This window comes from Erpetoichthys calabaricus, chromosome 5 (assembly GCF_900747795.2).
Source record: "Erpetoichthys calabaricus chromosome 5, fErpCal1.3, whole genome shotgun sequence".
Lineage (NCBI taxonomy): Eukaryota > Metazoa > Chordata > Cladistia > Polypteriformes > Polypteridae > Erpetoichthys > Erpetoichthys calabaricus.
The window spans coordinates 131,554,526-131,626,614 of NC_041398.2; positions in this window are offsets into that span (position 1 = coordinate 131,554,526).

Genomic DNA, 72,089 nt, shown 5'->3' on the forward strand with positions numbered 1-72,089 from the left:
TATATGCTCAGGGGTATTCACCAACCTCTTAAACGTAGGTCTTAGTGCCACACTTTGCAATTGGATTTTGGAGGTAGACACTAGCAGTGTGTTTATCATCAGCATCAATTCCTCCACTTTATTTCGTAGATACATAGATCCCTGAAAAGAAATTAATTTTCACAGAGCAAAAAGTAGTGCAAACCATTACAAAAACTGGAAAACTATTACATTACTACTTGAAGTAGCACATATCAGCAGGGATGTACTGCATATTAAGCTATGATTTGGTATGGTGGCCTACTGACCCTATTCCTTTTTCCATCTTTGTGGGTTTTTAGTGTTCCCTCTTTTTTTGTGTGGGTATTCCTTGGGAACAATGGTTTTGTGCTTACATTCTAAAGATGCATTTGGCTTGAAAATTGATTGAAATATATATATAAACCTATTATTTGGAAGTGTTCAAGTAATAAATAAGCAGTCATAGATTATTCCAACTATCACAATTTAAAATACTTCTATTTTTATAAATGTAGCGTAAATTAAATAAAGTAGTTTTTTTTTTTAAATTTCATTCACTTTTAATTCTTTTCAGAGAATTAACAGTATCATCTCTTGACTGTTTGTAAATTGTCCTTAGCCTCTATTTACCATTTTAAACTTTGGATGTCTTTCAAATGATAATACCATTAATTGTTTCTAATATATTTTTTCATATTTGTTTTATTTAGTAATTTTCTGGGACCCCCCCCTGCTCTTATTTTTTTTGCTAACACACCCTTTATTTTGAATATAAACCTTTCAGTTGGACACTTTGTTCCAGGTTAGGGTGCCATGCCACAATTAATGTGTTACTGCCCAATACATAGATTTCTAGTGTAAACAAAGTAGCGTGCACATGTGAATTATACTACGTAAACAGCAAGTTATGCATTTTAATACATTCTTGTTTAGCATGGTGACAGGAATTTCACATGCCAAATTCCGTGAATAGCACATGACAAATGTGCTTCTATTACTATTAAAGCTATTACTAACGTGCAGACAATATTATAATGATGTAATAAAGAAAAGAAATATTGTTTCAATAATATGTTTAACTGGCTAGGCCGAAGACAGACATGATGGAAGGAGGCATGAGGTCATGACCGCTGCGGTCAAAAAAAAAAAAAAACACAATCCAGTGGCACATCTTAGTGCAACATCCTGGAATGAGTCACTTGTTAAAGGTTGGCCTCTAGTGCTGTCTTTTGCTTTTTTTCACTGTCACTGTTGAGTCTAGGGTCAATCCTTAGACATTCCGGTGTTACTGGACTTATGGAGCCTCCCTATTAGGACCCGAGTTTTATCTTACAGAATAGCCTGCACTGGCCCTTTTTGCATATTATGGCCAGATGCCATACCACATGCAGTTCAGAACAGGTCATCCAAGTGAAGCTAAGCATGTTCAGGTCTGGTTAGTACTTGGATGGGAGACCATCTAGGAAAAGCTTGGGTTCCTGTTGGTAAGGTCAGCATGGGGTGCTTAACCTGTGGTCTGAACCTGAATCGCAATGCTGTAAAAATGACGCCATCCTTCTGACTCTGTTTGGTCATAAAAGAACCCTGGGCATCCTTCATATAAAGAGTTGAGTGTATCCCAATGTTCAGGCTAAATTGACTACCACAGCCTAGTCATTCTTGCCCCCTAATAATCCTCTGTCTATAATAGTTTCTCTCTCTCACCACTTCACCATCTAATAGCTACAGTGTAGTAAACGTACTGGATCAAAAATGGCTGCCTTCACATCATCCAGGCAGATGCTGTACATTAGTGGTGGTTGAAGTGGCTCCTCACTTACTGAAGCGCTTTGAGTAGTGAGGAAAGTACTATTTAAAGAACTTATTATTATTTATTATCCATTCAATCCAGTATACTGTTCAAGGAGAATCCGAAGCATTTATAAGCCTACACCTCCTTCATCTTCTCTCTCCTTATGGTGAGTTATTTCAGGGGCTTCTTGGTATTCTGGAAATCTATCACCAACTCCTTTGTCTTGGTTATGTTAAATTCCAAGTGGTCCTCCATCACATTTTTATACAATTTAATATGTACTTGGCAATTAGTTGACTGTCTGTAGCCTGTCTACTATTATAAGTTGTGCTAGCTTCTGTCAACACCTTTCATCAATGTTCTTATTCTGGCCACAGAACTATCATTTTGCTGGATATTTTTGGGAGTTGGCTTTTTCTCAGTAGTCCAGCAAGAATACTATGTGTGACGACCCCAGAAGGGTTGTTCATCCTGATACTTACGTGTGCACATCTGGAGTCTGCTACCATATCTTTACTTTGCCCCTTGTCACTCCTAATTGCTCACATATGTTCCACTGCTATCAGCCTAACTCCTTACATTCCAGAGGATTGTCTGCATACTGTACAAGACTGAGCAGTCAATTACATGGCACAGTGTACTTGATGAAGTGGCCATTCAGTATATGAACTGTGGATTTGAAAGTCATCTGCCAATTTTTTATATAGTATACTTTATGTGATTCACGACTAAGAAGAATATAGTTTAGTTTAGATGATCCCAAAAAAGATTAGGGTAATACAAATACTAATAAAAATGTCCCCCTCACCCCAAATCACAAAAGACAAAAATTAAGTGGAAGCAATTATCAGACATTCACGGTTTTGCATAAATCTAAACTACTGCTTCATTTTGTACACGGCCCTAAAGGACCAGAGGAAGAATTTGAAGTGTGAAAGTGAAGGTCGGCAATAAAGTTTGAACATTGTGATTTATTGCCTAAGTCATGGTAGCTTAAGTGAAATTCACAAAAAGATTGTGATATATTGTGTACATGTTACATATTTCCCTTCTGTCTTACTACAAATGATTTAAGTGGAAAAGTTGTCATTATGATAAAAACCCATCTGAAAACAAAGACAAAGACATCAATGGGCAGATCTGTGGAGAGATAGCAGGAAAGGGAGAATGAAATACATACTATACTTCTACGGGTAAAATTGCTGCAAGTAGCTTTGCTCCGTATCTTGTCTCAGATATTCTCTTCATATTTAATTATTCTAATTACTACCAAAATGAACAATGTTGTACGAAGGAGTCAAATTAATGTATTTGGAGTAGTTCCAGAGACAGTTAAAATGATTATATCATGATAAAGGAATGCCAAATAGACTTGTGCACCAATGCCTGTTTTATGTAATTATGTTCTAATGCCTTGTTATTGCCAGTAACAGTTTCTGGCCAATGCACAATAAAACACATACACCTATAGCCCATAATTACCAGACATTCAACAATGTCATTTTAATTTAAGAAAAGATACTTTAAAATAAAAATCAAGAAGGTAACGTTCTTAATAACCCTCACCAAGTGGTTCCCCTTAATACAGATAAATTGCCTTGTTACTGTGAAGTCCTGCTTCCCAGCATACAGGAAATTTACTCAGTGGTATCAAACCCTTTAAATAATCAAATGTGTTTTCTATCCACTTAACTAAGAAGAAATGGATATGTATGGCAGTCAATTGGAAGAGCTCTGCCAGCTATGAAAAGAAAAAATACTCGGTTACCACATGATACAAAATAGATGCAGATGCAGTGAAAGATGTTTGCCAAAAGAGGAAATAAAACATTGGTAAAAAACGATGAGTCCGTGAACACATTTAAAATAATGACAGAAAATTAAAAATTAGATTAACTGGGCATGGGAGAAAATGCATAGCTAAAAGGAAAAAATGTAATATAAAAATTTAAGCTAAAATAAAAACGAGTAGCATCATAATGAACTGTTCATTACATTTAAGATCACAGATTTATATCAATATTAACCATGTACAGTATATTATGAAAAGATTACTACAACCTATTTTAACAATCTGGCATACAATATCAGGGTTGTTTTCTAGCTAGTATGAATGGCAACCTTCCGGTCAGTCACACATGTTTGGCCTTCTGTCGGGTGGGGAGTCTGTTCTAACTTCATTTCAGATCATCAGATTGACCTTCTTTTAAAGGTGTACTCGTGGAAAGATACAGGATGACCTTACCTTCTACGCAGTTGCTGGGAAGAGAGCATAGGCCTACTATATCATTCCTGGTCGAGGTCCCATCCCCATTCTATATTAAAATGAATGTCTTCCCCCGGTGGAACATTTTGATCACACTCAAGACAATATATAGGTAAATAGGGTCATTATTGTCATGTGTACAGGTGTACAGTGAAATTCTTACTTGCAGGTATTAACCAACACCCTTTGACACCATAATTAGTAAGTATAACAGCCTTACCATAAAAATGTTGTCATCCTTGCCTACAATTACTTTTCCCAATGAATCAGAAGAAAAGTCTTTTCTAGAAGCATATGAACTGGATTTATTTAAACTAAAACAGTAACATAACATACCACTCTCAAACATATTTAATGCAAATCACAGCTCCTGGGGGCTGGAGCTCATCCTGGTGGATATAAATATATGAAGAAACAGTCTTAGTTTCTTGTCTGTTTTAGACCCCACAGCACACTTTTAACAAAGTTATGCACATGATCAGCACATAATTTGTGCAATTCTTATTTTAATCCAGATACAACAAATCCTTGGCATCTACCTCTCACTAGTTTAGTACAAATCTTTTAAAGCTAGAACAATTAGGGTTTTATCATGTCTGCTCTGTACATCACACCTGTATTTTTTTTAGCAATATGATAAAATGTCCATATAATAATAATAGGTGTTTCCTTTGAAATTTGGTAGATTATCTGTAATTTAGTACATTACCTGACTGCTTAAAATATGTGTATATACTGTATAGTAGACTTAGTGTGAGACCAACTATGTTATATGGATTGGAGATGGTGGCACTGACCAGAAAGCAGGAGATGGAGCTGGAGGTAGAAGAGTTAAAGATGCTAAGATTTGCATTGGGTGTGACGAGGATGGACACGATTAGAAATGAGTACATTAGAGGGTTAGCTCAAGTTGGATGGATGGGAGACAGAGTCAGATAGGCGATATTGCGTTGGTTTGGACATGTGCAGAGGAGAGATGCTGAGTATATTGGGAGAAGGACGTTAAAGACAGAGCTGCCAGGAAAGAGGAAAAGAGGAAGGCCTAAGAGAAGTTTTATGGATGTGGTAAGAGAGGACATGCAGGTGATGGGGGTAACAGAACAAGATACAGAGGACAGAAAGATATGGAAGAAGATGATCTGCTGTGGTGACCCCTAACGGGAGCAGCCAAAACAAGAAGAAGAAGATAGTAGATTTAGTAGATTACCTGACTGCTTAAAATATATATAACTTATGGTCTGAAACTGTACAGTTTAACTGCATGTTCAGAAAACAAGCCAATCATTGTGACAGAACTTTAAATGAATTTCAATTTATTGTCATCATTATACCTTACAGTAAAATTAATGTTCTTAAGCTCATAGGTGTAGAAGCATGCGGAGACAATGAAGTGCCTAGTACAATGACACAACAGACACAATTTACTAAGCAAGGAAATGGCAGTAAGCAATTTCAATAAATATATAACAGTATCATATTATTACAGATAGATAGATAGATAGATAGATAGATAGATAGATAGATAGATAGATAGATAGATAGATAGATAGATAGATAGATAGATAGATAGATAGATAGATAGATACTTCATTAATCCCCAAGGGGAAATTCACATACTCCAGCAGCAGCATATTGATAAAAACAATATTAAAGAGTGATAAAAACACAGTGCAAGTTAAAAAGTGCAAGGTGGAGAGTGCGAGGCAGGTATAACAGTCAATAACATTGTATAATGTTACCATTTACCCCTCCCGGTGGAACTGTAGAGTCGTATAGTGTGGGGCAGGAACGGTCTCAGTCTGTCAGTGGACAGGACAGTGACAGCAGTCAGTCACTGAAGTTGCTCCTCTGTCTGGAGATGGTACTGTTCAGTGGATGCAGTGGGTTCTAGATGATTGACAGGAGCCTGCTCAGCGCCCGTAGCTCCGCCACAGATGTCAAACTGTCCAGCTCTGTGTCTACAATAGAGCCTGCCTTCCTCACCAATCTGTCCAGGCGTGAGGTGTCCCTCTTCTTTAAGCTGCCTCACCAGCACACCACCGCGTAGAAGAGGGCGCTCGCCACAACCGTTTGATAGAACATCTACAGCATCTTATTGCAAATGTTGAAAGATGCAAGCCTTCTAAGGAAGTATAGTCGGCTCTGTCCTCTCTTGCACAGAGCATCAGTATTGGCAGTCCAGTCCAGTTTATCATCCAGCTGCACTCCCAGGTATTTATAGGTCTGTACCATCTGCACACAGTCACCTCTGATAATCACAGGGTCCGTGAGGGGCCTGGGCCTCCTAAAATCCACCATTAGCCCTTTGGTTTTGCTGGTGTTCAGTTGTAGGTGGTTTGAGTCGCACCATTTAACAAAGTCCTTGCTTAGGTTCCTATACTCCTCCTCCTGCCTACTCCTGATGCAGCCCACAATAGCAGTGTTGTCAGAGAACTTTTGCACGTGGCAGGACTCCGAGTTGTATTATTCGCAGAAATAAAATGTCTTGGATGGAAGGGGCCACTTTGTTGTCATTGTTTGTCTGTTGGAACACTGTGGAGCACAATTTATTTGGAGCCCAGCAACATGTGCCATGCAGAAGAAGTAACAATCAGAAAACACAAAAAACTGGGCTGAAGAATGGTCAGTATTATTGAACTTTGGTGCTAATTGATTGATAGTATGGGGGCTTACATTGTCAAGCAGAGCAGTTTAAAGGCCAACAGATAAAACTGCATGCTTGCTGGTATGGCACTGAGTGCTACAATATTGCTTGCTAGATTGCGGGGTGAGGAGCACAGCGTAACAATTTGTTATTAGGGAGTGTGGTGTCAGAAATGATGAAAATGGCTTTGATCAGACATCCCCCATCATAAATGACCTGTATGGATGGGATCATGACCCTAATGATGAACTGGGCCATTTTAATAACCCGCTGCTGTGTCTTGTGATTATCTACAGTGTGCCTGACATGGCCTCTCTGATGCTGCTAATTAGTATGCTCTCCAGAGGACAATACAATATTTACAGTGGATTCAGAACATATTTAGACCCCTTCATTTTCTGCACAATTTATTTCTGCACAATTTATTATTTAATTTTAAATGGAAAAAAAAATTGTCAAAATTGCTTATCAACCTTCACTCAGTAACCCATAATAACAAAGTGAAATAATGTATTCAGAAAGGTTTGCAGGTTTATCAAATATCAAAAAACAAAATGTCTCATTCACAGAAGTTCTTAGACCATTTGTGGTGTAACTCCCTATTGTAGTCAGAAGCATCCTGTTTGCTTTGAGATGTGTCTAGAACTTGACTGTGGCAAATTGAATTAATTAGACAAAGATTAGAAAGGTGCAGATCTGTATATATATAAGGTCCCATGTGACGATGCGGGTTCGGCTCCATGCTCCCATCGGCTGTTAGGGAGCCCTTGAACCCAACACCGTCGGTAATGTCACCGATGAGCTAGACAGTGAGGCAATAAACAATTGACCAAGGGGATGATGTATCAAAGTGCAAAGTGCTTTTATTAAAATACAACAAAACAGTGCTCATAATAAAGTTCTGTACAATTCAATGTCTTCTTTAAATAAATAAATAATCCACAAGAAGCAAGTGAAAAACCAAACGAACAAACGTGGAGGTTAAAATCCATTAGGAAAAACTCTTCTAAAAACCACGAGGTAAAATAGTACAGGAAGCAACAATGTTAAAACCAAAAAGCCCGGTGTCTTCTGTTTAGCCTGGCGTCTCCCCTGCTACACCCATCTGGGCTGTTCTACAGGAGAGTCGCCCTACATGCAGCTGACCTTCTCTCTGCCTGCTTCAGCTGTGGGTGTTGGGCCGACACCCGGGGAGTAGCAGTTGTGGTCACTCCCGCAGAATTGATTCCGAAGGGTGGGAGTGACCGGAAGGTGGATGACTCTTTGCATAAGGCCGCGGAAGGCAGCAGGAGTTGGTGACTCGGGGTGTGTATTCCCCAGCGTGGGCGCCCTGGTCGCTGTGGAACCCAAGTCGCTGCCTGGAGGAGCCTACCAGAGCCAGGGGTCGGTGAGGCGATCCAAACAGCTGAAGCAGGCAGAGAGAAGGTCAGCTGCATGTAGGGTGACTCTCCTGTAGAACAGCCCATATGGGTGTAGCAGGGGAGCCGCCAGGCTAAACAGAAGACACCGGGCTTTTTGGTTGTAACATTGTTGCTTCCTGTACTATTTTACCACGTGGTTTTTAGAAGAGTTTTTCCTAATGGATTTTAACCTCCACGTTTGGTCGTTTGGTTTTTCATTTGCTTTTTTGTGGATTATTTATTTATTTAAAGAAGACATTGAACTGCACAGCACTTTATTATGAACACTGTTTTGTTCTATTTTAATAAAAGCACTGTTTGCACATTTGTTACATCATCCCCTTGCTCATTGTTATTGCCTCACTGTCTAGCTCATCGGTGACATTACCGACAGTGTTGGGTTCAAGGGCTCCCAAACAGAAGATGGGAGCATGGAGCCGAACCTGCATCGTCACATCCCACTATTCACACTGCATGTCAGGACAAAAACCAAACCATGGAATCCAAGAAACTCTCTATAAGAGTGGTGAGGTATACACCAGGGCAAGGGGATAAAACAATTTCTAAACCTTTGAGTGTTATCAGGAACACTGTGTTCTCAAAATTAAAAGAAGTCTGGAACCACCAGGACTCTTCCTAGAGTTGGCTGTCTGGCAAAACTGATCAACAAGGTAAGAATTGCCTTAGTCAGGTGTTTGACAAATTAAGTAAACTGCCACTCTAAAAGAGACTTTAGAAGTTCTTTGTTGGGAAAGGGGAACCTGTTGGAATGATAACTATCACAGCAGCACTCAGTCTATCAGGCATTTATGGTACATTGGCTGGATGGAAGCCTGTCTTACCAAACAGCATTTAAAGGACTCAGATAATGAGGGAAAAGATTCACTGGTCTGATGGGACAAAACTTGAAATCTAACCACTACATCTGGCAAAAGTCCAGTCAATGCTCATCACCTGCCTAATACTATCCCTACGGTAAAGCATGGTGGTGGTAGCATCATGCTATGGGGGTTGCTTCTCCACAACAGGGAGAGGTAGAGTGTTCTGGAGTTTTTTTTTTGTTTTTTCTGTCCACCCTGGCCTTCGGACCTTACTCCTTTCTATGTTAACTAATGTTGTCTTATTTTAATTTCTTATTTTGTCTTTTATTTTTCTTCTCTTCATTATGTAAAGCACTTTGAGCTACTTTTTGTATGAAAATGTGCTATATAAATAAATGTTGTTGTTGTTGTTGTTCAGAATTGAGAGAAAGATGAATACAGCCACATACAGCCTGTACCAGAGTGCATGCAGCCTCAGATGGGGGCAAACAGTTCATATTTCAGCCTGACAATGACCCAAAGAATACAGCCAAGATAATGCTGGAGTGACTGCAGGACAAGCCTCCAACTGTCCTTGAATGGCTGGGCCAAATTCAATACTTACACTCCATAGAACATGTGTGGAGAGACCTGAAGATGGTAGTTTACTGATGCTTCTCATCCAATCTAACAGAGCTTGAGAGGATCTCCCAGGAAGAACAGGGTAAATTGCCCAAATTTAGGAGTGAAAAGCTTGTAGAGATATTCCAAGAAGACTCAAAGCTATAATTGCTGCTAAAGGTGCTTCTAAAAAGTACTAAATTAAGGGTCTGAATACTTACATGAATTGAGATTTGACTTTTTGAGTTTTCACTTTGTCAGTATGGGTTATTGAGTGTAGATTGATGGACAAAAATAGCAAAAGTACCAATTTAAAATATTCTAAAGTAAAGTGTGCAGAGGGTGAAGGGGTCTAAATACTTTGTGAATCAATTGAAGGCATTAATGAGGTAAACAAATTAACTTTCCTTAGCATCCTTAAAAATGTGGGATTTTTTTCACCCTTCTTAATCTGAAGAGTAATGTTAATGGGCCATGAGAAATCTTAAATGATGTAGACCCTTTCAAGGGAAAACTAATATTTCAAAAAAGAAATTCTGCTGCACCAGGTGCCATATTGTTCTGCACTCTTTAAATCATTAACTGGTTTGCAATTTCTTTTGTTTTGTGCTTTCTTAGAATGCAGTTGTGAACTGCATAATAAAAATAAATGCAGAACACAGCTTTATAAACAAAAACATATAACAGATCTCTGGTTCTTTCTTTCTTTCTTTCTTTCTTTCTTTCTTTCTTTCTTTCTTTCTTTCTTTCTTTCTTTCTTTCTTTCTTTCTTTCTTTCTTTCACTCCTTCAGAATTCTTAGTGTGAACCGAAAAACAAAAATTGAATTAAGCAACAAATTCTGTAAGACACAAACTTAAGCCTCTGATCTAGGGGCACATTGCAAAGAGAGCCAGAGCCCATTAAGATCTTCCATGGCTATGGTAAATAGCCTGAATTTAGAGCTACAGTGAGTCTCACAGAATACGCCTATTTATCAAGTTTGTAAAAGAGACATAGCAGCTACTGCAAATACACACACATAAGCCTGCTAGAAGACCTGTTGCGCTCCAGTTGCAAAACTGAAATAAAGCATAGTGACATGTCCATTTGTCAAACATAAAGCTTGCTTTCATGCACCCAAGTGATAGGTGGAATGTTCATTCCTCTCTTTTAGCTGAACTACAGTCTGTCTGGCTAAGTCAAATTCGGCATGTTTGTCCATTGCAGTCTATTAGATTAATTACTAATTTGTTGGCACTAAAATCATTTGGCAGCTTCATGTTTTGCTGCCCAATGTTTTCTTTTCGTCTCCAAACCATGAGCCTTTAAGAAGAAAAAAAAAACAAAAAAAACACTTCCCATGCTGACCCAAAAGTGACAGAAAATGATAGAAGCAACCATTTTTAATGTTCAATAGCCACTTTGACAGTAGCTAAGTACAGGAGGTGATCTTAGCAATTGGCAGAGGCTCATCACCTCCCACCAAAACCTGCTCTTGGAGCCAGAAACTTGTTTAAAGAGTAATATATTCCAAGACACAGGCACCAAGTGTATGTGGGGGGGCAGTAATCCTTTCTACACCTAGTCAAAGCCAATAGCCTTACCCCATCTGCTGTCATAACTTCCTGTAAAACCCTGAATGTGAAATATGGATGTATATGTGTAAAAATAATATTTGAAATAAAAGGCTGCAACCTCACATCTTTACTTGTCATGCCTAGCAGTAAAATATTGGCTGTGAAATATGGTCATGTGCATGTTTTATATATATATATATATATATATATATATATATATATATATATATATATATATATATATATATATATATATATATATATATATAATTTTTACTCTAGTTAACGATGATATAGAAAATAAACATTTACTGGAAGATGTTATTATGATCTCATAATAATGAGACGTTTGGCACTATTTAAAGTGAAAGCTTCCATTTATCCCATGAAACCTGAAAGAGTATTTTCTCCTTTTAAAAGTGAACTTGGTTATATTTTGTAGTTTGCAATAAGTACAGGTCTGATCAAAATCATATAGGACTCTTATGTTCGGAGTTTCTTTCTACTGTTGGTATGCACTCTTTAAATGTGAAATGTGTTCAACTCAGCCCAGTTAAAGGCACTTCTGTAGTCAAGTCTACTTTTACAGAGTCTAAAACAAAACCTGTTCAGATCACGTGAAGAACGAGTCTGTGAGAAGTCAAAACAAAATCATGTCCAAATGATAGCAAGACTGAGTCAAGATCAAGACACAAAAATAAGTCATTTTCAAGACTATGCCTTAACTAGAATTCAACTGGTTTCAGCCCAAATTTATTAATTCTCTGATGAAGTTATTTGAAACTAAACTGTACTGAATCCCTGCAGGTTAGACAATGGATTTAATTATGTAAAATGATATCACCGATGCACTAAAATGTGGTGGTGAACATGTACGTCCAATCCCAAATGAACAATGTGATCATACTCCAAATAATAGAACCTAATAAATACAAAAGTCTTTACCAGTTATAGATTTGAGCATTTTTACAGAATGACTTATGAACTAAATGTGCTTCTTTAGACCATTATGTTGCATGTGTATTGTAGTAACTAAAAGGGGTGTAAAGTTAAACAACAGTAAATGATCAAAGTAGGGCATATTATTTATTTAAAACACAACTTTTCACGTAAAATTAAATTCATCTCTTTCTAAAAGACAATGTGTCACATTGTTTTAAATAAAAGCTGAACTGAAACTTCATATTTTCATAGAATACTCAACATCACTTCCACATTATCTTTCAATGCTGTTCCAGTAACTTTCTCAGTACTGTTAAATTACTTACATTAAGGGAATCCTGACATAAGCATGAGGGGCAAAAAGCAACAAAAGAAAAAAAAATACCCATAAACAGAAGTTTCAAGAAGGCAGCTGCTCCTGATTAGAGCCCATTTTTCATATTTGGAGAGAACAATGGCTAAGACCAAGACAAGTTCAAGTATAAATATTGACAAGTCTGAGACACTAAAAGTAAGTTTGTTGAGTCCTACAGCCATAGTGTAAGACATAATGAGGGTTATCTGTTTGAATACTTTGATTATAAATCAGGCCTGATTTTGGTTACCCCTTCCCAAATCTGACAGCCATGCAACCCTTATGAGGTTTTGCTCTATGGAGAAAGAGGACCAATTTTTGCTTAATTTATTTATTTCTGTTTTGGTTGCACCGTCATTATTTTTTACCATAATTTTGGTCATGTCATACTATATTGTCATTTTTAATGGATTCGGTGGCTGCTGTTTTTTTTTTTTTTTTTTCATTTGTTGTGAGAAAGTAGCTTCAAAGCATACCAAATCCCAAAAGGTTGCATTTCCAATAATATTCGTTATAGGGGTAAAAATGTCAAAACCCGGCTAGTAATATGGTAAATACAGGATCTTTATAAAATAAAAGATTTGTTCTTCACCAATGTATTCCAAAAACAAAGAAGCTCCATGGAGCACAAAGGCAAAATGGAAATGCCTAAGACAGAATACAATTTAAAGCAAAACAAGTCCCAATGCAGTATATCAAAGAATTGTCAAAAAGAGAGCAAAATGTCAAAATTCCAATAAATCACAAAAAGCACAAAGTGTAGCAAAACACTGAAACTCACCAAAAAACTCTCTAGCACACTCGAAATGAACCGCCAGGAACTATGGGAGTCCCTCCACATTTAAAGGTTGGAGGACAGCTCCTGGTGGTGACCACACCTATTTATGAACCACACACAAAAGACACAAAAAATAACCCCGGCAACTTACATACATAGACACAGTCAAAACAAAAGAATAATGGGGGAAAAAAAACAATAAAAGTAACATTAGCACAAATAAAAGAATCAAAAATGAACAAAACAGAGCTTAAACATGAATTTGAACCCTAGGCAGGCAGGGAACCCTGGGTAAAACCCAACATTGTTGGAGAAAACAAGCTCATGGCATACAATGGTGGCATTATCACATTGCTGGCATTTAAGATAGAAGCGCTCTGCTGTCCTTACTTGGAGGTAAACAAATAAATTGATTAACGTGTTAGCATGGTGAGGATAAATTACTTCAAAATTCAGAATTATGGCATTTGTTTTGTGACTTGTGATTTTTTGATAGCATTTTGGGCTTTGGCAATTTTTTTTACATGATTATTTTAGTAACGAAGCACTGCATGTTTTTGACTTTGATTTGATCTCCTGGTCAGATATTTTGCCTTTAGTCTTGCCATTTTCATCTTAGGCAATACATAGAAAAAGGTTGTTTGCATATTGGTTTCAGAGACATCATACCAAAATTAACAGAAAAACCTAAAAAAATTATGAAGAAAGTTGTTGATATCTTTCACTCTGAAAAGATGTATTCCGTCATTTCTAACACTTCTACCATCCACCCAACCTCAGTCAGACTGATATTATCAAGCTGGATAAAGTAACAGAGAGGAATTCTTGTAAAAAAAAAAAAATTGGCAGAGTCAAAAAAGAACCCACTGCTCATTTATTAATAAAATGAGTGCATCTGTCCAATTTGTTACAGAGTCATTCAGAAGTTAAGGAATAATAGACTAAGGAACTAAGGCAGATGAGTCAAAAGTGCAGCTTTGCAGCTGGCATGAGCTTTGCTATGTTGCTAATGAAGCCAATCTTGCATTCCACATTGCATAGCAGCAGTCAAGCATAGTCATGGCAGTATCACGGTTTAGTGATGCTTTGCTTCATCAGAAATGGAACAAGTTAGCTTAAATTGGGAATCCACAAGTTCTTCTCCATATTTAAGGATTCATCCTAATACTGGCAAGCCTCTTCAATTCAATTCAATCTTTAGGTTGAGCTTGAATAACCAATCTATCTATCTATCTATCTATCTATCTATCTATCTATCTATCTATCTATCTATCTATCTATCTATCTATCTATCTATCTATCTATCTATCTATCTATCTATCTATCTATCTATCTATCTATCTATCTATCTATCTATCTATCTATCTAATAAAAAATTAAGGTCTGTGGGTCCAGTTCCTTAAAACTCACTCAAATCAAATGTATTTTTTATTATATAATAGTAATAATAATAGTAGAAAATTACCCAGGCTCCACCCCACAACCTCTTTATTATGAGGCAGCAGTTCTTACCTCTGCACCAGCCAAACTGATATGCTCAGTTTTTGTCTATTCATATTTGGGCTTCAGTTTTTACACATTGACAGCAACATGTAAATTGAATATTTTCTTTTTCTGCTGTTATATTCTTGAATAAAAGCGCACCTGTTTTAATATACCTTTTGTGAAAGTGTTTATTTGATATTTGTACTTCAGTCTTCACACATTACACACTTCATGTCAGCATTATTTTCATTATTACTATACCATGAAAATTTTTTCTGTTTTAGTTATGTGTTCAACATTTTTTGCCTCACATTTCCTGTCATCCTACGTTTACCCAGGTCGCTGTAGGCAGGGAACACACATGAAATGTATGTATTCCAAAAAACGATACATTATTTACCATATACAATTCCAGAAACATAACTACCAGATAAAGAGACTTCAGCTCTGAGAATTTTGTGTCTCACTTGACATCAGCTGACTCGGTGTGGGATGGGATAGCAGGCTGCTTGCTGCTTATGCTGATTGACACATTCGTAAAACATAGACGCTGATGAAGAGGTGCAAAGGAATTTAAGGTGGCCCGGGATTATGAGTTTTTTTGTAGGCTTCAGGGATTATAGTGTTAAAGCAATCTGATTGGTCAGTTTGGCTTTGGTGATGTGACAAAAGATGAAGTGTAAGAAGCAAGAGAAGGAGTAGAGGTGTACAGTGAGAAAGTCACCTTTAAAGATGGGAAGTATAAGTATGAACAGGAGACAAGAAATGCAGCTTGAAAATAATGACCAAGTCTGAGAAGTAGACTTTATAGGAATGTACACGAGTGCCAGTGAAGAGCGAGGTTCAGACACAAGCGAATACAGAGGAAAGGCACTGAAAGTACACGTAGGGCAAGAGGTAGTAAATATTTTTAAATATTCTATTACCTGTCTTTGACATGTACCATGGCTAGTTAAATAATAAAATGCTAAGGAGTGTGTGTGCATGTCTGGACCCTCAGAGCAATCTGATTGGTCAGTTTAGTTTGGTGAAACAATGGAATGAGGAAGTGTGAGTGTGAAAAACATGAGAAGGAATAAAAATGTAGTAGTCACACTGAGAGTCACCTTCAAAGATACAAGTATAAAAGCAGACAGGAGTTGAGCAAAGCACCTCAAAATTTCAGTCTGAGAAGCAGGCTTTATGGGAATGTGCGCAAGAGAGTGACCGCCACTTAAGAGAGGTTCAGACACTTGAAGATACAGAGGTTCGTGTAGGGCAAGAGATAAACATTTTTTTAAAATTTATTCTTTAATCTGCCTGTCTTTGACAGGTAACATGGTTATTCTTTAATCTGTAAGCAAGTCTATACAATATGAGAAAGTTTAGGAAGAAAAGTAATGCAGAGTTTTTTAAAAGACAGGTCAAAGTACTTATCTAAATTCATAATTGTTCCTGTGGAAGAACAAAAAACAAGCAGTTCATGCACCAAAATGAAGAATTTTACAGAGTGGGAGCTGTCTGTCAAGGAAGAGTAAGCTTTCACTTGCTTCACAGTCCTGTGAGACACTGATCAACAACTATAGAAAATGCCTGGTTACAGTTAATTATTAAAAACAGTCTTCCAACTGTGACCAGCTTTTAGCATTAAGTGAAGTAAGTGATACATTTTTCCATTCAGGGTCTGTTTTATTTAATTTTATGTGTTATGTTTTAGTTGATGATGTGATTCTAATAGAATTTGCAGAATTTGAGATAAGGCAAATAATTTTTCATAGTATTTCACAGTATTGACAATTAAGAAACTAATTGCACAACACACCAAATATCTTTTGAAAATATTTGTAGAATTTGAATCAGATGTCACTTTATTTAACACTGCTTGATAATAGTGTCAGTGGTTTAGGAAGTGGCATGGCCTGGGACATAACATGCATAATGTATTCCCACTTGTTATTCATAGAAGAAATTTTCTTTTTATAGATTTTCCTCATTAATGTCACACTTCTAGGATCAATAGTCTTGAATATATTTGATCATAGAGCATCCAAAGATTAATTTAATGTACATGGTGCCCAAGGATCAAAATATAATAAAAATTTTAAGATTATATTTATTCTATTCATGAGTTTGATAATTTATTGCAATCTTTTCCTTTGTAAAACCCGATTAAGCTCCTTTCTGTTATTTATACCAATATGACAACTGTTTTAATCATCTGCTACACAAATGTTCTTTTTTCATTACTGGATTGAAGCCAGCCTGAGCCTGTCTTGAGACTATCAGCCATAAGACATTATCATTAGTCCATCACAATGTACGCTAATGAAAACACTCACACACAAACAATGCTAATGTGAGCAACCAACCAGATTAATATGTGCATCTTTGTAAACTTAGTAAAAATCCACAAGGTCTCCGGGAGATGGAGCAAATTCTCCAAAGACAGTTGTTGGGTCAAGAGTGGAACCTTAGTCACTGGAGCTGTGGAAAATAAGACCAATTGAAAGACTAACCTGTTATTTCCTCTAATTCCTCTGCATTTAAAATTGAAGCCCCAGGCGTGGACCATGGAAAACCTACATCTTACACTAATATAACAGCCAAATTGAAATTCTGATGAGGCAAAACTGCTGGAATCTTCTGTGTAGAATAGACATACCAGGTATCCATTTCCTTTATTTTGTGCTTTCTTGGCATGCAGCTGTGTAAACATAGGAAAAGCACCATCATGTAAATAAAAATGTATTAACAGTACTTTAATTTATTCTGTTTTTATTTTCTTTAATGGAACTCATGAAACCTGGAAAGTGTAATTAGTGTGCTTTTTTCCTGCGTCACTGAAATGTGATGCTTCAGTTTTAAGTGCATGATCCACAATAAAAATGAAAAAATTAAGATCAAACTTTTATAAGTTGAACATCTACAGAACACAAATACTTGTCAATTACACATCACTTCTGATATACTGTTTTTCTGATGAAGTTACAGTACAACAGTTTGACACTCTCTTTCCTTTTTCTTTCATTGATTGTATTAAAACCAAGTAACATTTTCTTTTTTCTTATTCATTCATTTCAGAAAATTCTAAAGCTGCCTCTTTTAAACTCCATCTAATTCTCCACTACTGCCATAATAATTGTTCTCGTTTAAAGACATTTTGAAAAATAACAAACCAAACATAATAGTTTCAACAAGGTAAAATCAGAATAATACAATAAACAAATTCTGATCAAGTTAGACTTCTTCAACTACTTAGAATGGAAAGGACAATGTTCTTCACAAAGTTTTACATTTCTATTTTACTCACAGTTTTAATGCATGTTTTGTTCCAGCTGCTTCTGTGTCAATGAGTTTTGCCTTTTTAGCTATTTTAAATGTTTAAATGTTCAAAAGTCTATGCTTTGAAAACTTTTATGCATGTTGAACTGTCAAAATCATTAGAATAGAACAAAAGAAAATATCACAATCCATACATGTGGGGGCACTGTTGAAAGGCTGAATATCATTAATAAGAGTGAGAGTTTCTTCTTCTTTTTATTCTATACATTATTATATAAACTACATTTGAATAATGCTACACATTTTTTTCTAACTGTACAATGCCCCTTGGTTTCATTTTCAAACTAGGACAGACCATCTGATCTTTCTCTAGGGCTAGGCTATATTAAAGTAAGTCTTTGTTGAAGACATTCTGAAAGTTATTATTTGTACTTTTGTAGGTATGCACTGATATTTTTCGAAAAAAAAAAAAAAAATCAAATTGGTCCATCCATTTTCTAACCAGCATATCAAGTTCAAAATTGTGAGGCACATATCCCAGCAGCGTTGGGTGCAAGGTGGAAAGCAATATTAGATGCAGCAAACACAATTGTAATTTTAAAAACAGTATTTTGTATTTTCACCTGCACTATTAACTTTTCTAAAATAAATATATATTGTTACAATGTGCCATCTGCTGTTTAACAGCCTTATTTTCATTCCACTTTCAATAAGGGACCATTTTTTATACATGGAATGGTCATTCATTCTAAATATAAAGTATGTACTGTATGTAAAATGATCTTACAAATAAGGCTTTAAATAACATGGCAGAAATCTAAAGGCACATTATACATACTTTAAAAGGATAAAGTACTCACAGTAACCCTCTGCACCCAGAAAAATACTGCAGAGGGGAAAAAAGAAAAACGCTATATTTATTAGACAATATAAACTGAACAAAAACACAAACTTCTAACAAACTTCTAACAAATAAAGAGAAACCCACAAAACTGCTCCCCTGAGCCTGACCAAATAGACCTTGAACACCTGCTCCTCAAAGTACTACCACAAAGCATTCCCTTCATAATCTAACGTCTATCTCCTGCTCTCCAGACACTAGTCTCAATTGCTACAAGATGACATGGAGGTGTCATTCTGTTTGCTTCAAAAACACAAGACTAGAATTACCTCTAGCAGATTGTGTTGTCTCTTCTTCTATTCGCCTTAAAATACTACGTCTACAGGGCAGCATGTGAAGGACAGCCTAATCCCATATGTTTAGAACCATGTGCCCTAGAATAGGTCTTGTCATCTCCAGTGTTCCCTCCCAGGCCTCACTTTGTACAAGGAGCTTAGGTTGATGCTTTCACTCATTAATTTTCTGAATGTTGAAGTATAGTACTTGAAGTGTTATGCCCAATGGAAAGGGCAGGCCAAAAATGCAAAATACAGGAAAAGGACCATGAATTGAAGCCCAAAAATGTGTAAACAGAAATACGTCGAAGTCAAAAGCTGGAGAAATCAAGAGTATCAAAATAACCAAAATCCAATATGTGAACTAGAAACTCAAAGTCAAAAAAGAGGCAAAATTCCTCACTCCCTAAACTGATTTTTTATTAAATAAATGTGTCTAGATTTGGGATTAAATCATAAACTTGGCCAGCATTGGTAACATGGAAAGTGAGATTACATCTCACACATTGCAATATCAAGGGGATATTTCCCGTACATTGCTTAAATCATACAAGATCAGAAGCCACATCTTGGATCAGCTAATGCCGATTAAATTCATCCAGTTATGTTGGTTCTCCAAACACACATGAGGATTAGATTAGTGTAGCCGGATTTAATCATCTAAAAAGATTTTGTGGCTCCCATGTTGCTTGAAAAGCACATATATATTGAGACTAGAAAACATGATTGGCAAGTCGCTTATAGGTGGATAGAGATGTCAAAAGAAAGAGCGCAAATTTTTCCCAGGCCGAGCTGGAAGTTTTACTGGAGGGGTATGATGAGTTCAAGGAATTAATATGTACAAAAGGAAACACCGCACTGCAGTGGGCTGGCGCCCTGCCTGGATTTTGTTTCCTGCCTTGCGCCCTGTGTTGGCTGGGATTGGCTCCAGCAGACCCCCGTGACCCTGTAGTTAGGATATAGCAGGTTGGATAATGAATGGATGGAAACACCACAAAAGTGCCGAAAACTCGAAAACAGGGCTGGCAAAAAAGTGGCAGACAAATTGAACACCTAAGTATTTCTTTTATTATTTGTATACAATGTTAAATTTCCACAGTGTTACATCATTAATTATTATTTAGTCATTATAATACAGATCAAATATAAGCACAGTCAGGTTAACCCTGAGAACAGGTTAAAGTGAAGTACAAAAATCTACTTCAGGCTGGTAAATATTACATATCATTGCATAAACAGTTTCAAGAAAATGTGTTTTATTGATATATTGTTACAATTACAGTATATTATTCCTTTAAAAGCTAATAACAAGGCAGAACAAAAAATGCAGCGGTGGTCAATTCATTGCGGGAAAAGGACCAGCATTGCACATACTTGTGCTTTGTGTATGCCACAGGTGTGTTTTCAGAGGCCTTGTGGTTCAATTTCCACAGTGGTGGGCCGTCAGGGCCTTCTCTGCTGGCCTAAAAAATATCTGAATCACAAACTGATGTTAATTATATTTTGTCCATGAATACTTATTAAATAATTCCAAATAGTCTGTCCGCTTCCTTTCATAGCTTTTCCAATGGTTGTGCTGCGCCTGCTTCCAGACATGTATTTTCGTATTGAAGCATTTAACCAATCACATTTCAGCCATCATTTGTTGCCAGGCAGGGTCAAAGTCAAAGAAGTCTGCCTGGAGGCCTTCAAAATCCGTTCTGCAGGCCCTCTAACACAAAATAAATGTTGATTAAACTGTTGCTTCAACCAATCAGATTTTGAGTAGGTTTCACTAGGGCCCTCTAGCAGGTGTACGGCAACGTCACCGTATTCAGACCTGTTGATTGGGTAGGATGGTGCGGATGGTGTAATAGAAAAATCTGAATGAGAGCATCATGTGGCAGCTGTACACATTGGTATGTTTGGCGGTGACCATTCCCGTGTCCACTGCTTCTGTCGAGCGGACATTTTCAGCCCTAAAGCGAATTAAAACTTATGCCAGAAATACAACAGGGCAGGTTCGACTTTCAGCATTAGCTTCGATGGCGATAGAAAGGGACTTCGTGATGGAACTGAAGCGCACAGGTAATCTGTATGACAGAGTAATTGAACTGTTTTTGAGGAAAGAGTGGAGGATGGATTTTGTTTACAAATAATCCGAATTTTTGGTGAGTAAAATGTTGTGATTTTCTTAAATAATATTGCAAGTTTATGAGTTATTATTGATGTTTTTTATATGTGTCGCGGGCTGTAGCTGCAGTAGAAAGGAACTTGTTCACCCCTGATTTGTCTATTCAATAAAGGCATTTATTGTGGCTACAGGAGTTATCTATCTGCGATGCAACGGCTCTTTATACTGTATTTCTGCATATTAAAATGTTTTTTATAACCATTAATTAGTTTTTGAGTGGTGGGTTGATTCAGACGGAGCACTACTGAAGGCCTAGGTGTGAAATGCACTGAATTTTCATATATTCTTTTTTTGATTGGTCAGTTGCAAAGAATGTCATAACACTTCCACCTGTGCCTGTCCAAGAAGAGGTTGACCCATGTGATGTGTTGGCTGAGGACACAGTGTCTAACCACTCGACAAGAGAAAGGGTAAGTATTGTAAATACTTAATATTTAATAATGGATAAACTCCAATCTATGCATTCCTGTACTAATAGTGATATAACTGTTCTGGTATACTGTACAGTCCATATCAAAAAAGGGAGACAAGAGGTTAGTTGTGTTGTCCTAATGAAGCTTCTTGAATCATTTGCTGTATTTTATTAACACGTAACTTTGCCAAAGGGTTCAAAGTGCTACACTGTGAGCCTTTTCCTGACACCATCAGAGGGTTAGTACATATTATTGCAGAGGCAAGAGGCACCATGCAGATAAAAATTCTAAGGCATTTGTATTTGATTTTTAATTACAGAAAAATATATGTGCTTTGTACAAAGAATATCTTCGACAGAAAATGACATACAGAAAATTCAAAATGAAAAAAATACAGTAGGACAAGGAACTAGAAGAACATTAATGCTGTGGAAGCCTTTTCTATTCAAGTAATCTCTTTCATTTTCACCCAGTGGAGCCTTGATTTAGATCTGACTACAGTCCAATGCTCCAATCGTATTAGGGAGTCTTGGGAAATAAGAATATTAGTCTGGTTTTAAATTTCTTTAAAAAAACATAGGCTTTTGCTTATATATAGGTCTCTTTAATTGTCTGCACATGCAGGTATCCAGGAAAAACATTTAAAACTCTGAGCAAGTGTTTCAGGGCCAAGCAGACTTTGCAAATTGTCCGACAAACAGCGATCTTTGACAGACTTACCACATCACATACTGTATATAAAAAAGTGCTGCTTGCATAAAACCTCAAGGCAATGTACACAGTCTGCGTGGTTGTGACAGCACGACTTCTCCGCGTTTGGTTCCTAGTATAATACATTTCTGATGTATAAAATTCCCTCTCGGCTGAAGCGATCTCTCTTAAAAAGACGATCATCTTGATACGCTAAAGGATATTGATGATCACGCAAAACTCTCTCGACTTGAAGTTCTTTTCTTATTATCTGCACACCAATTATCCATCCATCCATTATCCAACCCGCTATATCCTAACTACAGGGTCACGGGGGTCTGCTGGAGCCAATCCCAGCCAACACATGGCACAAGGCAGGAAACAAACCCCAGGCAGGGTGCCATCCCACCGCAGCACACCAATTATAATTGGTCAATTATCTATGAATGGCAAGGCCATGGCTGAATAGATTTCCATGCACAAAAAAACTAGTTAAGTGTGCAAGCTAATCCTTTTTTACACAGAACAAACCAGCTCTCGAGCATGTTTGAAGTTTACCGTTTGTTGCTATGATGATACATCCAGTAAGAGTTTTGAAGAACTGACAGATCTAGGATCATGCTGAATTGTCAACAAATTAATTCTGGTAAACCGGTAATCCACGTACAGAGAATATCCCCCAAGTAGTCACAGAATTAAAAAAAAAAAAAGACCACTGCAATTCAAAAAATGTAGGTCACAAACTTGACAACAAAAAATTATAACAATCTTAAATTATGTATAAAAACTTTGTGCAGAAATGGAATACATACACTCTACATACTGCATAACCCCTAACTTATGGAAGAATTGGAGATTATTCTTAGAGCATCATGTGAAAGGCAGACATTAACCACAGACGGCATTAAGGCATTGCAAGTCCAAGAAGAGTTATTCTTGGGTGGATATTTATTTTTTGCATGTCTCTCTATTATAAAAGGAAATCCTAAGACAAGTCTTTTTCAAATAGATAATTTAAAGTCCGCAAGAGGACACTTTGGCCATGAGATTTTTTCAAGTCACGCCCTCCTGTCAACCATATTCAACCACACACACAGTACTCTCACCTCTCATTCGTGTGAATGCTTTTGACAGACAAAGTTCCTGTTCTCTTAGCTATTATAAATTTTAACATTTTCCTCACTTTAAGTTCCCAATAAAAGAAGACTCATTATGTCCAAATCTTATTGAAGAATTTCATCCCGAAGGGTTATCAACAGAAGAAATGAGTACACGGGCAATCCTAGCACCAAGAAATGATGAAGTCAAATGAATTAACGTGAAAACTGTCAATCGGTTACACAGCAAATTGGTTAATGTGTATCAATAGACTCTGCTGAAACGGTGGTGATTGTGTGGAAGATGAAAACATCAACTTACAATATCCCGAAGAATATCAACAACCATTAACACCGTATGGTCTTCCACTGCCAGAATTACTGTTGAAAGAAGGATGTATCCAAGAAAGGTAATGTAGTTCATCTCCCGCGGATGACATTAGACACTAAAGGAGATCTTCATATATGCCATTCGTATTAAAACATTAACAGTTTCCCGTTAGAATAGCTTTTGCAAAAACAATTAACAAATCACAGAAACAAACATTTGAAAAAGTCGGTTTATTTATTAGAGAGAAAAAAACAAAATTCACTCATGGGCAGTTATACGTTGCATTGTCACGATGCAAGACCAAACACAGAATCAAAATTCAATGCGATATTGACGAAAATTTTATTCAAAAAATTGTTTTTACTGAGGTTTTATAGTAAAAGTGTAAGTTTAAAAAGTATTTGCATGTTAATTTAAAATTCAAACAGAATGAAATCGTATAACGCAACGAATAATTCTAACGCAACATAAAACATAATGTACTTTCAATTTATTATGTTTTACTATTTTTTAATATGGTTAATTACTCGCTGTAATGTAAAATAGTTCTATTATGCATATGTAACAATTCCCATGAAAATAACAATCTGTTTAAATTATACATCCGCATTCCCATATGCGAGCAGCTAAACCACAAAGTGGCTAGCTTGTAGCATCAGCCCGGGGGTTGGTGAGCGAAGTGAGCAGGGGGCAAAGCCCCCTAGATTTTACACAAAAAATTACCCTGTTAGCACACTAACAGTGGGATTTTCTTGACAAATCATGAATTGTGTGATAAAACAGAAAAAGGTTTAAGCTGGGAGATCAATTAAACTGCAACAAAACCAAAGCAGTCGAAGCAAAAGTCAGTACCAAAAAACAATTACGAGAAAGAATATTTAGCAAAGGGTTTGGAATGTACAGATAAGATAAGGAAGTGCACCTATTGCTGACCTTTTACCCTGTTGCACCGAAGACACCCCCCTTATAATGTGAACCTAGTGACAGGAAGAAAAAAATAGAACTTAAAATGGTAGGCAAATCATTAAAAAAAATCTCAACTCCTAAATTATTTGGAGAATCAAAAAATAAATGCCAAAAATTGATTCTCTGACTTAGAAACCCCCTTAAATCAAGTATTTAGATGATACCAAATGATGAACAATATAAAATAAAAATTTAGAACACAACCAACACATAAAGATAGTAGGTGATGACTGTGTTAACAGTATCAGTTAAATGCATGCGATGTTTGATGTTCTTTTAAAACACTGAGCAGAAAAATTAGTCCTAGGCTATGAACAGAAACTAAGGTGCTATAAATTTCACAAAAAAAATTTCTATTAGTATTTATTTAACAAGATTTAGCAAAAAAAAATGCCAATTCAGCCAATTATACATAAAAATGTATACAATTGCATTAGGAATATATGATGATATGTATGCTGAATATATATTACTATATTATATAGATACACATGCTGAATGTAATATAGTCAGTTTTATTAGAAATTCTGTTATCTCCTTTCTCCATTAAATCATAAAACTGTAGCCAACAAGGGGTAAGTAACAAAAAAAAATTACTTTTTTGGTGGAGTATTCTTTTAATTCGCATAGCTGGACAAATGAAAAAGCTACTGCAAAAATGATTGTCATAAAGCTGCAGCACAAAATAGCAAATAGGGGTAAACAGTCATCAAAATAAATGAAAACCAGACTAGGACTTCATTAATCTGCCTTTGTTAATCTGCTCACCTCAGGAGGTCTGGCACCAAACTCAAAGGCAAGCTTCAAGGTCTGGACAGGCCTTTTAAGGGAGAGGATAACCATAATCCATCTGAGTTGAAGGACAAAACAAAACAAACTTCCTTATATTTAAAAGAATCAATTTAAGTAATCTGCGGTGGGTTGGCACCCTGCCTGGGATTGGTTCCTGCCTTGTGCCCTGTGTTGGCTGGGATTGGCTCCAGCAGACCCCCGTGACCCTGTGTTCAGATTCAGCGGGTTGGATAATGGATGGATGAATGGAATTTAAGTAATCAAAAAGGGAGGAAAGACAGGTAAAGCATGGAAAAAGGCAAAGAGAATTTGCCTAAAAAGGCAACGAATAACTAACAAGTTCAAATACACTCTCCTCTAATCAGAAACTATAGAAAGAGAAACAAATCCACAATAATCAAGAAAATCCAAAAAATACTTGCAATGACAAATCACACTCCACAACTATCACAATAAACCACTGAGGGACTTACTCTCCTGCCTTAAATACACATGCTGATGGACAGTCCTTCAAAAGTGATGCATGAGTGGCCCCTTCCCTGCAGGTTTTCACCCACAGAAAACAAGGAATATGGACAAACATAAACAATAAATTAATATAAAATAATAAACAACACAATATTAAAACAAACTTTATAGTAACAAAAAAACACATTAAAAACAGAAAGAACAATAAAAAAAATATATCATTGCTCTCTCTTAAGTTGTACGAGTTCTTCCTTAACATTGATTTGTGAGAACCAGCTTGTTAAAACAGAAAAAATAAACAAGTTTATAACATGTTCTTAGATAATGTTCATTGAGTTATTAAATGTCTAAGTGCAGCATTAGTCACAATGACTGTCAAAAATGTCATCTAATAAAATCACTCATTGTTTTAAATAATAAACATTCATAATACATAATTGTGCCCACTATTGGGATTTACTGGCTCACCTCAATTCGATATATTTCCTTTTAAAAAAGGAACAGTATGTTTACTTAATTTGTCTGCAGTAAAGAACTAGTGATACTGATACTCTGAGAAAGAAAATTTAATGTGAGTAACAACTACTTTCTATTTATTTAATTCCCAATGTTATCGATTCACCAGACTTTACAAGGCAGACCTGCAGTTTGTAAGAACTGCCATTCCACTGCAGGCAACATCATTTTGTTTAAAGGAATACTGTACTGAATGTGCTTTCATATCTCTTGAAACAGAATGTCACAACATGAACAAACAAAGTGTAACCAGACATTACTCCTACATCCTGAAATTGAACTTGGGATTTAAAAGCTGTAAGGAGGCAGCTGTTACCACAAAACAGCCCTACTGGGATCATGTCTCCACTCAATCTGCATATTAAAATGCAGGCTGACAAAATGAAAAAAACAGTAGTTGTTTCAAATATCAAAGTAAAAAAGGATAAAATCGGCATGGCACTTTATGGAAGAACAAAATGTAATGCAAAATAAAATGGCTAAGAAATTAACAACTCAAACAGAAAGCCAAAAAGACAGTGGTCTGTCATTTAGGATGTGTTATGGAAAACCAAGCAGAAAGATGAACCTCAGAAGCAGTTCAAGTATATACACAAGTTTATATACAATAAAAGTATATCAAAAGTAAGGATTATTAATGAAAGGGTTTAATTTTATGTGTATAAATATAAAATCACCACTAGACAATAAAATATAGCAATATAAATGTTAGCATTTGCTTAAATGATTGATTCTTATCCCAGCCTGTCAGAAATACACAAGAGAAAATGGAAGCCTTGTTGTTATTTGATATTCTACAATAATTATAACTTATTACACAATACAGTGGTTATTCTAATGGTGGGAAAGAGGAACTAAAATATAACTAGATTCATAATCTTTTGGCAGGAGACATATTCTCCATAAAATGTAATTTAAACAGGCAAAATCCAGAAAACATCAGCACAAATGTTAACAGTCAACTTAATAACAGCAGTGCAACTTAATGAGGTTGTAATATAAATCAGCAGTCAAGGAACAAAATTACTTTATATTTAATTGTTGTTACAGATACAAAAACTAATAATGAAAGGAATTAAATAATAAAAAAAAATCACAATAAATAAAATTGAATAATAAAAAAAAATGTCCAAAATAACTTGTCTGCATAATTGCTACTAATAACCTCTCCAATTATGGGGGGGTATTATAACTATGTACAGTATTTTAATTTAAAAAAGAATTAGAAACTACAATATACAAAAAAATACTATAACAAAAATTATTTATCCCTAGAATCAGTGGCCCAGTTTGTGTTACAAGAGGCATGGGTGCCTTAAATGTGTCATGTTTCAGTGGGGGTTGAGATTCACGTTTTATGTCTCTTTTGGTCATATTGATTCTTTGATTTATGTTGTTTATGTGTATTATTTATTATTTGCTTAAGTATGTAAGTTGCCTGTGTTATGTTCCATGTGTTTTGTGGATTCGTAAGTGCCCGCCCGCAAGAGACAGAGCCATCTGCCCTCTGCCTTATGTATCCAGATTGTCTCCCACAGGCAGGTTATTCCGAAAATGCCTAAGGGATTGATGCGTTTACTTTTTCCCTTATCTGTGCTTTGTGAATTACTGTAATATCGACCTGTTTGCTTAGTTCCTTGACATTGCTTTGGATTTCTGCATTGGCACCTTGTTTGCCTGGATTAATAATAATAATAAAAATAATTCTTTACACAGAGAGTAGGGAGCCTCATCAAGAATCACTATTGTGCAGTATCCACCTAGATTGCCTTTTGTTTTAGGCAACTTCATTTTGCCTTTTGTTTCACAGCATGTTTCCATTAAAATTTACCTTATTTTATAAAGTTATGTGTTTGCTCTTTTTGCTAGGCAGATTTGACAGTTTTCCCCTCTAGCAGGAATTTCAGGAAGTGAGTTTTTTGGGACTTGCATGCTTTGAGACATTTAGATAGATAGATAGATAGATAGATAGATAGATAGATAGATAGATAGATAGATAGATAGATAGATAGATAGATAGATAGATAGATAGATAGATAGATAGATAGATAGATAGATAGATAGATAGATAGATAGATAGATAGATAGATAGATAGATAGATAGATAGATAGATAGATACTTTATTAATCCCAAGGGGAAATTCACAAATTTCACATGAAATTCATTTGTTATTTGTATGTGCAACTGAGTGAGTGACAGATGCTGAACCTTGTTCTATCTAAGTGCAGATATTCTGAATGATGTCTTACAGCACCTGTTGGCCGAATGAATGTGGCAGTTGGTCAGTGCTGAGAATTGTGGTGTCAGAAAGGCCCACCAGGAAGAATCTGCGAAGCTTAGAAGGGGAACTGAGCAGTAAGTTACCCCAGTGACTACCTCAGCACAATCAAACATGTCTGTACTGCCTAGTCATAGAACAGACTATGAGCTAAAAATTTAGTGGGATGAGCAGGGTAAGGAGACCGTAAGCAGGACATCAATTTGCTCCTCCTTCACTCACAACAGTGCAATTAGTACAGAAATATCTTTTAAGTATCAATTTCATGTACAGTTTATAATACACCTAACATTACATACCTAACACCTCCTGTTTGACCTTTTAAGTTTGTTGGATTCAGTTATATCACAGTTGTCTAAATGAATATGTATGCTGTGGCAGATGACTGGGGACCTTGTCCCACCGGGATGCTTGGAGAAGGGAAGGACTGGGAGGGGGCAATATCTTCCCCGGGGCACAAGAGGGCAGCCCCCCTGGATTATGTCAGGGACACAGATTGGAAGCTCAACCCTGTTGGGGTCCATGGCCACCTCCAGGGGGCGCCTGGATGATCCTGGAGCCCTGGATGGCAGCCCTTCTGCCACACCAGGAAGTGATGCCGGAAGAGGAAACAAATGTACCTGAAGTGCTTCCGGGTGCCCATGCAGCACTTCCGCCACACTAAGAAGTGCTGTAGGAGGTTCATCGGGGCAAACCCGAAGCACATCCGGGTGCAACATAAAAGGGGCCGCCTCACTTCACTCGAATAGCCGGAGTCGGGTGAAGACGATGGAGCTTGCGAGAGAGGAATGGAGGCGGCAGAAGAGAAGAAAGGACTGTGAGCATTATTGTGGTGTTTTGGGTACTGTGTGTGCTGTAAAAGACAAAAATTTATAAATGTGTGTGTTCTGGACTTCTGGCTGTCTGAGTGTCTGTCTGTGTCCAGGCCTCTTGCACAACACCTAAATAATAACAATACTGATATCAGACTGAAAAAAGAATATGTCAATAATAGGTGGCAGAAACCATTTTCCATTGAAACCAATATTTTAATGGCACCCAAATGAAAAATAACAGAGAGTAAAAGTAAAACTGCCAATTAACACTTAATAATAAGAACAATAAATAAATGTTTATAAATAACAAAACAAAAAATACCTGAATTGTTAAAAAAATAAAGAAGTTAACATCAATAAACACATAAAACTATGTAGCTGTCCAATGCGCTGAATAATTTGACATGGAATATTGATAACTGGCTAATGTTAATTTTGACCAGATTTTGATTATGTTGTAATTTTGGAGACAACCATTTTAATAGAAAAACCTTCCTTATCCAGAATCAATACTTCTAATTTAATCTTTATTGTCCAACATCAAGCCAAAACAAATTAAACAATGTCATTGTTAAAACCAAAAAAACCCCACTATCTTAAAAACATTTTTCACTGCTTTTTATTTTGTTATTCTCTTCTCTGCTCTTGACAGAAACATTCTTTTTTCGTGTTTTTAATAGTATTTGGCAACACTGGAAAGGAATTTACATGACTGCAGTTCACTCATGAGCACAGTTTAATGAACAGTTTGCTAGGAGAGCCTGGAAGCTGCAAAGTTCTAAACAACCACATACTGCATGTACCTTAACAGGTAGAAAGAGCTTTGGAGATGAGATGCTATTTACGCATCCATTACATCATCTATGGAATAGCTCATTACTGCAACTTCATTTAAACTGTTGTCAGTCTAAAACAGAGAGGACGGCATTGGACATGCACTGGATCCTTTTTAGCATTAAGCCCCCTTAGGGTTGATGACAATTAGGCAGATGTGGGTAGAGTAGCCAAAAATTGTACTCAAGTAAGAGTAGCATTACTTCAAAATAATATTACTCAAGTAGAAGTAAAAAGTAGTCATCCAAAAAATTACTCAAGTAAAAGTAAAAAAGTATTTGGTGAAAAGACTACTCAAGTACTGAGTAACTGTTTTAACATAATAAATTATTTATTTTTTAGAAATGTTGTAATAAGACAGACAAAAATACAAAATAATGTGCAAATTCTGCTATTTCCAAATTATAAAATAAAAAATGAGTAAAAATAAATAACATCTTTACAAAATAAAGATGCACAAATAACACAAAGTTCCAAATCTCAGTTTTTCACAACAAAGCTTTTAAAGCCAATACCTACAGCAGGTAACATGTATGTTTGAACAGTGCAAACTACTTACAGTGACAAGATATACTGTACACTAACAGTATAATACTGTATATTCACTTTGTGGTGTAGCGGGTCCGCAGCTTCAAAAGAAAAAAGGCCAGTTTCAAATCCATAAAGCCGTGTCACTCTCCGTAGGCGCAATTGCATGACCGCGGGGAGTTAATGAGATAGTTGGAGCGAGTCACACCTGCACGTGCGGGTGCGATTGTTCTCAATTGCTTCATTGGCTTTTTGTGGTCTATGATTAAGGCCCACGGAGACGGGAGTATATATATACAGGTCAGCACAAAAAAAGAAGGGGGAATCAAAGAAAAGGAGAAAAGAAAAGAGTTTGTAGGGGACCGGCATCGTCACACACTTGCCCTCCAAATAGCACAGCTGATAGAAAATAACATTAGAACAAGGCAGCTTGTGCACGTACAAGAAGTCTCACTTTACCATGACTGTCTGTGTCTGTGTATGTTTGGTTAAAACGTGCTTGTTCTTCACTCAGTGAAGTGATAGTTAAGCTTCAGCAGGAGTTGGCTCTCAAGGTTCTTGCAGTGAAGCTGTGACCGTTTAGCAGTGAACAGGAGCCCCGCATGACTAAAAGTCTCTCACAGGCTGCACACGCAGGAAGTTTGTGTGTGGTCATGTGACCGCATGACTACATCTGACTGCGCTCTCCCTTACACACTGGGTTGATGCACGCAATTGGCATTAGCCTGTTGCTGTCTCTCTCTATATGTCACCAAAATAATGTTTGCAAACACGTTTATTATACACCCTGACTTTCCACAGACTGGTTAATATCTTTAATGAATGTGTGCGACATATTTAGTCTTGCTGATCGGACATGGAACAGCAGTGAAAAGGCACAAGTTGAGGCAAACAGTACCGTGCCGCACAGAAGGGGGCAGATATGAGCCCAATAGGTGCTTGTTGCTGTTCTACTCAGAGGCGCCAATAAGTTAGTGATAACAGTCAAGTGCACTGCAGCAGTCTGTTTATTTTTATTTTTTGTTCCGACTGACTGCCAAAATGGAAGATTAAGACTTTTAAAACTAAAGGAAAACAAGGTGGATGGATATAAGAAAGTGATAGAGATTTTCATGGAGAAAGAAAGAGGCATTGACTTCATTTACAAATAAAGGTAAGACAATAAACGGTTTTCAATTTTATAAAAAATGGGATCAGACTAAGAAAAAACAATCCAATATTTAAAAACTAAATTTTGACCTTAAATAAAATATTCTTTTGTTTTTCTTGTTATTTTTTTGTTGAACAGTCTGTATTAAAGTTGATTAAAGCATCAGAATTAAAAGCTTTTAAAAACAACTAAATATTTCAATTAAGGTTGAAAATGATATCCGTTTTTTTGTACACCACTCTATACTTTCATTTGTATTGAATGAGTATGATTTGTGAAGTGGCAGTGGCAAATTTAGAACACATGGAGGGTGCAGAGGAGCTGAGCCAAAAGGCGAGGCTGTCGATTTACCAGTCGATCTACGTTCCTACCCTCACCGCAAGATCGCGGATACAAGTGGCCGAAATTAGTTTTCTCCGCAGGGTGGCTGGACTTTCCCTTAGAGATAGGGTGAGGAGTTCAGTTATCTGGGAGAGACTCGGAGTAGAGTCGCTGCTCCTCTGCATTGAGGAGAGTCAGTTGAGGTGGTTCGGGCATCTGGTTAGGATGCCCCCTGGACGCCTCCCTGAGGGGGTGTTCCGGGCATGCCCCACTGGGAGAAGGCCACGGAGCAGACCCAGGACACACTGGAGGGATTATATCTCCCAACTGGCCTTGGAACGCCTCGGGGTCCTCCCAGAGGAGCTGGAGGAGGTGGCCGAGGAGAGGGAGGTCTGGGCTTCCCTGCTTAGGCTGCTGCCACCGCGACCCGACCTCGGATAAGCGGTGGATAATGAATGGATGGAGGGTGCAGAGCAAATGCGCTCTTTCCGCTGTATCTTGCCGCTATAAATGTAACGTTCATTCTTAGCCAAATATGTACCTTATACATATGTATAGGTAAAGAATGCTGATGAGATATGAAACATAACCAGTAGTCAATGTGCTTTCTGCCAACTGCATAGTGAATAAGCTACTCTTTTAGGTTCATATATTTGTAACTCTGACTCTGAAGGAGTCAGTGCCCCACCAGCCATAAACTTCACCACATGCCACTGGCATTTAGCAACTGTATAACTCTATGCTAGTTTACGTGAATTTTATGTTTTGAAAGATACATTTTGCAGCTTAATTTTCTTGTATTAGTTTGATTTTTATTACTTTCTTTAAGAAAGTTTTTATATACTTTATATATTATTCAATTTTAATTACATCACACCACTAATTTGAAAGACATTATGAGCATGTAATGGTTGCTTAGGGATCCTACCTTTTGCTAGGGCCTGCTTTCTCCTGATGCAAGCTTATAAATTCCAATGCAATGGTGTGAGCTCCTTTTTATGAGTTACAGATTCTACCATTAACAAGCGCTCTAGAAAGTCTTATTTTCAGTATTCTGGTGTTGACTCTCGCCCTTATATTTTGCCTTGGTCTTTGTCTTGGTGGTTTGGCGCTGGTTGTATTTTAGAATTTTGGTAAATGAATCCTTGCAATTACTTCCTGACAATGATTATGTTTAAGCCCTCTGGTTCAGAAAAACAGGTTGTAGTACTTAATTTTTACTTTTGTTTTCCAATTTAATTCCAAAGTTTTAAACACAAGCATTTTTTATTTTGCTTCTGAAGGCATCTTCTGGGTAACTGCCGGCCACATTAGGAAAGGAACAGGCAGTGGGCATCCAAGTTGTAGATCTTTCAGGCTGTTCGTTTTTCATTTATGTAACATTGTACCAATTGATATTACTTGAAGAATTTCTGTTCTTAATTTTAAATCCAAGACTGTCCAAGAGATCTACAAATATTTTTGTTAAGAATGGAATAAGGATAGGTGATTCCCACTATATGTGACCTAATGATGCAGGTGCTTGATAATATAGTTTGCTGGTTAGATCTTGCCCAGGGAACATTTTAGGCAATTTTTGATGAAAGATACATGGAAAATTAATAATGTTTTAGGTAATGTATGGTATGTGATGCACATATTGGAGTGGAATGCATTTTATTAATGGGTAAATTCTATACCTGAAATTTTAATTGGTATATCCCTTTGCTAGCATTCCCAAAGGTCATTTTTTAATTTAGTTTTGAAATGCTGTCAAAAAAGAATAAAGGCAACAGATCAGAGCTTCTCTGCCTTAATGTGCCCCAGCATTGGTTCCATATATTAAGCAAATGGCGTAACACTGGATTTCTGATAAATTAGCAATAATTAGTGTTGGCCTGAGTACAAAGCAAGGCTAAGCAAGAAGATTTAGAACAAGCAGGTGTAGTTTCATGGACTTCTGCCAATTTGCAATTATTTACTGTATGAATATTTGCAGTCCAGGTATAAAACTAAAAGCTAGGTAGTTTTATGCCTGCTTCAGCTTCAGATATGTGTAGACTCTCCTTTTCAATATGCAGCTCTTTTGAATTCCACATAAATTATATTATAACTGCATCTAACGTTTAACAAATGATGTGTTGGTGTATACAGAGATTCTCTGAGGCTTTGGAAGCTTAGGGAGGATATTAATTTTGACAATATTGATTCTTTTGGCTTAAGAAAAAAGCAGGGAGGACCATATATTAAGATGTAGTTTGATGTTTTCTATCAAATTGCCAAATTGTGTTTAAAAAGATCTTTGTTTTTCTATTGTAATAGTAATTCACATTTATTTAACATTTAGAAGCACTATTTTTGAAGCACAAAGGTTTTTTGATTTAAATTTTTCATTGGGGGCGGCACGGTGGAGCAGTGGGTAGCGCTGCTGCCTCGCAGTTGGGAGACCTGGGGACCTGGGTTCACTTCCCGGGTCCTCCCTGTGTGGAGTTTGCATGTTCTCCCCGTGTCTGCGTGGGTTTCCTCCGGACACTCCGGTTTCCTCCCACAGTCCAAAGACATGCAGGTTAGGTGAATGGGCGATTCTAAATTGGCCCTAGTGTGTGCTTGGTGTGTGGGTGTGTTTGTGTGTGTGTCCTGTGGTGGGTTGGCACCCTGCCCAGGATTGGTTCCTGCCTTGTGCCCTGTGTTGGCTGGGATTGGCTCCAGCAGACCCCCGTGACCCTGTGTTTGGATTCAGCGGGTTGGAAAATGGATGGATGGATGGATTTTTCATTGGTAAGTGTAATGCTTCTTTCCTTCCTTGACTTTTCCTAAATAGGTGCACTGCAAATATTTGTATTGTTTCTCTATAAACTTACATTCAGAAAAACCGATTAATAATATGTTAGTTTTTTTAGTAATATATTTTTTATTTATAAAACATCATTAAATCCACATTTTCTGTTCAAGCTCTTTCTTATTATATTTTTATCGCTGACTCTACTTCCAGAGCTGGGTAGCCATTGGTTAAATAGCAATTGCAAACAGCACTGGTGATAAAGGACACATTTTCTGGTTCCACATTGTAATTTGAAATATTCCAAGTTCATAAAAGTAATATGGATTGGGGCTTCTGAAATAGTATAAACTAATTTAATCCATGCAGATATACTGGGAAGAAATATTCTCATTCAGTTGTATCCAAACTTTCTCTGCATTCTTAGAGAGTATAGAAAAAAAATGAAAAGTGTAAAAAAAAAAAAAAAAAAAAAAAAGCACAGCAGCAGGCCCAAATTAAGACCCCACCCACTGGATGACAGAGCTTCATAACATATAATTGAAACTACTTTTAACAATACACATTGTGGATCCCCAGATGTTTCATGCAGAGTAGTAATTACCACTTTTGGTCTTGATGTTGGACACTCAAGACACAGAAAAATGTATCTTAGTCTGTATGATGCTATTATTGTTAACAGCTGTACTAATAAACTGTGGGATCCTCTGAGTTACAGTGAAGGTAAACTGAGCTCATGGGAAAATAGTGGCCTATAAACACTACTGAATTTTAAATCACTAGATTAATTGTAAGAATGTCACTATACACTGTACACATGATAATAACCTATAAAGTTTAATTAAATTTTAGTACAAGATAAGATATTAGTAACACAACAAAATTTGGTAAGAAAGATCTTTTAGGGCCACTGACATGTTTTAATAATTGCTTCAAATTGAACATAGTACTCCTAGAAACTACCTTTCATTTAAGAAACTGTTTTGTAAAGTATATATGAAAATATTTTTAATATGCAGAAATGCCAGTTTCTAAGTATAACTCCATCCATGCATTTACTTAATCTGTTTTAGGGTAATGTGGCCTTTCTAAGTAGCATAAAGCAGGTTAACAAAGATGATAACACATGGCATCCCCGTGTTTCATGAATTCTAGTTTCCAGTTAGTTTTTAAGACAAACAGAAGTTCTGTTCATTGTCAATTGACTGTGCTTTTTGAATTTTCCCACAATGTAAAAAGAAACATGGTAATAAAATAAATACAACACTGTGTACATCATATAGCAAATAATAAACTGTGTCACAAGTTCAACAGTGTCTCCTCTTTACATTAGGAAATGAGATTTTTTCAACCCCTGTTAAGCTGTGCTTGAAACTGTTGTGCTGTGAGGCGCCTATCATGCAAGATGGTGACTCTCACAAACAGGTTGATATCTAAGTAATCAACATAGACCATGTTTTTTTTTATTTGATACATGGATTGTCCATTTACTCTGGTATAATAATATACCCCCTTCCATCATAGTGACCTTTAACTCTTCAAATAGATCTGCCTGTTTTCACTGCTTTATGTTGACATCTCTCGTTAAATTGACCACTATTATAGTTAAAGTGTTTTTCTGGGAAAATGTGGTGGTGGTGATCAGTACTGTATTGGACTATTTTAATGACTGTAGCCTAGTTGTGTCGGAGTATTGGCTTCCCAAAGTGCAATTTGATCTTTTCGTTATCACTCATCTATTGGCCACCATGCAAAGATATCATTCATTAGTACTACAGCTAAAAACCTCACTCACATGGCCCAAACAGGTACAAGAAAGTAGTTACCACGCTACTGTTGTTGGTATATAACCTAAAACAACAGATTGGGCCAATAAGACCAATTTTCTTTTTTTAGACCCTTATTTCATATTTTTATTATTATTTTTGATTTTTTTAACCTTGTTCTATATGTTTAAAAATGCCTATTTTTAAAATTTTCTTCCTAACCCTAAACCTGATTGACACACAGATACTTGTCCTTTTAGTAAGGACAAGATCAGTTGATTTATGTCTGTCAGTTACTCCCTGATGGATGTTCTCAGCATTAATGTTTGCAGTGTACAATCGATTAAAATATATTTTGTAACGCATGTAGTAATAAAATACACTGCATTTTTCATTCCAACAGACGTTACATGCTTTTACCATATATACCAAATGCTTTATAACAGAGACTTAGCAACAGGATGGACACACAGATATATAGACACATGCCCTTTTAAGTGGATTAGGCATAGCATACAATACAAAGTACTACATGCAATACTGTCACTACACTTAATTCATGTACAATATGTAGTACTGTACAGGCTCTGAACATTGGACAAAAAAAAATAATGAATGAATAATATATTAGTTTTGAAAAAAATGTAAAACAGTACAAATAATTAGCTTTAAAACAATAAAAACAACATTGGCATTAAAGAGAATAAAATGGATAATATGAAATTGAATGCAAAACAAAATTGGCTGCATTACTCCACCTGCTTGTTGCTACTCTAAAACATTTTTGTAAACTGAAATAAAATAATTATCAAAACCGGAATGAAAAACTATAACTAAATTAAACTATTAAAGTAGCTGGAAAGACTAACTGAAATAAAATAATAATTAACTAAAAATATTTTTAGTTTTCGTTTTTGAATGAATATTCTTGCCGTTAGTCTTTAGCTCTTGTAACTTTTAACTCTAAAACAGAAAGTAATCCACCGTGAGCCACCCACATATACTCATCCAGTGAACAGGGGCTGGTGAAGGAAGGCGGGTGACCACACAGCATTTGCGGTGACAGACAAAGCTGAATACAAGAGTGTACAGCGTGTGAAATATAAAGCAATTTACTGTGCCGCCTTTCTTTGTGCTTCTTGTATATGAAGATGTAATTCGAATGCTTGACATTGGAATATGCTGGTCAACAAAACTTTTACCGACTGAAAAATCACGAGTGAGTAACGTTTCAGTTTATTTCCCAGGTGGCTGCTTTTTCTTGGCAATAATTCACCTGCCATTTCGCACAGGAGAATCCTTTTTGAAAATAAAATGACACTGTTTGAGAGACTTACTAAGGTCATCATACAAGATCAGCAGATTGGTACTGACCAATCACTTTTGCTTTAAAAAAGTCATTTAACAACGAAGTAATACAAAATTTGTAAAATTCCTGAGTTGGCAATGTCTGTACTGAACTACAGGTAGGCAGGTGAAGAGAGTCTGCCAACTGCTGAAAAACTAAACATACTAAGGTGTTTTTGTATTTATTCTATATTTATTCATTTTTCTTTTTTTAGTTTATATTCACAGCTGAAAATTACCTGGTATTGTGAAATGATCCAGTAGCAGAATAATGTTTTTAAATATTTGTCCCCCTTTTTTCAATTTTTTTCTCTCTCTCTCAAAATAGATAGTTGAAATATCATACTCTTTTTGTTTTTAATATCAGCCATCCCATATATATTGCATACCAGAGACTTTTCTGCTTTGCAACCAAACCTGCTGGGTTAGGCTCCAGGTTTCCTGTGATCCTGCTCTGCATAAACAGGTTTATATAATGTATACATTGTTCTTAATTGCAGATGCTGTCTCTGTCATTTTATGCCCGTCCATACACCTTTAACTTGCTCTTGCTCTGCTCATTAAGGGTTTACTGTTCTTATGCATGAGCTATTCATGTCTCATAGCCCCTAACCTTGACACTAAATGCGTGTTTTCTTAGTTTCCCTCAACACAGCTAGGTGGGGTCTGCACACTAATCCAAGCCTAAGAACCCTGTACTTCCTTGGCCCCCATGATTTTCATGATCACACTTGTCAGAACACAGAAGAATCAATTTTCTGATTTTTTGATATCTTTCAGTCCTGCAGGTGGCAAAATTCTGTCTAAAAATTTTATGTGCCTGAGATGGAATCAGAGATCAATATGGCTGGTAAAAAATAACAAAGCAGAGTATGGGAGATTTTTGAATGCAATATTGAAGGCATTCATTATAAGCACATTGCTTTGGAGCAAGGTATGTTGTGTGCTGTAGATATTTTGAGTAAAAAAACCTTCAAACCTTAAAATTCACTTAAATTTCATTACAAATTGGTCCATTATGGGCAATAAAAGGAAAAGAAAAGTGTCAACAGTCAGGGCACATTTGTTCAGCACAAATGACAGAACATTTTTTTTTAATTATAAAATTGTTCATATTCAGATAGTAAACAGTGCAGTGTAGTAAGCTTCCACTAACATTAAACTCATATTACAGTATATCCAAATCTGTTAAGTATACAGTTCTATCTGATTGAGACACAAAACTAAACTCCATAGTAGTTCCATACCATAATTACTAAAACTAAAACTCTAACTAATAGATACTGTATAAAAAAGTAAATTGTGAAATAAAAACTAAATTAAAACTAAAAATACACAATGAAGGAAAACTAAAACTAAACTGAATTTCCAAGTAAGGTAAAAAAAAATACAGAAATAACAAGTAAAATAAAAAGGCAAAACTATAATAACCTTGTTTGGTGCCTGCACTTGGTGAGGAGTGCTGTGTAAGAACAAAGTATTGTATTAAATTCCTGAGGTGGCAATTGCAGATAGGCCATCTAGCTTTGTGAGGAGAATTACTTGTGCTCTGTATTGTGTATTGTATTTAGCCCGATTTTTTGACACCTACTGCAAGCCCAACCTACCTGGTAGTGGGTCTCCCTCTGGATTGCCTTTCCCAAGATTTTTTTCCATTTTTTTTCCCTACAAGGATATTTTTAGGATTTTTTTTCTGTTCTTCTTAGAGAGTCAAGGCTTGGGGGCTGTCAAAACATGGTCCCTGTTAAAGTCCATTGAGGCATTCCTTGTGTGATTTTGGACTATAAAATACAAAAATAAATTGTTGAATGGTTAGTTGACTGCAAAGCTTATACCCACGGGAACCCATTTATAGAGACTGACCCACGATACTTAGCAGCAGAGCCCCAGAGTGAAGAGCAGCACCAGCTTCTCATCCCTTAGCCTTACTGGAGGGAGGTATGTGAACTGGTACACACCTATCTCTTAGGGCACCACCTAGGCACAGAAAAGACACTAGAGCGTATTAAGACACACTTCTGTCTGCCAGATATTAACAAGGATTTGTATTAGTTTTTATTAAATGGGCAATCTCTTAGCTATGCGATTAAATTTTGGAAGGAAATTCACATTGGCCATGAATCATGTGCCTCTTCAGTGGCTGTTGGTGTGCAAGGAGTCCAATCTTTGAATCACACGCTGGTTCCTGGACTTACAACCTTACAAGTACGTATTCCATCAATTGAAAGGAGTCCTCCACTCTACTGCGGATGCCCTCTCCTGGATCCATAACCTCACAGCACAGTCCACCTGGCCCACTAGGGATGTGCTGAGAATGGGCTTTGTCACACATGTGCAATTAGAGATCCCTTACAGCACTAAGCAGTCCCCAGGAAATGATGTCTAGTCCCAATCCTGAGACGGCAGCCAATGTCCTGCCCCTTCCGGAGACAGGGATATATAACCAGATAGTCTGGCAGAAGAGGATGTCTTTTGACCAGAGAAAGCAGATGAGACAGAGCTATCTAATGAAGTTCATCAACACTAGTTTTGTGCTTAAAAGAGCAGCTTTGTTTTAACATTTTTTCTTATTAAATGGGGTTACTGCTGGCTTGGCACCGCAACAGCTGCACATGTGTCCGCCAATTCATTCACAATATATACAATATATATATATTATACTATATAATAATATTCTAATAAAGATATGAATTCAAGAACAAAATATTGGGGACTCAACTGAAAACCTTGTTTAATAACAGGGACCTGAGAGTGCAAAAAGGATCCAGAGTTGATGAGGTACTTTTATTAAGTGATTCTAGAAGTGGTTTTGAGAAGGAAGTGGAAGTGACCTCAGGGTTTCTACGGTTATTAAGCTTATAAACTATGGACAAAGAAAAAGAGTGTGTTAATGCGGTTGCCCCCTCTTGGTTTTAAGTGGAACTACTTACCTTTTCAGAGCCTTTAAGGTGACTCCTAAGAGCTTGTACCAGACATTGCTCACCCCCTAGCTAGATGACAGAATGATGATCAGTCCTACCTGTGAGGTTGTGGATCTAGGACAAGGTGGAGCAAACCCCAGTGGTTTGAGATCTTGATCCAGTAAGGTTGAAGGTCCAGGAAACACCTAATTACCTGAGGGTCATTTTTTTTGGGTGGCTAATGAGTACAATGGAACATGGTCTGTGATCAAAGTAGACTACCATCTGCGATGATAATACATTAACTGCATAACAACCTGTTTATTGGAAAGGATCTCTCGTTCAATTGCTAAATACTTCCTCTCTTGGTATGGCAGTTTCTGGCTGAGGTATATTACAGAATGTTAAGCACAATCAACCACCATTGCCCAATACATATACTATAATACAGAAATGTCTTGCAGCTGTAGAGTTCTCAGTTCAACTCCAAGTGTAGGGACAGTCTACGTGGAATTTACATATCCTTCTTAATAAAAGGATAAGGGTCTGTGTGTCCATCAGATTGCTAAGTTTCTGTCACTCCAATAGATGGTGCATCAGAAACATTAGTACTGATTTTCTGAATTCCGTAACAAATGGCATATAACAGAGACATATGTATTCCATAATGCACTGCAAATGTTAATGCTGAGGTCTACATTGATTATTTAGATTTGAACCCATCTTAGGTGAGTAACACAGCTAGTTTTCTAAATATTTGCTAGGATATTTTCAGTTTTTTCACAATCCAAATAGTACAGGCTAACCAGATTCTCTAATCTTGGCCAAAAGAAATGTGCATGGTGTGATGGACAGCCGGGGATCCTGCCCGGACGGGACGCCCTTTCCAGGAGAAGACCGGGAGAATGGGCGTACTTTCAGGAGTACCTCCCCTGGGACACGAGAGGGCAGCACCCTTGGCTTACATCGGGGCCATGGAATTGGGGCCTGGAGGCTCAGCCCAACAGGGGGCACCTGGATAGCACCAGAGTTTGGATATGCAGCCCTTCCGCCACACCCGGGAGTGCTGCTAGAAGAGGAACGGGGTTCTGGTGCAGGACTTCTGCCACACCCAGAAGTGCTGCCGGATGTTAATCAAGGCACACCTGGAGCACTTCCGGGTGCTCTATAAAGGAGGCCGTCTCACTCCATTTAGAAGCTAGAGTCGGTTGGAAGGAGGACAAAGTTGTGGAGGAGTGGAGGCAGCCTGAAGGAAGCAGGCACTGGAAAGAGAAGGACTGAGTACTAGTGCTGGAGGCACTGTGGTGTGTGCAGGTTATTGAGGAAAATAAATGTGTGTGTTTAGGACATACGGTGTCTGTCTGTCTGTGCCCGGGGCCTGGTCTTCTACAATGGATACACTAAAGTAGTCACTTTTTAGCCTTGGACAGACAGTATGGTTTCATATATTGACACTTGATACTGTATGCTACCTAGAAAATGGATGAGGGAATAATTACTACCTGCCACTCTTCAATGAGAATCTTGTTTAAGGCAGTCATGGCACCATGTTGCTACAGTGGACTATGAAAAAAGTAGTTAGTTCAATGGAATTACCCAGGTTACGTAGAATAACGTAAGCTGCTTTCCACAATTACATTGCAATAAAATATGCATAGTGAAGTACACTATTTTAGTATTTTCTAAATGCATTAAACATCAAATATACTGCATAAAAGTCCAGTAATAAAAATTTGAGTCTAATTCATAGAACTGCACTACCAGCACTGACATGTTAAACTATAAATGTAGTTCAAAATAAGATTCATAATATAGGCACAGAATGCTTTTTGGGCTCTTTATGAAATATCCATATACTTAGAAGAATTATTTTATAGCAAACAATGTAAAGAAAGAATATAAATATCACTTATTCATTCATCCATTTGCACACCTATTAGTCCAGTTTTAATACTGGGTGTCTATCCCAGAAGGCTTTAAGGCAGAAGCCAGTCCTTGACAGGATGTCAGTGTACACTCCTGCACAGACACACACTCAGTCAAATCTGACTCACCGGCTAGCCTAAAAGTGTGCACTTTTTTGGTGGTCTTTACAGGTGTAGTCACATTTCTGTAGACATTTTTGAAAAACTTTAAATGTAGCATTATTTCATATTTTATTTTTTTTGTAACTTAAATCAACAGTTTATGTCCTTTTAGTTTTCTATTCTGCTTAGAAGCTTTTAGCAAATTTTTTTTGGTTTCTGGCCGTTAAATAACCTAGGTGATAATTCTCCAAGGTGCAATCACCATCAGGCGTTAAAGACACCACTCTCACTGTCAAAATCTGTTTTTTATCACATATGCTGCAGATCTGTACAACAACTGATGGAAAGTCTGGTAACTGGTTGAAAACATCAACACCCCTGAACATATTGTCAGAGGTGTAAGAATGGAGCAAGGTCACAGCTGATGTGTAACTTCACTTGGGACTCATCATTCAACTATTCATTAACTGTGCAGAAGAAGCAGGGCTCTTTCCTAAATGCAGAAATGACATATAACCCACGTATTTGTGATGCTGGATTACAAATTTAGGTAAATATTTTGTAAAAGTCCTTTTGTCAAATTATTTGTGCTATACAGTAAACTAAACATATAAAAAGCAAATGTAGGAAAGTAAAAAGATTTACATTACTTTAATAGAATTACAGTCTAGTAACTGCTTTTTAATTTTTGATTTTTTGAAGGTATAATAAGCTAGTAAGTGAAAAGAACCACTTAGATTCTGCATAGCAGCAGTAATAAAAAATGCATTATTTAACCATCCATTTATTCATTTCCTAAGCTTGGGTACTTCAACTTGAGTGCTGAGGGTTTCAATAGTCACCACTGTATCTAAATTTTAATGTATAATATTTTTAAACTTATTTGCGTATATCAGAAAATTATTTCTGAATGGAGTTAAACATTATACTTTTCCCTAATACGAATAACTGCTATGCATCCGTTTATTTGGAACCATTTTATAATGAGGTTAATAATAAAGTAGATGTGGATGTGCTGAGCTGGATAGAATTTCTCAGCTTTGTTGCCTGTAATTTTCCCTAAAATAACTAGAATTGTTGGTTCTAATTATCTGTTGATTTAAGTTGGTTGTGAATGAATAGAATGGCCAAGTTTTAAGTCCTTGTAAAGTAATATTCTTTCAAATATGTTGAATATAGACAAATAAAGTCAATAATTAATTATTTTTAGGCTTACATTTAGTTTTTTTTTCTACATTCTTAAAAAATACTAGTTATTTAATGGCACCTTAGAGCTCTTTACTGGGTTGTGTGGCTCCTCGTAGAAATATTGCTTGACAAGGCACCATTTCATTCTAGAAAGGGTTCTATGCATACAAAGTTGGATGTTGGTGCTTAGAAAACTAAAATCTTTACTGTATGGTAGGCTACCTAGAAGGACACTAACAGATTAAGAAAACCTAGACTCCATCTGTGTTATTGTATGCAGTGAGAGTCCTTTTAAAATCAGGACCCATTGGTATTTCATAAGTCTGTTACCATCTATTCATGGTTACTTACTATATGGAGCCTTTTAGGGATCTTAAAAAAAAAAATCCTTCTGGAACCTCCATGTGGATGGGTCATTTGGGAACCAAAAATGGTTCCCCTATGGCATCACTCTGAAGAACCACTGTGGCACCTTCATTTTTAACAGTGTGGAGGGTGGTATGGTGAGGTTTTGTTTAGTTCTTCTTCACAGTAGTTTCAAAGTCCTAGGGTGTAAATAATGGTCGGGTTTACTTTCTGTATGGAGTTTGCATGTTATCCCTGTATCTGCATGGATTTCTTTAAAAATGCTTAGGTTTTCCTCTCACGTCCCAACATATGCATTAGGTTCATTTAGGCTCTACAGTTGCACCATAGAAAGAGTGTCAACTTGCACACCACCCAGGGTTCACTAATTCCTTTAACCTAATGTTGCGAAGATAGACTGCAATCCCCACGACTTTGAGTTGCATTAATTGGGTTAGTTAGATGATGGATGGATGGATACTTTTTTACATATCTCTTGGACTGATCATAGTTATTGGAAGCGTCCAATACAAATAAGCCTACATGTGCTATTTTACATTTAATACATGATATGCCAACTTTCTCTCTTACACAGATGTTGATATCTTGCTTGCTTTTGTAATATATTGTTTTCATTGGAGTTTCTGCCTGCCAATACAATAAAAGGCTCCGTTCTTTTATGTGCTAAACTTGTGAGTACGGAACTGTATAAAGAAATGGTTTCCTGACATGTCCTTATTTATTACTTTGCAAACAAATCAAACCACTGCAGCAAAAACAATACACAGCAAGACACTCCATAAGCAAGTACATGCTTCACTTCAATAACACAAGGCAAATCCCATTTCTTTGTACAAAATAAACAGTATATTTGTGTAATAGCCTGCAGGGTCACTATGTGCACAAACACAGAAGTCCCTTGTATTATCTAAACTGTGTACACAGTAGCTGTAAAATACATATCACTAGGAATTCTGCAAACTATACTTATACAGTAACAGCATGCGGAGAAGGAAAACCTTTAAAGTACAATAAATAAGTTAAACTTCAGCTGTTTTGTAATATTAAGTTAGAATGGTGAAAGCAGTCTTTATGGCTATTATTCACAGTACTGTGCAAAAACCTTTGTCTATGTAAGAAAATTCTTTTCAAAGCTTTTTACCTGAGAAATAACAGTTTCAGTAAGTGCATATTGCCTTTGAAAATATTTTACAGCATTAGAATAAACAACAACATACTGTACATATACAAAGTATTTTAAGGAAGTAAAGCTGTTCAATTTGACTACATAATGAGAGGCCTGAAAATTAAAATGTTTGCCATATGATAAGGTCCAAGGAGTCATGAGAGACTCATCAGTATGCACATCTAGACAGGGTACAGAAGTGATCAACAGGCAAATAAAATGTTAGGTTATATTACACGATGTGTAGAGTACAAGTCAAGAAAGGTTATGCTTAATGTTTGTAACACATTGGCGAGGCCTCACCTGAAGTACCAGGTATGATTTTGTGCCCCAGGTTTCAAAAAAGACATAGCAGCACTAGAGAAAGTCCAGAGAAGAGTGGCTAAGCTGATTCCAGGAGAGCAAGGTATGAAATATGATGAAAGGCTGAACGAATTGAGTATTTTCAGTTGAAACTAACCAAGACTCATAGGATACATGACTGAAGTTTTTTAAATTATGAAAGGAATTAGTACAGTAGACCCAGACTGTAAGGGAATATTCCTTTATTCCTTTGTTATTTGTAGTTATGGCCAAGAAAAAAAAATAATTTCATGTTTTCCTGGAGAGCAGATATTACACATTTTATGATAATATGGGCTTTAATGGGCCAGTGAGGGGCCAATCCTGAACACTAGCAAAATATGTTATAACGTCCATGAAAAAAAATCTGAAGTTACTCATCTCCCATAATCCACACATCAGTCATCCATTTGTATTCTTACAACTATAAAAACAAATTTATTTTTATCTAAAATATTGTTAAATCAAAACTTTCTGAAAATCAATGTAGGGCACAATTGTGAAGCACATTTCTGTGGGATTGGGGATTTGAATTGAAGATTGGCCTTTCTTCATTCAAATGTATGGAGTATGCTGTTCAAAATCATAAAGTCCTGCAGAGGAAGGTAAAGATGGCACAGAATATCATTAGTAACACAGCTGGCTCGGGGTATATACTGCCACCTCTGAATTAGAAAGTTAAATACTTTAATTACAGATCTCTGTTGTCCTTCACAGTCACATTTCTTACTCCTCCCTTCTGGCAAACAGTACAAGACCTTTGGCACTTGCATCAGAAGATTCAGGGACAGTTTCTAACCACAGCATAGTCAGTCGTAACAACAAGCACTGTAACATAAAAAAGCAATGTATATATATTTATAGTCCGAGAGGACAAAGGTTTGCGGGCATCTCAGCTGGGACGTATGGTTCCTCAGCTAGGAATTTGTTATAATGGAAGAATAGGAGGAGACTTTCTCCTGCAACTGTGTGTTCCTTAACACAACAGATGGCACCATCACTCTGGTGGATCACCCATGTGCACACCCATAGGGTTATATGGTAGCTGTACAGTAGTCCCGATCAGCAGCCCTGTTGAGTTCTTTGGGTGCTGCCTGGGAAATCTACTATGAGAGAACTCCCGATTTAAGTATGTTATGGAAGGACCTGGGAGTGCTTCCTCAGTGCAATGTTATGGCATCTGAAGTACTCCCTTGGTCTAGCACATTGGAAACCCAGATGAAGTTAGAATCCAGAGAGGAGAAAGAAAATGTTTGCCTAGGAAGGAGCAGAAGAGAAAAGAATAAAGAAAAGAATTATGATTGTGGAAGAGGTTTGTTTAAGGTATACTTTTTAAAATAAACAGTACTTCAATAAAGAACTTGTTTGTGGTTTGGGGCTCTGAGATGCCTAATACAGGCCACAACATATATAAACTCCAAAAAAGTTGGGACACTTTCTAAAAATGCAATAAAAACTAAAATCTGCAAATTGGTAATTCACTTGAACCTTTATTTAACAGGCAAATGGACAAATAAAAGATTTTCAATGTTTTCACCAACAAACTTAATTCTATTTCTTAAACAAATTTAGAAACGGATGCCTGCAACACACTCCGAAAAAGCTGGAACAGAGGCAAAGTAAGACTGTAAAGGTTATTCAAGTAACATTCTATAAGGTTCCTCAATTAGCAGTTTAACTGGTAATAGGTTTGGATACAAAGATTGGGTGTAAAAGGAGCATTCACCAAAGGTTCAGTCTTTGCAAGCAAAGATGGGTTGTGGCTCACCACTTTGTGTTGAACTTCGTGAGAATATCATCTGTCAATGTAAAAACAATGCCTCCCAAGCGTAGGATAGCAAAGAATTTAGGTCTGTCACCATCTACAGTTAATAACATTGAGAAAAGATTCAGGAAGTCAGGAGAAATCTCTGTGCATAAAGGCCAAGGGCGGAAACCACTGCTGAATGTGTGTGACCTTCAAGCTCTTAGGCGGTATTGCATTAGAAATCATCATGCTACCGCGAAGGATATAGCCACATTGGATCAAGAGTACTTTGGGAAATCATTGTCGCTTAACACATTCTGCCGCTGCATCAAGAAATGCTCCCTGAAACTGTATTATTCAAAGAAGAAGCTATACATCAATTTTGTGCAAAAACATAGGCAAGCTATCTGGGCCCAAGCTCATCTGAGATGGACTGAAAGATAATAGAAATGTGTTCTGTGGTCAGTTGAGTCCAAATTTCAGCTTGTTTTTGGGAAAATGGACGTCACATTTTACGGGAATTGAACCTCAGACGTAGAGGTGAAGCCCCTAACGTTGTGCCACGGCGTGTGGTTTGTTCATTTGACAGCATGTAGATCGGGGTAATTACATTGCAGGCATTCGTAGTCTGATTCACAATCTGATTGTATGGGTGGTTACCTACCAGGTAACGCTTGTGGTTGGTCAGCAAGCCGGCTAACTTCTGCCACGGTGCCCTCTTTCAGTTGTGAGAAGCAGATCATAGAATGGTTGAAATAGTTTAATATATATAGCAAAATCCCCGCGCTTCGCAGGGGCTAATATGGTATTGCAAACGGTAGCAGGAGCGTTTGTATAAACTTAATTTAAAGTTATGGTTTATACCGTGCTTTTTTTCATTATGTTTTCGTACCTTATCAATTGTGTAATGTGTTTTTTGAACAGGTTTGATTCATCGAAGTGATCACTCCTGCTGCGTTCAGTCACTTCACGTGAGCCGGTCTCTTGTGTGATGTTGCGATGTCCACGGGTTTATTTAATGTTAGCTAAGACCCGGCAGTTAAAAGTTTCTCGCTACAGCAATATTAACTCTGTTACAATGTGATCCAAACTGTCGTTTATACCTTGTGTCTTGTCATTAAACTTGTATCTCGCGAATATGGCATTGCAAAAGGCAGTGGGTCAGTTCACGTGCTTACGTGGGAGGCGTGATGACGCGATATATTTTGATATATATCAAAATACCTGCGCTTCGCAGTGGCGAAGTACTGCTTTAAAATTTTTATTAAGAAGAAAAATAAACCTTTTTAAACTGTGGCTTCGCCTCTTGCGCTGACGTCGTCTGTCCGCTGTTTTATAAACGAACGCCATATAAGGCCATCCTTTCTCCTTCACAGTCAGTTCACGTGATTACGTGGGAGGCGTGATGACGCGATACGCAACCCCGCCTCCCACGGCCAGTGAGTTGCAGTCCATTACTGTATATGGCCAAAAAAGAGGTTCCAGTTATGACCGTTACGCTTTGAATTTTGAAATGAAACCTGCCTAACTTTTGTAAGTAAGCTGTAAGGAATGAGCCTGCCAAATTTCAGCCTTCCACCTACACGGGAAGTTGGACAATTAGTGATGAGTGAGTCAGTCAGTCAGTGAGTGAGTCAGTCAGTGAGGGCTTTGCCTTTTATTATTATAGATTATGTTGCATGCTATGTACAGTCTTTTATTGTTTGTTAGCATTGCATTGTTTTCACTGCTCTGAGGAGACATGCAAGTAATAATTTAATTGTAGTATGAAATATATAATAATAAACGTGGACTGCCCACATGTACTGTATGTTAAAAAAAATTAGACAAACGTTGTTTTGTATATAATATTTGCACATTAATTAAGCTTTTGTTTCAATAATTTATATTGAGGATGTCTTGCCATTTGGATTCACTGACTTCTAGTTTACTACTTTTAAATGTGCACAGAGTGAAAAATGTTTTTTAAACAATACTTTTTTCTTCATTTATATTGTGTCTATTACCATTACAGTATATACCGTTTTATGTTGATTTTTATGAGTATTCATTTCAAATATTCAGTTGGGTACCTAAGTCTGAAGGATGAAGACATGTTTATTATTACTTTTATGATCATTATGTTAAAGTATTTGGTTTATATTCACAAGAGGGAGGTTAGGTGTACACTGGTATAAAGGCTTTCAGTCATCCTTGTTAAATTTTAGCATGTAACATGATCACGATAAACCTACTGCACATTTCATTTTTTATTTGCCACTTAAATCTCTCTGTTATATATGATGTATGCCACCTCCCATCTAAACACCAAAGGTATAAAGTAGGTAAATATATCAAGAAAAGCATTTTCTACTAAAACAAATCTTTACAGGGGAGGGCAGAGCATTATATGTCAGCATTGAACTCACCTTAGGAACCATATTTAGATGACATTCTGGTTCATTACTTTGGGCGCACACACACACGCGCTAACTAATACCAAGCCAAATTAGAGTCAACCTTTTAAGAAATTTAGCATGATGATTCATACATTACTATTTTTACATAACTATTTCAAGGTAAATTGTGTGATATCCACTTTTTGTGAAGCTTGTTTTCTCATACAATTCAAAGGCTACCTTGTTTCTGAGGAGCATAGGCATTCCTGTTTCTGTTATGCTGGCCATCTATTAGGGAAGAGGGTATCCATGTTGTACAAAGCAAGTTATTCCTTAGTATTAAGGCAAGGCAACAGCTGTTTTGTGTCTGTCTAGCCGGCTGTTTAGCAATCTCCAAAAGGCTGTGTGTTTTCTGTCTGGTGACGATTAGCTTATCTTTCAGCGGCTTTGTTTCTGTTGATCTGTGCAGCTTGGCAGAGCACAATCCTAAGTTGCATTTGGAGATTTCAGTGGTTTGGGGAAAGGCCTCCTTGTCCAATATTCTAGATCAAACAAACCAGTTTTGTTTCTCTGAGTTTTACTTTTTTTCTTTGACATCTGAACTCTGCTTCTTTATAAGAACAATGTTTTAGTTAGTGTTTTGGACTTACATGTTAGTATTCATTGACCTTTGCCTGGTTAAAAGACTACAATTCCGTCTCTTGTCTCCTAGTCCTTTTACTAACATTCTGTCACCTCCTTCTATGGTAGTATAGTTCGTAGGTGGAGGCAGTCTTGTCCCTGCCCATTCTGACAGCCAGATAAAAGGATGTTGACTTTATTCTCTAAAACCATTTTCCCTTTGAGTTAAAAAGGCAGCAGTCGTTTTGTCTGTCCTGCAAGATGACTTGTAAGGAGTTTAAGATTAATTGGCAACCCCAAATAATGCTTAGTAGTTTTAAGCTGCCCTAAACTTAATTGAGTTTATGTTTAGATCTGGTTTCTCTCTTGAACCAAATGCTGCTAAGATAGTTTCTAGCTTCCCATAATCTTACAGCAGAAAACACAGTTTTAGAAAATATATGACTACTGATGAATGTTTTAGTACATTTAATAAACTAACACCAACATCAAGATCCTCCATGAAACAGGCATGACTTGTATTGAGACAATAATTGTCCAACGTCAGTTGCGATGGTTTAGCCACGTCACCTGAATGCTTGACACACGACTCCCGAAGTTCACCTTATGCTTTGAGATGCCAAGAGGAAATAGGGCCTGGGAGTAGATCGCTCAATAGATTCAAGAGCCACCAAAAAGAAATCTGATTGCCTATGGTGATTTCACCAAAAAAAAAAAAAAAACTGGAAGTTCTTCTCACTGGCTGCCATGTCTATAAAGGGCCAAAGGATGGACTCAGAGAAACATTGAAAGGAAAGAACAACTCAGCTGGCAGCCATAGCTGAGGGCACCAGTGTGCAAGATGCCCTAAAAAAGTTCAGCCACATCTGGGTCTATACAGTTATCTCAGGGCTCATGAGAGGGGAGAGAAGTGAAGGGAATTTGTGAGTCCACTCAAGCTGAGAAAGGCCTATGTTGATAATTGATATCTTGTGGCCTGTACTTTATAATAGTAGTTATTACAAATGAAATTCACATTCAAGATAAATAATAATGAATGAATGTATTTGAAAACACACAAATTTATACTAAAATGAAGACTTAATAATTTGAGGAAATCAGAATTTATAGAGATGAGGAAGTATCTAGAAAACACAGAATGGCAAAGTTAAAACTCTGCAACTATAAATGATTAGGGCTGCCAACCATCCTCATTTTCAACGTGCCATGGACATCCGGGAGGAATTTATAAAATTTTTTAAATGTCTGGAATTTTGCCTCCTAAAATTAGAAAATCTTCATATCCTTATTGGTAAAACTTGAAAACCATACACCAATCAGCATTTGCAGAAGTAGTGCGCACACTTTTTTCCCCCTAAATCTTCACTTCCATTCTGGTAGTAAACAACGCAGATATTGGCAAGAATAGTCAATATCTGTCCAACTTGGCTTTTTCACTTCATCTTTTGAGTTCAGGTTTATCTTCTTGGCTAGCAGACAGTTCATTATAAATGTTCTTCCTTTCCTTAATTATTTGTAATCCTAATTCACCATAACTAAGTTAATTTATTCAAAATCGAAACTACAATTTCACATTTTCTATGTGAGATCTTATTTTCGATTCTTTTTTCAGAAGCTTGGTTAAACAAGAAATTTCATACATCCAGGTATAGTCCATCGTATTTAAGTGCGAGTAAGTATTGCTTTAAAATATTTTAATGGAAAATATTGTTATTACCACCTGTAGCTGTGGGTGCGTAAGGCAGGATCAAGCATGGGTAAAATGCATGCCGAAAGAAATCTCTCAGTCCAAAAGTTCATTTTTAAAGATGTAGTGAAAATTCAAAGTAAATAGTTCATACAAGAATAAAGAAAAAAGGTTGTTACATGTGTAGAATAAAAAGCAAAAACATGAGAAAGTGTTTCTTCTATAAACTTATCTTTTCTTGTCAAACCTCAGTTTTTCTATAGTTAAAGATGCTTTATTTCATATTCAGTACGTTCTAACATACGGAACTGCACATTTAATAGAGCACATTATCTTTCATACTCTTGAGTACGTAAGGCACAGTTTAAAACCATGGGCCCTCCATGCCTTACAAACGGCAAGGCAGGTCACTAACTGAGACTATTCTATAGTCAGAGGGGCAAAAAGTAGTTAGAATATACAATTTCAATTCAAGTTGTGAGGGTTAGAAGAACCTCCCATAGACAATGCACTAACAACTAGCAAATGGCTCTTACACCACCTGTTACAAAATGGATTTATAATTGTAAATGAATGAGTCAACTATTCAAGTTTCAGTTAATTAAAAAAAAAAATCACACATTTATTCTGTTATGTAAATGCAATATCTTTTTAGTTATCAGTTTGAGTAATAAGTCATTTCAAGTAATTTAATATTTCCATAATTCTTTCATTTACATAAATTCAGGAATACCCATTATGCCAAAAAGAAAGTCCAAGTTCACAGACTACTTGAACAACAGATATCCTTGTTTTCGAAAGGGCAGAACAGATTCAATTAAGGGGCTAATGCTCCTAAGATTCAGTTTCAGTAGAATTTTATGTAAAGATTTCTGTTCACATTTATCCAAGAACCCAGATTTGCTGAGAAAATTAGCATCAGTGGAGAAGAAGTGAATTTATCTTTTTTTTTTACAGGTTTACAACAGTTTAGCTATCCAAATAAGAATGGAAGGAATGAAGCCTGTTAATCTAAAAGGCTTGACATATTCAAAATATTTAATTGGTTATTACTTTGCCGGTGACTGATTGTGGCCATCATATCATAATTATAGTGATAAACTGCTACTAAAGTTTATATCATTTTAAAAAACCATAAGATAGTATAAAAGCATATTATGGCATCATAGGGAAAGCCTTCCTCAAAAGTCCTCATTTTTCAACCCAAATGTCTTCATTTCCAGAGAAAGAGAGTGGGCAGCCCTATAAATGATCGATGGTATTCCTAAAACCAATTAAAAAAAATCAGCTGAAATGGATAAACAAGGGCATTATTTAAAAAAGTAAATCTGAAAAGATCATTGTACAATGCCAAATAATTTTGTGGAATAACAGACACTACAGCAAGTGACCAAAGTTAAAAACACATTCAAAAGGTCAAAAAAGAAACTAAACATAAAATTACTAGTGAAACCAAAACAAAGAGCAAGCAGCTATTGAGGACTACTCCAGTAAAAAGCTGATAAAACTGAATTTTAGAAACCTTAGGGACACAAAAGGAAAAATAATTGAAAATATGGAGGAAATAGCAAATGAATTGAACAAATATTTCACCCAAGTATTTGTAAAGGAAGAAACAAATGAAAAGTCCAATAAAGAATTAAAACAAATTCTGAGATTTTAAAATAAAAATGTCAGATTTGCTTCAAGCTTCATTATACTGGAGACTAATTAAACCTCTGGATCTGATGGGATTTTGCCAATTGTATTGAAAGAATACACCCTTATTAGGCATATTTGAGAAGACACTTGAGAAAGGAGAAGTACCTGAGGACTGGAAAGTTGCAATTGGGACTCCAATCTTCAAGAAGGGAGAGAAAATGGATTATGGTAATTACAGACCAGTAAGTCGTACTTCTCTAGTATGCATGATTATGCAAATAATAATAAGAAATCAATTACAAAACTATATATATTCAAGTAACATACTACATATTATCTAGATAAGGTTTATGAGAGGAAGATCCTGCCAAACCAGCTTTTTAGATTTTTTTGAAAAGTTAACTAGAATGGTTGACAAAAACAAAGCATATAACATAATTTAGTTAGACTTTCAAAAAGGCTTTGATGCAGTCCCACACCTAAAAATAATTATGAAACTAGAAGTTGCGGGCATCAGAGATAACCTACAAAACTGGACCTCAAGTTGGCTAACTGGCAGGAGAAAAAGAGGTCCAGTAAGTGGAGAATGCTCCATGTGGAGTGAAGTCATCAGTGGAGTCCCTCAGGGGTCTGCCCTTGGACCATTGTTTTTTCTGATTATATTTATGACACAATTCCAGTATAATTAGTAAACTTGCAAAAGTTTACTAAAATTTGAGTAATGGAATACACTCAGGAGGCAGCAAAGAGAATGTAACAAGACCTGGAAAAAGGCCAAGAACTGTGCAAATGCTTAGAAAATGCAGCTTAATATAGAAAGTGCAATGTGCTATACATGGGCAGAAGGAATATCAGTTATAAGTACAAAATGGTAGGCATTGTCCTACAGGAAACAACTTCTGAAAAGAATTTAGGGGTTTATGTTGACACATTTCCATTGTTTAAGCAATGTCCAGAAGCATTTAAAAAGATGAATAAAATATAAGGATATTTCAAAAATAGAATAAATAGAACAAAAACCAATGAATGTTATGCTTAGACAATACCAGTAACCCCGCGATTCTTGAAAGAATCGCAAATCCAAGAATGCCAATCACTTTCTGTTCCCTCCGATATTTGGAGGGATGAAAAATCATGGACGGTGGGCACGTCCTGGGAAATTTTTCATTCAATTAAATAAACATATTTGTACTGAAGCGGTTTCTTTCTGGCGCTGTGACTCATCTGGTTCTGGTGTTTCAGAAGCGCGTTGTAGGCGCCTTCGTTTATTGTTTTTATCCATGCAGTCTTGTTTTTGTTTTTCTATGGCTGTGTCGTCAGCTAGAAGTCGTTTGCTGACGGCGGCGGATTCGCGTGCTGAAGTGACGATGGTGGCAGACCCAGGCTTGGAGGGGCACAGTACTAAACGAAGATGGTATATGTGGTGGTGTGGGCGGTCGCGTTCGGGCAGCGGTGGTAGTGTGTACGGCTTGCCTGTTGCCTCTGGCATCTGTGCATATATACTGTACAACCTGGCATGCACGCTTTACCTCAGGTTTAGTTTACAGGTCGTATCCATACGGGCTCGTTTTTGTATTTCTAATTGTTGAGATCTTTCTTTTTGGAGCCATGACTCCTTTGCCTCTGCTGTTTCAGAAGCGCGTTGTGGGCGCCTTCGTTCATTGTTTTTATCCATACGGGCTCGTTTTTGTATTTCCGTTAGTCGAGCTCTTTCTTTTTGGAGCCGTGACTTCTTTGCTTCTGGTGTCTCTGAAGTGCGTTGTAGAAGCCTTCGTTTATTGTTCTAATCCATGCGGTCTCGTTTTTGTTTTTCTGTGGCTGTGTCATGAGGTAGAAGTCATTTACTGTAAGGAATCATAATTCAACTTACTTTTAATACTGAATTACCGTTATGTGATTCAAATACGCCACACTGATTGCTGGCACAGTGGATTAGAGCAAGTTTAGTTTACAGGTTGTGTTGTTTGGACGCCACCTACTGACTTTGGGAAGCCGCTGGGTTTGACTCTGGGGCACTGAGGCGCTGTGCGCATGTGCCTCGGTGTGTCCTGCGTCCGTGCATATAATTATACAACTGTGGTTTAGTAATATAGATTATGCACGAGTGGCTCTTCATTTAGACTATTGTGTGCAGTTCTGGTCACCATCGTAAAAATAAGAAATAACAACACTTGAAGATATGCAGAGGAGAGCAACCGAGTGCATCCAAGGACTTAAGGACCTGTCATACCCCTGACAGACTTGGGGAAATAAACATGTTTAATCTTGAGCAGAGAAGACTGTATGGGGACCTAATCCAGGTCTTCAGAATCCTCAAATGCATTGATTAAGTAGATCCAGCAGAATTCTTTCAACATAAGGGTGAATCATGTACTCAAAGACACCAGTGAAAATTAAGAGGAAGTGAATTTAAGACTAAAGCCAGAAAGCCCTTCTTTGTTCCAGATCCCTATAACTCTGCATAAACTACTGAGACATGTAGTTGAAGCGTAAGCCTTGACAACCTTTAAGATGTATCTGGAAGAGATACTGTTGACAGCTTAGCTATTAGTTAAACAAACAAGCTTGATGGACTGAAGGGTCTCTTCTCATTTGTCAAATTTCTTATGTTCATTTGTTCTTTGCTCTAAGGCAACAGCCAAAACTAGAGGCAGTACAAGCCCATTGCAGCCCACACTCATCCATTCCTGCATGGGCTGATTTGAGCACAGCAATTAACCAAATTGGGTTGTGAGAGAAAATTTCATTTGCTAGAGAAAATCTCAAAAAAAACTGCAAGAAAGCAGATTTTCCACCTGTACTTTGACTGAACTGAGAAGTGAAGCTGGGTACCCTAGACCTGTCAGAGAGAAGAGAAGATTTTTCTGTTTCAACCATAGATTTTAATGTAAAGTATAAATTTTTTTTTAATAAACAGAGTTTAGTGAAAAGTCAAGCAAAATTACAATATGCAAGCTTTCGAGGCAACTCAGGCCCCTTCTTCAGGCAAGATGTAAGAAGGGGCCTGAGTTGCCTCGAAAGCTTGCATATTGTAATCTTTTTAGTTAGCCAATAAAAGGTGTCATTTTGCTTGACTTTTCACTACATTCATAATGGCTAACCCTAGTACAATAAACTGAGTTGATAATTTAATATACAGTATAAAACTATATTCAACAAAAAAATGATCACAAACAACATTTTGATAAATTGGGTAGCACAGTGGTGTACTAGTAGCGCTGCTGCCTTTCAGTAAGGAGTTTATTTCCTTGGTGTTCCCTGCTGGGAGTTGGCATGTCCTCTAAGTGTCAGCATGGGTTTTCTTTGAGTCCTCTCGTTTCCTCCCACAATCCAAAGACATGCAGGTTAGGTGAATTGGCAGTGTTACATTCAGCATAGTGTGTGTGCGTTTTTGCAATGTGATGGAATGGCGCCCTGTCCAGGTGTTGCTGCACAATGAATGCTGGGATAGGATCATACTTCCCTGCAACCCTGCCCTGAATAAGTGGGTTAGGAAGATAGATGGATGTTGTTAAATCTTTTAATTAAGAGTACATACCGTATAATATGCATTTCATCTACATTGGACAGAAAAGTACTTAATTTTAGAGAGAATGGATTCGTTAGCTACAATAAACAGATATGTCAGAATCATTACTTTTATCATACCATACAGACTATTCTATAGCAAATATCTTTTTTTAGTTTCAGTTTATATACAATCAACAGCATATTAAATATATTTTTGTAATATAACAGTTACAATGGGAAGTAATCGGGAGTTGGTATGATAGGTTGTGGATACACATAGCTTCTAGGCAACGTACAAATCTCTGCCTTTTGTTACCTTTCCTGCCTTTCTCCGGACCGTGGTTGGGATGATGCAGGGGAGCATTGCCTTCAGCATGTCCACTGGTGTGAAGCTTCAGGGCTAGAGAGTCATGCTCCGAGATAAAACCCTGTTCCAGAGTTCCCTTGGTCCTCAGTTTACACAGGGAGCGACACATAAGCTTTTTATGCTCAAAAAACATTTTTTATTGTCAACTTACAAAGTGCTTGTTTCAGCTTCACAGAAAACATAACAAGCAATCAGATCAACTAGCAGCTGACTAACATACTGTATATTGAACTTTGCACCCCTCAAATACTGATAAATCTACCCACACCACACATTTAGAATTAACTGGATGTTAGACAGTTGTTTTACACTCTTATCCCAACACTTGCCACTGTTTGAAATGGCATGTTTTTCCTGTGAGGACCTTTGACAGTATGTGCCTCAAAGGCGCACCAAGAACACACATACACTATCGGTCAAAAGTTTTAGTGCACCACAGTTTTTTGTTTTTATTGAAATGCGCATAGTTTAATGTTTTAATTTTTCATGAAGTCAAGACATAGAGCGAGTAAACAATGGCATATAAAACATAAGGAATCATTGAGTTTACAAAATTTATACAGTTTTTGATTCATCAAAGTAGCCACCTTTTGCTGATATAACAGCCAAACTGTGGTAACCATTTTGGTTCAGAGTTCCAGTCACTCTATGCAAGTCACCAACTCTGCCTCCTGCAAAAGAACCCCAGACCATCACACTTCCATATTTTACAATTGATGTCACACACTGAGGAATCATCCTAGATGGTGTACAAACACCCTGTGTTGTGAACTGAAATTTTCCAATTTTGATTCATCAGTCCATAAGACTTTATTCTAGTCTGTAGTAGTCCACAGTCGGTATTTCAAGGACCTATTTTTTCCTTTAAGGAATGGCTTTCTTACTGCCACTTGCCCTATCAAACCTGCAGCACAAAGTCTTCTCTTCACAGCAGAAATTGAGACTTGTTTTTTTCCACCATTGTTAAGCTCTTCTTGAAGCTATTGTGCTATGAGGCACCTATCATGCAAGCTGGTGACCCTGAGAAACATGTCGTCTGATTGGGTTGTGACTTTGGGTCTGCCAGATTTCTTCCTTTCAGAATTTCATCCAGTTTCTAATTGCCTTTGGATTGTGTAGGGCGCCACACTCATTGATGCTTTTTGTTTTTATTTTTTGCAGTTTCTCTAAATGAAAGGTCTACACTTCTAAGGGTAGTAATGATCTGTCTCATTTCATTTGTTGATTACCATTTTCTTACCATTATCATTGGAATTGACAACTTTCTACGGTATAATATTGTACTTTGGATGGTGTAGTAAATCAGTCTGTTCCAACTCTGCTTTAACACAGAGGGTTTTTAAATAATCAACAGAAGTTGGGTCACCTGTGCAAATTGTTTGCATCAACTTGCAAGGCTTAATTTATTTTAATTGCTGCAGAACATCTGTAGGTTGTAACCTATTAGTTGCTCCCTGAAGAAGGCCCATTTGTAATATTCTGAAATTTTCTTTCCTTTTTTCAGTTTTTGTTAACCTAAACTTTAAATTTAAACCTCTGGCAGTTTACTACTTTCCCTTTTACGTTATTCATTGCATTTCACCCGATTTAATTTGAAGATAAACTGAGGTGTTCTAAAACATTTAACAAATAGTGTACATATATACAGTTTTTGACTCCTATGAATAATTTGCTTTGTAAAATGTATGAAGAATGGGTGCCCAAAAAGAAATGTTACATTCCCCATCAAAACAGCTTGTTGCTCCCCTTTCCTCAGGTATTCTAGGCTTTCTTCCCAAATCCCAAAGATGTGCATTTTGGGTTATTTGGCTTCTCTAAATTGTCCTGGTGTGTGTGTGTGAATGTTCCCTGTCCTTTTATTTTGTTTGTTTTATTGATATAATTTGCCATGACCATTCATTTGTTACCACATTAATTTAGTAAAGAAAGCAGACTTATAATACATGTAATATATTGCACCACATACAGTGGTGTGAAAAACTATTTGCCCCCTTCCTGATTTCTTATTCTTTTGCATGTTTGTCACACAAAATGTTTCTGATCATCAAACACATTTAACCATTAGTCATATATAACACAAGTAAACACAAAATGCAGTTTGTAAATGGTGGTTTTTATTATTTAGGGAGAAAAAAAAATCCAAACCTACATGGCCCTGTGTGAAAAAGTAATTGCCCCCTGAACCTAACAACTGGTCGGGCCACCCTTAGCAGCAATAACTGCAATCAAGCGTTTGTGATAACTTGCAATGAGTCTTTTACAGCGCTCTGGAGGAATTTTGGCCCACTCATCTTTGCAAAATTGTTGTAATTCAGCTTTATTTGAGGGTTTTCTAGCATGAACCGCCTTTTTAAGGTCATGCCATAGCATCTCAATTGGATTCAGGTCAGGACTTTGACTAGGCCACTCCAAAGTCTTCATTTTGTTTTTCTTCAGCCATTCAGAGGTGGATTTGCTGGTGTGTTTTGGGTCATTGTCCTGTTGCAGCACCCAAGATCGCTTCAGCTTGAGTTGACGAACAGATGGCCGGACATTCTCCTTCAGGATTTTTTGGTAGACAGTAGAATTCATGGTTCCATCTATCACAGCAAGCCTTCCAGGTCCGGAAACAGCAAAACAACCCCAGACCATCACACTACCACCACCATATTTTACTGTTGGTATGATGTTCTTTTTCTGAAATGCTGTGTTCCTTTTACGCCAGATGTAACGGGACATTTGCCTTCCAAAAAGTTCAACTTTTGACTCATCAGTCCACAAGGTATTTTCCCAAAAGTCTTGGCAATCATTGAGATGTTTCTTAGCAAAATTGAGACGAGCCCTAATGTTCTTTTTGCTTAACAGTGGTTTGCGTCTTGGAAATCTGCCATGCAGGCCATTTTTGCCCAGTCTCTTTCTTATGGTGGAGTCGTGAACACTGACCTTAATTGAGGCAAGTGAGGCCTGCAGTTCTTTAGACATTGTCCTGGGGTCTTTTGTGACCTCTCGGATGAGTTGTCTCTGCGCTCTTGGGGTAATTTTGGTCGGCCGGCCACTCCTGGGAAGGTTCACCACTGTTCCATGTTTTTGCCATTTGTGGATAATGGCTCTCACTGTGGTTCGCTGGAGTCCCAAAGCTTTAGAAATGGCTTTATAACCTTTACCAGACTGATAGATCTCAATTACTTCTGTTCTCATTTGTTCCTGAATTTCTTTGGATCTTGGCATGATGTCTAGCTTTTGAGGTGCTTTTGGTCTACTTCTCTGTGTCAGGCAGCTCCTATTTAAGTGATTTCTTGATTGAAACAGGTGTGGCAGTAATCAGGCCTGGGGGTGGCTACGGAAATTGAACTCAGGTGTGATACACCACAGTTAGGTTATTTTTTAACAAGGGGGCAATTACTTTTTCACACAGGGCCATGTAGGTTTGGATTTTTTTTCTCCCTAAATAATAAAAACCATCATTTAAAAACTGCATTTTGTGTTTACTTGTGTTATATTTGACTAATGGTTAAATGTGTTTGATGATCAGAAACATTTTGTGTGACAAACATGCAAAAGAATAAGAAATCAGGAAGGGGGCAAATAGTTTTTCACACCACTGTACATTTCTCAAATAAATTAGTCCAAGATTCAGTACAGTAATTCAGCAGTTCGTCAGTACTATCTTCAGTGTTTTTGGCAGGCAAGGCACGGAAACAAAGACAAGACTTATAGGACAACTCGGTTATTAGAGATTGAAAATCTTCACTGACACGAACAGATGACTGCTTTGGAATGGTCAGACAAATTACTGAAGAGAATTTAGGAGAAATTGCTCACCAATTTTTATGCTAGTTTCCAAAGTGATGTAACTGAGAAAGTGAGACAGATATGTACTGCAGCTGGGGCCACTTGGAGGAGGACTTAAAAACATTTAGAGTTATTGTGGTACAATCCAGTCTCCAAAAAAGTCAAGATGCTGTGCAAAATGTAAATAAAAACAAAATATCATGATTGGCAAATCTAAACCAATATTTAATTTAACATAGAATAAAGACAATAATGCAAATGTTGAAAAGTGAGGAATTTTTTTGTTCTATTAAAAATGTATGTCATTTTGAATTTGATGCCAACATCGTGTTTCAAGAATATTGGGACAGGGCGACAAGTGACTGGAAAAATTGTGTAATGATGAATAAAAAAGCACCTAGTGGAACATCTCACAATTAAGTAGGTCAGTTGGCAACAGGTCAGAAGCATGATTGGGTATAAAAAGAGAGCCAGAGTCTCTCAGAAGTAAAGGCCACCACTCTGTAAAAGCCTGTGCGGGCAAGTAGTGCAACAATTTAACCGTATAACATTTCTAAGTGTAAATTTGCAAAGAATTTGTAGATTTCATCATCTAAGGTACATAATATCATTCAATTTTTCGGGGAATCCAGAGAAGTCTCTATATGCAAGGGACAGGGCCAAAAACCAGTATTGGATGGCAGTAATCCTTGGGCCTTCAGGTGGCACTGCATTGAAAGCAGACACAATTCTGTAGTGAAAGTCACCGCATAGGCTCAAGAAAGACTTGCAAAATCCACTGTCTGTGAACACAGTTCATTGCTGCATCCGCAAATGCCATACAAAAAAGAAACCGTATATCAACACGTTCCAGAAACACAGGCGCCTTCTCTGGGCCCAAGCTCATTTAAGATGGACTGAGGAGAAGTAGAAACTGTCCTCAGGTCTGACAAATCCATCCAATTAAATTCTTCCCAACTAAAGAGGGGAGGATCATCAGCACAAAGAGCTTGTTATCATTGCACAGTTCAAAAGTCAGCATTTGTGATGGCATGGAGGGTACATTAGTGCACATGGTGTGGATAGCTTGCACATCTGAGAAGGCACCATTAATACTAAGTTCTATATAATATTTAGGTTTTGTAGCAAGATATCTTGCCATCCAAACAACATGTTTTTCAGGGAAGGCATTTTTTGTTTCAGCAAGACAATGCCAAGCCACATTCTGCATGTATTACAACAGAATGGCTCCTTAGTAAAAAGAGTCTAAACTGGCCTGTCTGCAATCCAAACCTGCCACCCACTGAAAACATTTGGCGTATTGTGAAATGAAAGATACAACAAAGGAAACCCTGAACTGTTGGGCAGCTGAAATCCTATATCAGATAAGAATGGGACCACATTTCACTTTCAAAACTATAGAAATTGGACACTCCCAAATATTTATAGAATGTTGTTAAAAGAAGAGATGATGCAACACAGTGGTAAACATGCCCCGTCCCCATTTATTTTGAAATGTGTCAAATTCAAAAGGAGCATATATTTTTCAAAAAACAATATAATTTCTCTGTTTCATCATTTGATATGTTGTTCTTGCACAATTTTCAGTTAAATATAGGGTTTGCATGAGTTGTAAATCATTGCATTCTGTTTTTATTAACATTTTACACAGCTTCACAATTTTTTGGAGGGTTCATACCAGAATGACCCCTCCTTCCTAAGTAATAACAACAGGCAGCGGCCAAAAGTAGATGTTGAGAATAAACATTATGTGATTCAGCCAGATGTTTCCATTTCTGGTGATTCAAGAATCATTCATGCTTACTGATTTCATATTGTGTTGCCTCTTTCTCAGGTCTGAATTTTGTTGTCATTCAAGGCCATTATGAGTGTGGTATAGAGATTCACAATATAACAAAACACTTAGGAGCTCTTTAGGCAGGTATGGATAGTTGATCACAGTTATTCACAGTTATTGTTTCAATGACTATTGTGCAGCAAGTATACACACTACCAAAAAAGAAAAATAGTGAGGATGTAAGACATCACCATCTTAAGTATGTAGGACAAACTGGCATCATCCATTTTCCATGCTGGAACACAAGTCCTGTCTTAGCAAGCCTGTACCAGACATTCTTAATATCAGTTTCTTTTAACTAGGCTTCTCTTTGGAATGTAGCCTCATCATCTTATCTAATAAAATGATCAATCACCCAATGACACCTCAGGGATGGCTCTGTGGGGCACCAGCTAAATACTTGCTCTAACAAAAAGGACCATAACTTAACAACTAGCAACCTTAAGGGACAGAACTTACACCAGTAATCAACCTACGGTTTATAAGCACCCAAGAAACTAACTATCTCATTGGGTTTCTCTATCAGTTCACTGCTCATAACTTCTGTAAAGCAGAAAACCCAGTGCTCATAAGGTGAGGGCATAATAAAGAGCAATCCCTTCTACTCCAAAGAGTAACGAGTGCTAGACTGGAAAAATAGACGACCATCCATAAAAGAAGTTGGACAATGGGTGCCATTAGTCCAGACATTACTAAGATAGCAAGCGCTTGAGCAGAGGAAGACCATATAAGTAAAAGCTACATGTTCATCTTGCTGAAAGCTGGGACTGACTGACCACCAGTTGTCCAGAAGACATGATTTTGCTAGCAAAGAGATGACTGACATGGTGTGTTTGAACCTCAAAACAAACTGCAGTAGACCACAACCAGAAGGTGCGATCAAGGCAAGAAAGGAGATAAGCCCCATAAACAAAGAATGAAATACTGCTGAAGATTCTTCCAATCTTTGAAGAAAGCTGACTGGGAAAGGAACAAAGCATCACTTAACACCAGAACTATAAGTACACCTACTTTTATTCCAAGAACTATTAAATGTAACTTAGTAGACAAAGCAAGCTAATGTATTGTAGTATTGATTTAACTGTAACTAAAATGTAATAATATCGTAAAGATTTTCTTAATGTTATACATTTCTCATCCCAAAACCAGTAAGAAAATCCAGAGCAGTATCTCACACACAACAAGAAACCAATGGCAAGACTCTATTCCTACCTTTAAAAACTCTTTCACATCCTATATTTTCTCTCTCTTCTCATTAAGCTCAATGCTGTCAACTTGGCTGTAACTTCTGAGGATGGCCAGAACAAAGGTTGGATCTATCCCTTTTACTCCTGAGGGCAACTGTGCTGGACTGAAACAGTGGAGGATGTGAGGATGTGTCTGTTGGATAAGTATGCCATTAGTCTAAACGTTGCAGCGAAATAGCAAGACCGCAAGCAGAGAGAAACCATATGTAAAAGTCACACATTTGCCTTACTAATGACAGGAGATAACCAATCACCAGCCACCCAACAGGCAAAGTTCTGCAGCAACAGAAGATAAAATTCTTGAAGAGAAAAGTGCTAGCAACCAGAAGGTGCGATGAAGGTAAAGAAGAAGAGTTGTTCTTGAACAAAATGAGTTGAAACTTCCTTCATGTGTTCCAGAGAAAGTTAACTAGGAAAAGAACAAAGCGTCATCTACACCAGACCATAAGTATACCTACTTTGATTCAGAGAAGTATTAATTGTATCTTAGGAAGGAAAAGGCCAGCTAATGTATTATGGTATTGGTTTTACTGTAACTGAAAAGTAATAATCTTTGTGAAGGATAGGTTCTTAGTTTTTATAAGATTCTCATCTTAAATCCAGTAAGGAACCTCAGAGCTGTATTTCATATACACTTATCCTCACACCACATTTGGTGACGGTGGATGGGGGGTAGTATGGGGTCAGCTAATGTAGACTAGCTGTGAGCAAATGAATGCCACGGTGTAGGCAATAAATGAGTAATAACTAGCTAAAGAACTTGTCGATCTTGACGAAATGAATTGAAAGATTAGAATTTATAAGTTATGTGCCCTTTTCTACAGGTGTCGCTATTTTATGTTTGTTTTTTTATTGTCCATCTATTATCCTTATGTATGGATATTTGGTGTTATTTGATTTACTGCAGCAAGCATCTTTGGTTTATTTGTTGAAAAATAGTCTATCACTACACGTAGATCATAACAGAGGTAGTGAATATATTTAATGTAGACCTTCGTCAATTAATGTAAATTGTATAGATCTCTTCACATTTCTGGCGTCTAGGCTGGAGAGTGAATCAGAGATCCTTGGGTGAGCAAAAGTTAAAATTCCTCACATTTAATACATTAATTTGGCCTCACTGGATTAATTACTGACATTGCCAAACGCAACAGTAGCGATCAATTAGCGTCACTCTATCAGTTCTTCTTCTCACATCATATGGCATTTTCTAACACCATCTTTATATTGTCATTATGCCTGCTTGTTTTTATTTCATGTGCTCTAGTGTCTATCCATATCCCTCAGATATCATTCCTTATTCGGCTGATTGCAGAGTTAGTGTAATGTTTGGCAACACAATTGTGTGTGAACATGGGAAAACAGGAAAAAAACGAGCACTTTCAAAGTGAAAATGTTAAATATGCATTTTCCAAGCCTGACATTACAAGGTCTTCCATTCCAGATCTATTTATGCAAGAGGTCTTTACTCCAAAGGGCCCTGAGTTTTAGGAAATATTGAATGCTCAGTTAAAGTCAGTTTGGCAACATTTTCACATAAGAGTTCATTTTGGAAAAGTGTGCTTTTTCTGAGTGGATGGTAGTTGAAATTGTGCTGTCTGTTGGCATGGTTGGAAACTGATCTAAGTCCACTGTGTACAGGATGTTGGACCTGATTTGGGCCATGATCATATGCTGAAGGTGCCTATAATAGGGCCTAATGTCATTTGCTGGTACTCATTCAGACAAACAATCGCAGATTGTTTTAGAGCAGAAGGTGACTGTAGCTTTAGTTAGAGACATTCTGGAAAGCTGAGAAGCATATGCTATGAGCACAAGGCTTAGGGTACCTTCTGCAGCATTTATGAAGGATCTTCTCACTTTATCTATTTACAGCATGAGAACTTGGTCACCTGATTTAGCTGTGGCTCTGCTGACTAATTATGTATTGTTTAATTCAAATTAGGCACAGATGCTAATCTCATCCAGTAAGGAGTCCTCAGTGGTTACAACATGAGTGAATGCTTTTACAGTATAGTTTGCAATTGCCAGAACAACTTGTCACATGTGCTTTAGCTCTGAGTTATTACTGAAATATTGTCATAATAGCACTTCTATCTGTAGGTAGAACCTTACATGTGTAGTTTCCCTTTTATTCATTAATTTTTTTGCATTGCATATGCATTGATTGCTGCCAATTTATGTTTTTTTTTTCTCTCTAAAACCTATCATTCTTTTTGCTATATTATTTCTTTAAACACAGCCATTGGTAATCTTATCAACCACACAGTGTTTCATTCACTTGTCTTCTGACTGTTTTTTTTCTATTATAAGCTCGTTAGAGTCTATTTAGCAGCATTGGGTGCAAGACAGGAATTATGTATGGGATGCCAGTGCATTACAGTGTGCACTCATCCATGCACCTCCATTCACACTGCCCTAATTGTATAGAAACACTAGCCAACCCGCGGCGTAGAATATGCCGCATAATTATGTATTGATGGGTGAACACATCCTGAACGACACAGTTGTCCAAATGGCGTTGGTTTGAGGATACGATTGTGAGTGAATGAAAAGATGGCCCTCTGGAGAGAGCAACATACAATTGTCCGTGACGGAAAGCGAAATCGTCTGTGATGATAGAGGCCACGCTGGTGAAAGTTACTTCGTCGGTAGGGATAAGTTTCAGCACTTGTTCATTAAGGTGTAGCGAGTCTTCGTTGTTGACGCTTAATATAGCTTGCGTACTGAGTTGTTCCAGAGTCACAGTTGAGAAACACTTTTTTAATGTCTTTTAAGCACAGGGAAAAAAATGAACATGTGAAACATCCGTAATGTAATAACGCACCAAGAAAAGTAACATTGCAATAACGCACGCTACGACCCGATCGCTGTTAACAGAAGTGAAAACAAAATCGAGCCCAGTGCATTCTTTAACTGCCTTGTAGCACAGTGGTAGTGTTGCTGCTTTGCAGTAAGGAGACTGTGGAAGATTTTGGGTTCGCGTCCCTGTTCCTCCCTGTGTGGATAGCGCTTTGAATACTGAAAACACCGGTATATCAATGTAATGAAGTATTATTCTTATGCATCCAGCGCGCTCTCTCTCTCTCTCTCTCTCGTGCCTGTATGTGTGTGTGTGTGTGTGCGTGTGTGTGTGTGTCGCTCGCTCACACGTGTTCCTGCAGGCATATGCCGCATAATCATATATTGATGGCTGAACAGTTCTGGAAAGACACAGTTGTCTAAAAGGGGTGGTTTTGAGGATACAACAGTAAGTGAATGAAAAGATGGAACTCTGGAGAGAGCACCATTACAATTGTCTGTGACTGAAAACTGGTTTTGGCAGATACATGCATATCTTTTTGAAAGTTTAATAATAATAATAATACATTTTATTTATATAGCGCCTTTCCCATGCTCAAGGCACTTACAGAATAAATAAAGAACGACAGAATATACAGTATATAGCATTGTACAAACCAGATAAATAAATAAAGAAGATTAAGACAGTAAATTCTGAAAAAAAAACAGACAACATAATTGATGGTCTAGCACACACATACAGGTTACATTAGCATCTTGACAGAGAAGTAAACTGAGAGAAAGGTAATAAAGTCAAGTAGAGCTAAAAGCCTTCCTGAACAGATGAGTTTTGAGTTGTTTTTTAAAAGAAGTCATGGAGTCAGCTGACCTGATTAATTTTGGTAGGTCATTCCAGAGTCTGGGCGCTATACAGCTGAAGGCCCTGTCACCCATGGAGTGTAGATTAGTGAGGGGCACAACAAGATTACCAGAATCAGAGGACCTTAGTGGGCGGGCAGGCACATAGTGATGGAGAAGGTCACTGATGTAGTTTGGTGCGAGGTTATTTAAAGCTTTGTAGGTTATTAGTAGGATTTTGTATTCGATTCTGTAGGACACAGGGAGCCAGTGAAGACGGAGCAGGATGGGTGTGATGTGCTCGCTGCTGCTGGTTCGAGTGAGGACTCTTGCAGCTGAGTTTTGAATAAGCTGGAGCTGTGATAGAAGATTAGAAGGGGCACCTGCCAGTAGGGAATTACAATAATCGATGCGGGATGTGATAAAAGCATGGACAAGTTTCTCAGCATTAGAGAAGGAGAGGAAGGAGCGAAACGGGATATGTTACGGAGGTGAAAGTAAGAAAGCTTCTTAATGTGATTTATGTGGGCGGAATAAGAGAGGGAGGAATCAAAAATGACACCAAGATTTTTTACAGTAGTAGTTTGGCCCTGTGCCTTATTAATTGTCATCGCAAAGGCCAATCTAACAGGAAATTGTCTTCATGTAAAAGTAAAAGGCAAATTATCCGCGACAAAAAAACTGTTTTATACACTGCATACCAACCCGTGGCATAGTATATGCCGCATAATCACACCACTTTTTTAATGTTTTTTAAGCAGAGGGAAAAAATGAACATTTGCATAATCCGTAACGCTGCTTTCAGTAAGTACAATGCACACGCGTTTAATTTGTCGGCCACTTTTTGCCAGCCGTCTTTTCTGGTTTGGGCTGCTTTTGCAGTGTTACCGCTTGTGCATATTAAATCTTGAAATCCTTCGAGTAACTAATTAACTAACTAACAACACAGCTTGTGTGAAAAAAATGCGCCCGTACTGTCATAATTTTGTTGCAGCCTATCAAAGACTTGCTGATCATGTTTTCTAGACTCAATATATATAGGCTTTTCACTCAGCGCGGGGGCGCGCATTTATCTCGGATTATTACATCCAGCTAGTCTGCTAGACTAATCTGCTACACAGCTGCGTTTGAAAAACCGACTTATCCCGGAAGAGTTTCACCGGCATTAATGATTAGGAATCTGGTTGGAATAAAACCCTGCAGCCACAGGGGTTCACCAGGACCGAGTTTGGGAAACACTGCTGAACACAGACGAAACCAACTCAGGTGAGGAGTTGGGGCAGGCAAAGTAGTTGCAGCTATTGATTATTCAGTGTTGTTTGCCTGGTTGTCTGATCTGCTCGACGGGATCAGAAATAAAAGGAAAACCATGTGAAGGCAATGTCACAGGTGATCCTGTGGTATAGCAGGTCCACAGCTCCCCTTCAAAAGGCCATTTTTAAATAAATAATCATCGCACTCACAGCGTAGCGAGGGGCGTGGAAGTGTGGCTGAAACGGTTTCCAGGTGGAGTCGTGCTGCGGGTATTTCTTCCCTGTGTAGTGTTTGCGTTCGAGTGAGGAGAGAGAGAAAGCCGGTACGTTAGAGTGAGCGAGAGCAGGCTCGAAGGCAATGTCACAGGTGTTCCTGTGGTATAGCGGGTCCATAGCTCCCCTTCAAAAGGCCATTTTTAAATATGTCTGATCTGCTCGACGGGATCAGAAATAAAAGGAAAACAATGTGAAGGCAATGTCACAGGTGTTCCTGTAGTATAGTGGGTCTACAGCTCCCCTTCAAAAGGCCATTTTTAATCAGGCGACTGACAGTAATGGAGTCAGGCACAGAGAAGGTCAGCTGCTGAGAGAGCGTCTCAACTGTTGCAGGGCCTGCATCAGTGAAGCAGGTGAGACGCTAATGAAAAAGAGGCACAGGGCTTATTGGTTTATAAAGACTGCTTCCTTCATTGTGTTTTAACCTCAGTTTTAAAGGATTGTTTTAAGGATCCCATGGGATACCCCTCAAAAACTGTTTTTGACGCTGCATACAGCAATTCACATCCGCGAGAAACATGCCTCTATGAACAGTCAACGTGGCTCAGAGGTGCATGTGGACTCTAGCACAGACGAACATAAATGACGCCATGTTTTCCGAGTCGTCGTGTCCGAGTTGGTGGCCGTGGCTCTGCGAGTTGTCGTCGTATCCAATGGTCTTATAGTTGGTGGGCATGGCTCCGTCCTGCGTGCGCCATGGGTGTCTTACTTGGCGGCTTAGTGAATTATATATATAGATGTTTAAGGCACAGGGAAGAAAAAAAATATTAAAGACACAGGCAATAAAACAAAAATCTCAATTTCACCACTTTAGTCTAGAAATTATGACTTTAAACTAATATTTGATTTCATGCTTACTCTTGAAATATCAAGATAAAAAATGATCACATGATCTATAACCTTGCACCTTATGGAAACAGAAGAAAACACCATCTGTACCATCCACAAATACAAATGTGACAGCACATACCAATCTGTCCAGTGATGAGTTTGAATGATTAAAGATGGGTTTTTGTATTTTATGTATCTGATTCAATACATTGATGTATGGTGCTCTATCCATAAATGAAACCATTCACCTGCAAAACTGTCACAAAAAAAAAGCATTTTGTGCCTTTGGAGCTAATCAGAGGCAAGCACTACTACTCTGGGACAAAAGGGGGAGCTATCACTGATTGAAATGTCTCTTTTGCCATCCACAGCTCATAGAAACCGCCAAGTGAGGGCAACAGACTCCATCTCTTCTGGTGCAGCAACACTAAAACTGAGATGCTCCCGGCAGGGGTCGTCTCATTCCAGGAAGAGCAAACTGCTTGACAGAGCACTAGTCTGACATTGTGACTGATCTACAGAGCCTTGCTTCAAACCCAAACCTTACTAGGTAATATTGCCTTTTTTGTTTCTGTTGTTTACACCATTGAGTGCTCAATTATTTTGAGGGAATTACTAAAAGGGGTGACCTAACATTTCTATGGTGGAAATGTGTGTTCCCTCGGTAGATAATTTGTTTCACATGTCCTTTTACCACACCTCTGTCTGGGAGTAGTCACTGAGGGCATCCTCTCTAGCCTGAAACATTCAAGATAAAGTAGTTTGCAACAATGTATGAGTCATTATAAATGGTGTATGCCTCCAAACCCAAGACTTAGCAGCGGAAGCCATCAATACAACTTCTAATTGTCATACTGTATAGCTTCCATTTATAAGAGTCCATGACCACAGTGCAACCCAGTCACAGGGGATGCACAAACCAGTGTGTTTCTTCGTGAGGTGAAAAGAGTGTCAAACAGAGTAATGATTATGAA